The sequence below is a fragment of the Pleurodeles waltl genome, chromosome 5 (genome assembly GCF_031143425.1).
Source record: "Pleurodeles waltl isolate 20211129_DDA chromosome 5, aPleWal1.hap1.20221129, whole genome shotgun sequence".
Taxonomy (NCBI): Eukaryota; Metazoa; Chordata; class Amphibia; order Caudata; family Salamandridae; genus Pleurodeles; species Pleurodeles waltl.
In genome coordinates, this window is record NC_090444.1 from 999,436,903 (window position 1) to 999,508,991 (window position 72,089).

Genomic DNA, 72,089 nt, shown 5'->3' on the forward strand with positions numbered 1-72,089 from the left:
TCTCTCTCTCACACACACACACACACACTCTCTTTACATCTTTGGAGTGTATCTATTGCACACAGGATATGGTTTTGTTGCAGTTTCACAGAACATGACCTGCATGTGCATCCTGTATGTAACAATGTCTGAATTCACAAATTGTGATCCAGGATATAGTTTTGATACAGTTTGCACAGAGCATGACCTGCATCTGCTCCTTGTATGTATCAATGCCTGAATACACAGATTTTGTTCCAGAATCCAAACAAACAATTTCCGGCCACCTTAAGTGTCTCAGGATATTTCAGTGTTTCCAAATATTCAAATTTCAGTGTCTCTGGATGTGCGGATCTGTACAAATCTCATAGCCATGCTAGTTTATACCCTCTCCCAACATTATAACAATTGGATTCTGGGGCATAACAATTTTGCATATATCATGTATACCTGTATAGCTATGATGTGATCTTAGAATTAGCTTCCCAACTTCTTTTTATCCCTGAATCCTGGTTGACACTGCACCAACATGCCCTGAGACCATTACCATATGTAATCCATCCAGTCCCCAAACCAACCCCTGACACTGGGTGGTAATCCTGCAGTTGTTTTACAAAAATAATTTATAGATTTAAGCCTACTTCATCATGACTGAATGTAAATATATCAGATTACTCTTCTTTTATTCTTCATATTGTCATGCTCATTTTTTTTTTATAGATTGACCACCCCTGAACAACAGAGCAATCACTTACATCAAATTTGAAGTTGTACATTAAAACACAACAACCTCTGCACCCTGGCAGACATGACAAGTTTTTTCGACTGACCCAACCCTTCCAGAAGGAGATCCATCACAGCAAATCTAGAGGCCCTCAACTTTTCCCAACTTGTAATGGGTCTAACACGTATAGCTGGACACACTTTGGACATAATATTTGCTGCACTGGGGCTTTCCGCAGTAAGACATAATTCATAAATAATGTGGAATGATCATCACCACATCTCCTTCTGCGTCTACTCCTGAACAGAATGCCTACCACATGATAAAAGAAAAGCGAAATTACTTACTCAAAATCGGAGAAGCTCAACCTAACTTCTCTAGAGTCCTACCTCATGAACAGCTTTACCAACAAATGAATAACTGTAGTGGATTAGTCCTACAACTGGCTTATCAAAGGCTCTCCACTTGCAGTAAGCCGAGAAAATGGACCCCTTGGATCACCCAAAAGAATAGCAAAAACACATCTAGAAATTCTACTACACCATAAGAGAAAATCAAACAATCACGTTGATATAATATACCTCCAAACACAACAGTATATGCAAACCATGCATCCAGAATATAAAAAGAAATCATCACTCTGTCCTGATCTTCAAAGCAAAATAGAAATCAACAGAAATAAATAGAATTGTCTCAGAGTTCCACAAAACTGAGGCAACAGACATTAAAACACCACTTACAAGCTTTCTATGATTTAATTGCTAGTGAGCTCGTCACCAAAACAAAGAAGCTGTAGGACTACCTTAGGAGCAAGATGACTCCTGCCCAATCCATGAACAACATGACCTGGCTAAGAAGATTGTGATGAGAGAAATGGTTTCTGACACCCTATGAACAGCTATCAGAAGTCAACTTTAAGGAACTAATAAAGGCAAGTTGACCATCTGATCTTTGTTGGTATTTGGAAAAAATATTGAGTTGTAATTATCTAAAGGCAGAAATATTGTTGTCAGGGATATCGTTTTTCAGGTAAGAAATATCATTGTTAAGGATGTCATTGTGGTTAATATCTTTTTCAATAATATAGCTGTGAAAATAATGGCTTTTAAATTAATGCACAGGCACTAAAATGGTGCAGTGAAACCTATTAAATTTCACTGCGCCATTTTTCGGGGCCTCCTAGTGCCAGAACACCCCCTTGCATACATTATACCTGGAGCAGACGTAATGTTGCACAAGGGTTTACAAAGTGGCGCAATGCATGCATTGCACCACTTTGTAAATATGGCATGTGGAAAAAGCCACTTAAGCACCGCCTTGGCGTAAAATAAGCAATGCTATGGCGACACTAAGATGGCACTAGGGGCTTAAATATGTTCCTGAAGGTTATGATCAATGCGTCTAGCTATTTCTTCACCGAGCCAGCAGATGCATGGGACTAGGTGGAGCAGCGCGGGTACAAAACCTGAACCCCATCTTCGCTATCCCCCCACCACTGCCCCAACAAGAAGAAACGTCAGAGAAGAAGCAATAATTGGGGTGCAAAAACTGCCAACATACCAGGAGCTCATACTCAAGGGCAAGAAAGAAAGGAGCAGATGCAAGCACTGTCAGACACATTCATATTGTGGATAGACAGACGCTGTCTTCCCACCCTAGCTATGGACAATCAACCCCCATACCTTGAATCGGACATGTCTGCTAGTGCGGCTCCATCAGAGATCTTACCAGATGTAGCCCCACAAACTGCTGACACGTTGGTGTAATAGTCTGCTGGGTCAGAATTTGTTATTCTTTTTCCCCCATACGTACACTTGACAGCCGTAGCTTTAATAGACTGTCGACCATCTCTACCCATGAGCCTGGATCGATTTTAACTCTCCAGCGATGATGTCATTATGGGTTGAATAGCGCACACTGTACAAGCAATCTAAATAAGACTGGCACTCCATTAGTTTGACTCCACAATACTGGCCAGCCCCCATCCTACTCCTTTGCGGCCACAGTCTGTATTGTAGTGTGAATAGAAGTGCCCTGTATTTGGGATTGATCATTGAGCGGTTTTGAGCTTTGGGACTGCTGTGGGTGGGAGTTGTGGGTCATTGTTGTTGATTTGTTTTGTAAATGTATGGAAGTCTTTCACTGTACCTTGCATTCCTCTTCTAAAATGCCCACCCAGTACTCAACCACCCGGCTCTGTATTGACTGCTGTCTTAGAAACACATGGCAGGGATTCACGTCTTGGCATGGATTGTCCGGGGCCTGGAAACCACCCTTAAGAGACATGCAGAACAACAACACATTATGCGTAGGAGCAGACAAGTAGCATTTCTATAAGAAACTCATATATCGGGAGGGGAAGATGTTACATTGCAGCGATATTGGCAGGGTCAATGTTACTGCACTAAATACTCTGGCTTTGCGAGAGGAACCCTCATTCCGATCCGACCCAGAGTTCCATCCCACCACACCACTGTAGAAACTGATCCAGAGGGATGCTATTTTTTTACGGAAGGATCTCTCGAAGGTAAACCTGTTCTCCTAGGCAGTATACATGCTCCCAATATGGCACAACTAGTCTTCTTTACACACCTATCGACTGGCCTGGCCAAGCGGGCACACATCCCTTGGATCTTGGGAGGGGACTTTGACAGTGCACTCGACTTACAACAGGATCACTCACCCCCCCCATGATCTCTCCTATTTTGATGATAGCTGCTCATTTTGTTCAATGGCTGACACACTGGTCACTACAGAATATTCTCACTATTCACTACCAAACGATTTGCATGTTAGGCTAGACCATATATTTGCATACTTCCCTCCAACTATAGGTCATCTTGACTGAGTACTTAGGAAAAATAGTCTGGGATTATAACCCATTCTTACTAAGCTTTGAATGAGGAGGGGTAGTCCGACCTCCAGTCCTTACTAGGAGACAGCAGGCTGTAGCACCCGAAGACCAGGTGATCAGGGAGTCCACAGAAGATGCATTAACACATTTTTAACAGAAAATATGGCCACTGCAACATCCCAGTCTGTGGATTGAAGGCACAAAAGGTATTGTTGCGGGGTAACTGCATCCGAACTAATTTCAGGGTTAGAGTGGAACTGCACAGAGATTTACTTCAAACTGAACATAAGCTCAGAAAACTGGAAGTCATTTCCCATACTGGCCCCAAGAGGAATCCCAGCAGTGAACTAGACCCACAGAGACACATGCCCGCCTAGTGGATCAATTATGGTGCCTAGATTTTAGAGTGTTTCAGGGCAGAATGCATGATGAGGGGAAGAAATCAGGTCAACTGCTACTAAGGCTACTGCGAATCCTAATTTTCCTATCACAGCCATCAGACATACCCCATGAGCATACTCACATATCAAAAGGACATACATGAGACATTCAACATGCACTGTCGTTCCTTATACAACTCTCCCCCTAAAATTACAACACAGAATATACACACCTTCTTTCAAGAGGCCACGTTGCCAGTTTTGGGGCCCTTGATCAGGGAGAAACTCAATATGCCCGTCACGATACAAGAAATACGTGGCGCAATCCAAGATGCAGCCAATTGTAAAACCCTGAAGCTCGACGAGTTCCCCATAGAATTTTATAAAGCCTATATGCCATCTCTAGCCCATAAGCTTCTTGAACACTGAAATTAACCTCCTACCATCCACTTTCTATGCTTGGCTGCAAATTTAAAATACTGAGCAAAATTATAGCCTCCTAGAGCATATGCCCAAACTGGTACACTCAGACCAGAACAGCTTTATTCCAGGAGGGTCCACCATGCTCAACATCTGACGATTACACAAGATCATGAAATGCTCCCCTGTACAGTGGCATTATGCTGCCTCCTTGGTGTTAGATTTAGAAAAAGTATTTGGCACATTGGACTGGGAATACACCCTCACTATGCTGGGTATCACGAGTCACTTACAAAGTCTTATATGCCTTTTACACATAGACCCCACAGCCTGGATTAAGACTGGGCAATGCATTTCTCCTCCATTTACAGTTAGATGAGGGACACACATTGTTTGTTCTCTGTACCCTCTCCTCTTTGCTCTGGCTATGGACCCCTTAGTGCAAATACTACACCAAAAGGCTAGGGAATGGGGCATACCAGGGGATGGAGTAATGCACACCGCCTCTGTGTATGCCGACAATGTTCTAATCTACATAAGGGACATTAGGCAGGGCATTGATGATGTAAGAGCTATCCTCTTGTAATTCCGAGCAGCTTCAGGTCTGGAAGTCAACTAGACTAAATCATGCCTGTTCCCACTACATCCTGACTGCCCACTGCAGCACTTCATAATAGACTCTCATGTACTGCGAACGGAATCTCACACCTTTTGATACTTAGGAATACATATCTACTATGCACCTAGGACCTTTTTGATGGTAACCTCACTACAGCTATTTGCTTACCTTCACCAACAGATGACATTTTGGGACACAATCCCACTCATGGTACCGGCACCTGCAGGATGTTAGGGCCTTGAGGCTCCCCCCGTGGTCCTGTCACTCTCTTTATCTCTCTCTCTCTCTCTCTCTCTCTCTCTCTCTTTTCCATCCAATTATTGGATGGGAGAGAGGGAAAGACTGTTATTGTAATGGTTTATCCATACAATAACTTCAAAGTGTCACACCAGCAAGATGTTTAGGTCAAACATTATAGTTAAGTTTAAAAAAAGTCCCTTCTGGCCTAGTGGAAAAGCCATTGGACTGTCACTCAGTACATTCAAGGTTTAAGTCCTGGTATCTCTTGCAGTGTGTATGTTTATTTACTAGTATTTTGAATGTTAAACATTGTTAGTGATGTAATATTAAAGTCTTTTTCACCAACAAAATATTTGGATTGAATGTCAAAGTTATTTTGGATGCTATACACCAAGGAGTCACTGATAGGCTAGTGGTTAAAGTCTATGACCCTCATACTGAAGGCCTGCGGCTATCCACTATGGCCAACCCCTGCTGCGTACGGCCAAAGGCCGTACACAGCACTGGTTTTGGTGGTTATAGGGGTTGGTTGTAGGGCCTGGTCACAGGCCAGGCCTTGTGACTAACCCCTGTCGCACACGGCCTAAGGCCTTGCGTGGAGCAGGGTTGAGTGGATACAGGGACTTGGCCCTCAAGTCAACCTCTGCTGCACAAGTCTCAAGCCCATGCACGGCAGTGGTTGGATTAATGTATAGTAATTAAAATTGCCTTAGGTTAAAAAAACAATAGCAATTAACTGAAAAAAACCAAAGTTACAGGGACATTATAGTTCGGGAATAGAATTAAAAAACCTTAGAAATTCACTTAACAAAGCAAGGTTACTGGCTTGTTATACTTAGGATCTGAATTTAATCACACAAAACCAGAGAAATTCAGCGGTTATAGTTAGAATTATTTCAAGCAGCTATAACTCACGCCCTAAGGCAACTATAACTTGCGCCCTCGCCGTGCACTGCTAATTACCCCACAAATTACAGCACTAGTGACATCTTTGATAGCATCACTGATAATGTCACTGTAACATCTGAAGTAAATTTATTGATCAGATAACTGTGCATGGCAGGGGTACAAGCTATAGTTTCCTTAGGGCGTGAGTTATAGTTACTTGAAATAACTCTAACTATAACTGGTACATTTCTCTGGTTTTGTGCAAGTAAATGCAGAACCTATCTATAACATCCCTATAACATTTGTTTTTTTAAGTGAATTTCTGTTATATATATATATAAATATATTCACTTAAAAAAACTAAAGGTTACAGGATATTATAGTTAGGCTTAAATTTTAAATGTACGAAACAATAGAAATTTACCAGTTATATTTAAAGTTACCTCAATTAAAATATAACTTGTGTGCTAACGTAAGTATAACTTGTGCCCATGCTATGCACAGTTGTTGTCAATGATTTTACTGCAAATATTACATTGATATTACCAATGATGTCATCAAATATGTCATGAGTGCCGTAATTTGTGGTGTAATTAGGAGTCTGTCTTGACTTGAACTCTCAATTAGGCCAGGATGGAGTCCGCGGAGTCGTGTTAAGCTAAAATCCGCGAAGTGGCAAAAAGACACCAACGCGGTACGCAGAGTTCCTCTAGTGGGCAGAGTTCTCCGTTGTGCCCGTTCTAGTTGCGTTTGTCAAACACGCAGTGCAAAGTTTGTACTCGCATTCAAAATATCACGCGAACGGCACCACATAGTTTACAAGGGTGCAGCCATCTTGTTTTTCACTCTGTTCATGGTGCTGGGACTTCTATTTCTATCTGTCCTTGATCTTTGCAATCCTCCACTCTATAGTTCATTTACCCCTATTTTTTATTGTATTAGTGTTTCTTTTTGTGTCTCATTATTTTTATGTTGTTTTAATTTTTTTGTGTTTTTTATTACTTTTTGTATTTTTGTTTATTTTTCCCCTTTTCCTTCCCTTTTCTCCTGTTTCTTTTTCTTTTCTCCTACCCTACCCACCCAGCACCATGACAGAGCAGCAGCGTCCGCCTGCCTTGTGGGCAGCGTCACCGTCAAGGGGTGCAGCCTCACCCGATCTTTAGCGAGGAGGAGGTGGCAGCACTTGTTTTTTATGTGCAACATCACCTCCTCTGCATGCTGGCAGCAGGAAGCAGGACTTGGAGCAGTTACCCCCTGTGGGAGTGTAAGCAGAGCTGGGCTAGGGTGTGCTGGTTGGTCAGGGCTGCCTCGCAGGTCTAGCGCACTTCCCAACAGTTGACGTACAGCTGGGTGGATATTATCGACCGCGAGCAGGACCTGCTCGACAGGCTAAGGGGGAGATCCTAGCGCTTGTTGAGGATTGTATTTTTTGTGTTCTACAATGCTAACTTTTATTTCTGAATAGCATGCGGCTTCCCCTCCGAGGTAAGTTATGTTTTGCTTACGTTAGATTATTATTTATTATGTGATCCAGTTACAGCTAGCCAGTTGCTCGGTGTTACATCATTGATTTTTATACTCGTAGGTAGGCACCGGCTTTGGCTGATTATTTAAGAAGCCATTGTAACACAGACTCCTCTGTCCTCCACCTAACTCCATAGTGAATTAGTGATATCAGTGAGTTAGCGTTCTCTGTGACTTTATGCAGTGCGTACAGTCCCAAACATTTATGCATTGATGCGAGTATGCATGCCTTGCAAAAAACTGAGTTGGTCCAAGAAGCTTGAGAAATGAGAATAAAATGAAAGATCATTCATTGCAAATCATTAGTTCTAAATGTAGATTTTCTTAAGGATATTTGGAATAAGGGTTTTAGGAGGATAGCCAACTGAACGATAGTTGATCGTACTAGTATAACACCATATGCAATCTGATTTAAGCACAATGTTATTTCATATGGCTGTTATATTCTCATTTTGTGGAGGTTACCGGTACCACTATTGGATTTTTTTTAAATTCTTTCTAATCTTACATCAGCACCTAAGGGCACGGCACAGGCAGGTTTAGCAGGAGCTGGGGAGGCGCCGACCACCAGCACCAATGCTGATGACTCTGCTCATCCCAGTGGGTCCTGTTGTTTATTATTATTGTTATTATTTCCCTAACTTTTACCTCTCCCCACTTTTAAACTACTTTTAATTTTGCCTTGTTTACTTTTTCTATGCTGTCTCCTTTTTTTCCCAACTCCCCATGTTGTGTAGCCATTTTAGTTATAGCTCCATGCAAGTTATTTTAGCATACTAGGCCTGTCGCTGTGCACTTCAACCTAGATATATTTTATTCAGCTTCGCTTTATTATTGTTACAGTAGCCACTTTTATGGTCTTGTTTTATTTTCTTATATCTAACTGTTTTTGCCTAGGCCAGCACTCTGTTCTCAAACAAAACATTCTTGCTCACTCTGTGCTTCTTCCAAGGCTGCAGTAAGATAGGTTGCCGGTGAACGTGGTATAAAGTTTTGTCTCTGACATTCACAGAAAACACACATCCTTACATAGGGACATTTTCTCAGAACATCAGCTGTTTTATTATAAAAACAATTCCTTGTCCTTTATACGTTAGGGGGAGATTCCAACCAGAGAACCACAACTGTATGCTGATTGCTGAATGCTTCGCTACAGCTGCTTATGCAGACTTCAGGCCTTTGCTCAGGTATGGGGGACGATGTCTTCCCAGGGGAACCTGAAGGGCAGAATTAGAGCTGAACACGCTGTGCTATATTATAGCCTAAGCAGGAATTAATCTATTGACTGTAGTGACAACATGGTAGCGTTATTTTAATGCTTTACTCTCCTTGTCACAATTTTAATCTTGTCACGCTGTATCGTCCTGGTTATTGCAGCCCATGCTTTGCTATCTAAGATGCAGTCACTTCATTAAAGAATTATTGAAACATATACTGTCTCCCATTGTCATTGTGTATGTGGGACTAATGTAACTGAGAGAAATGGATGAGACCTGAGTGACCACGGCTTCCCTGAGAAACCAGTTATGTCATGCGCTCGGCTGCCCAATCATCCCTGCCCTTGGCAGAGATGAGGCACTGCTAGTTAGCTGGAGGAAAACCCAGATTTGAGCGAAAGGTATCACCTGTAGTGGGTCAGACTCAGTCTCCCAGATCGCAGGCGATTCTGCCACTCGAAATCCAGTAGTCTCATTAGAATAATGAGAGCCTATGCAACACCCTATTCCTGTTATCCCTGCATGACTGTTTTTCTGTCTTTCTTTGACTATTTTGTATTCCAACCCTTCGTTGCTCTTCAATTATTCTGATTCATCTTCATTTATAGATTATAGCTCTGTTACTCTGTTACATGTAGCTTTTGGTTGGCTTATTCACCCAGCTTTTCTAACATTCCAATAAAATGCCCAGAGTGATATTTTTGACAGCAGATACTGCAGTCTTAACCGAACTGTAACAATAGTGACTGCATTTTTTTTATTTTAAAAATTAAGAATGGGGTCTGACATCATAAAACTGGACACTGTGTTTTTTATAGCCTCACCAACTGCCAGTGGAGTAGAAGGAGCCAGCTCAAATTCCACCGATGCAGGATCAGATGGAGCAGGGGAAGACGCGGCGGCAGGGACGGGCGCTGGTAAGACAAATTACTTGCTTTTTGACAATTGCTGTTACTCACTAGCTACAAGGGCGTTTTTGTGATGGGATTCATGAACCCCCTACATTACAGCTACAGCGGTGGTTGGGTTACTTATGGCCTAGTCTATCTGCAACTAAACAAACGCACACATAGTGTATGCTAAAAATTATGGCTTGATGGGAACAGGAAAAAACAGAAGGTTAAAAGAAAAGAATGGGTGAAAAGAGTGAAAGGAAATGATGCATATGTAGATGAAAAAGGATGTGTGGGTGAGTATTGGTATAGGGTAAATAAATGGATGGGTGAAAGGATGATTGAAAGGAAGGATATTTTGTGTACTGAATGGATGGATAAAGGATTGTGAATTTGGATGGAAGACTGGGTGATCAAAAGGTTAAATCATGGTGGCTATTGGTGTATACTGTATATGGGGGAATTGAATGATTGCTTGGATAAATAAAGAAGGGAGCTCTTCTTTTGTGGATAGATATGTGATGCCCCTCTATTCTTCTATAGTGAAAGCTCTACCTACCTGCCTAATCCATCTGCCTTACTCTGCAGACTTGAGAGTTCTTGGACCAGGTTAAGCATCTGCGGATCATACACCCAAAGCATGAATGAAGATGTTGATGGTGCCAGTGTGGAATATTGCTCACGTAATAGAAGGTAGAAGGTCATGCAGTGAGTTGGTGTGGCTTACTTGCTTTCACCACATCCGCCCCAGCAAGTGTGTGATTCATTTATGGTGTAAAATTAGGTCACACCTCAATAAATTACACAGCGCGGGTGAAGAGGATTTTGGGGCCCAATGAATGTAAAGGTGTGACAAAGACAAACACTACACAACAGAAACCACAACAATATTTATTGGGCCTCTCAGTAGCATACCATCATGAATCTATTGTGGAAGGAAACAAACGGATAAGTAGGAAAGTATGACACAGTTTAGTAACTTAATTGGAAACAGTCCTTCTGCCCCCGAGAGACCACAGATATTATATCCTAAGTGTTATGTCTCCTAGTTTTGAAATATGGAAGATTTAATGTAATCCACCCACTTCTAAAAATGATGATTGTTAAAAGGAAAAAATATACTGTATCGCCAAATTGGGTGATGCATCTCTATTCTTCTTGGCATGTCCATCACTCTGGTGCCTGTCTAAACCTGTCTGGTAGGTAAGCTGGAGCCTTGAGCTTTGCATGTTTTGTTTGTCCAGGAGAGGACTAGGAGAAGGCCTGTTTATTGAAAAAAACAATAGCTGTATTATAGAGTACAGGAAAAAGATGAAAGAAAGCAAGGTAAGCTTCATGAGTAGTTAAGAGGACTCAGGAGTGTACCAAGAAGACTCAGAGATAGAGCAAGAACACAACAGGAGTTTCACTTTTGAGCTAGCAATGCAGCAACCACATACTCAGCAGCATTTCAAAATCAACGCACCTCTCTCCAGTTCACAGAGCTAAGTGAGTACAAGCCCTCAGAGTTTTCACCATCATCATGGGTTCTCTTTGAAGTCTAAAATGTTCTCCTTTCTAGCTATTGAGGTAGTACCGCCCTGAGTCCTTCCATCTTCCTCCTCCAGATTCAGAGTAACTCTGTCCCAGTCCCAAACCGAGCAAGGTAGACTTGTGAAGTGCACTACTGTTGAAGAACAAACAGCAAAATTGACCTGGAGTATTTTTTGTGTAGGTTTGTGTTTTGTAAGTAAAGTGGCTGGTTTGTTATGGGATACCAGAAAAAAGGAGGAGACCCTGCAACTAAATTTCACTAATTTTGAAAGGCCATTTCCTTTCAGGCAAACATTATCACCCATCAGCCCCAAACATTGCAAATTATCAGAAACAAGTTTACATTTTGTTCCACTCGTTCCCTCACTTTCAGCCACCTCATACATCAGCTATCCTTCACAAATCCACACTCAGAAGCACTCAATATATCACCACTCATTGGTACAATAGTTACTTGGTTATCTCATCCAATCCAAGCACAGTGGTTGAACAAAATACCTCCTGTTTGATGGTATCTACACATTGGAATTGGACATTGACACTGAGGGTCTTTTCATCAATGATCTTCTAGGGCAGCCGTTTAAGGTGATGTACGGGGTAGACAATGGCATGTGAGGGAGGCAGGCAGCATATCCAATATCCTGAATGGTATGTGGGGGATTCTTCACTGCACATGGGTACAATTCCAATCCAGGTTTGTACGTGACTATAAAATCAATGGTGGGGTAGCATAAATCCAACAGAAACATAATGCTGTACTAGCATTTTTTTAACAAAGAAAGAGAAAAAGAAGCTGAGCGAGAAATAATGAAAATGTTCTGTGGTGGCACTGGCATACTCAATCTGGGAAATAGAGTTCAACCTCAGACTCTGGTAGTTCACCCAGAAGTTGGTCAGCTAACATGCTTGATTTGGATAAATCATCCTCTTCTTCCTCCTGTGGTGATTCAGGAATGGTGTAAATCCAGTAGTACGAAATGCCGGAGCAGGTTGGAAACTGATGTCGGACTCCTCTGTTCCAGCTTCTACAATGACTACGATGTTGTTGTCATCATCCTAATCATCATCCCCTTCTATGTATCTAAGGTTTTCTGGAACTTTCCTTTTCCCTTGTCTCTCCTGGCATCTCCCGGACTCGGCCGGGGTCCACTCCATGTCCCTATCATCATCATCAGAAGTGGTGCTTGAAGAAGATGGTGGAGTGGTACACTTCCTTTTTCATGCTGGAGATCTGGGAGCCCTTGATTCTAAAATAGGAGGTTCTTGCTCGACAGAAAACTCGACCTCCTGTTCTGCTCAAATTTCGGGAAGATCTGGCTGTGGCTGCTGTCCAATTTGCTCTGTTTCCTGGACCGACTGGGTACTACTTTGTGAAAGGGACAAAATCCAACTTAACATCACTGCTCATTGGGGTTGCCATTATGGCAGTGGCCGCCTCAGTGACAAACATTATCTAGGCTTGGCTTGGGTTGGGGTGGTGCTGTTGTTGATGTAGAAGTTCTCCCAGGTTCCTCCCCAGAGACCGGTATGACTGCAGGCACACGTCTCCCAAAAAAGGTTGCAGTTGGCACGCCACGGGCAAAAAGCTGTTTCTTCTCATTGGCCACTTTCTTGGGAGGAACTTTCTTTGGGGCCATCTTAACTTGCTATAGGTTGGCAGTGGCACTAAGATGCACAAGCAAAAGAGTTTGGTACCTAAGGTCCGAAGTAACTGTAGGGCCTTCTCTTTGGCAGTACTGCCAGTGATGTGGGGTCTCTTCTCTTGTATATCTAAACACAACAAAGCAAGAAAAACATGTAGTTAACGAAATGTGGCATGCCATTGTTGCAGCAGGTTGAAAATAGTACAGAGAAATGCAATGTTAGTGAGGTTAACTACTTATGTAATATACATTACATTTATTGTAAGGGTAAACCACACTACAACACCATAAAAAATTACATTTCAAATCAGAAAGCACAACAGCCAGATCTAGCGCTTTGCTTTATTTACATTTGTTTTAGGAGAGACCAGGGGTAGTCAGAGAGAGGTGCATGGGTAAATTCAATAATCTTTTAAATGAAATAATCTATGGCCGCAAGGTGGTCCAGGGGAAATGTTTAGGTGGATGGATGGAAGGAGGAATGGAATGGATCGGATGGATGGATCAAAGCAAAATGCAGAATTAAATAAAAATAAAAATAAAAATATATAAAAACAGTTGAAATATAACAATAAAAAAGTAAATAAATTAAAAAATATAAAAATAAATATAAAAATTAAAATAAAAAAGATAAAAAATTAAAAGTAAAAAAGTTTTTAAAAAATGATTAAAAACTAAAACTAAAATATAAACATTCAAATAAAAAAGTAAATAAACATTGCATAAGAATTAAATTACAATTAAAAAAATGTAAAACATTAAGAGAAAAAAATAAAAATAGAAACTTCAAAAACAAATGATCAATAACTAACGATGTTTGTATGTAAGTCTATGTCATCTCAAAGACACACTGGATGCACAATGTATGCACAAAATGGCTGTGACTGGGGGCGAGTGTTTGAAAAGTTTCAACACTCCGTTCATCATAATTTTGTGTTGCTGAAGTTGTCCTAAGTCGGAAGGGTATGCCCAGAAGTGGGTCCCTTGCTCCCTGTGCCACTGGATTCAGGCTAGCCTGCCTAATCAAGGGTGATACCCAGAAACCGGTCCCAGGATGTTTGTTTCCGGTCCAAAAGAGGATGTGGTCTGGCAGTTCGGTCTGGGCTGTTCCCATGGAGAACAGGGTCAAGACTGATTTGCATATGGCTGGGTCTGAACTGGATTGGCATGTTGAGCAAAAGAACAATGGATTAAACCCAGATCTATGACTGGGGGTGAGTGTATGAATAGTTTCAACACTCCATCCATCATCATTTTGTGTTGCTAAAGTTGCTCTAAGTGTGAAGGGTATTCCCAGACAGAGAGCCCTTGCTCACTGTGCCACTGGATTCAAGCTAGCCTGGCTGATGAAGAGAGATATCCTGAAACCGGTCCCAGAATGCTTGTTTCCAGTCCACAAAGGACCTGTCTTGGTCATTAGGGCTGGAATATTCCCATGGGGGGCAGGGTCAAGACTGATTTGCATATAGCTGGGTCCAAACTGGGGTGGCAGGGTAAGCAAAGGAACGATGGGTTAAACCCCGATCTGTGACTGGGGGTGAGTGTTTGAAAAGTTTCAGCACTCTGTCCATCATTCTTTTGTGTTGCTCAAGTTGTCCTAAGTGGGAAAGGTACACAGACACAGAGACCTGGGTCCCTTGCTGACTGTACCCCTGGATTCAAGTTAGCCTGGATGATGAAGGGTGTTACCCTGAAACTGGTCCCAGGATGTTTGTTTCCAGTCTGGGGAGGACTTGGCCTGGCAGTTCGGGCTGGACTGTTCCATGAGAAACAGGGTCAAGACTGATTTGCGTATAGCTGGGTCCAAACTGGGGTGGCATGGTGAGCAAAAGAACGATTGGTTAAACCCAGATCTATGTTTGGGGGTGAGTGTTTGAAAAATTCAACACATCGTCCCTCATTCTTTTGTGTTGCTAAAGTTGCACAAAATGTCTGTCTGCCAGCCCCATGGTCGAAAAACAACAACAAGGAGCAAGGAGGAAGCACTGAGAAACAAAAAAACATGCAAATTTATAGCTGGGGACACTGACTGCATGGACAAAATGGCTGCTAGCCAGTCACATGGTCGAACAACAACAACAAGGAGCAAGGAGGCATGGCAAACAGAGAACACATGAAAGCTTATGGCAAAGGGACACTGGTGGCATGCACAAAATGACTGCCAGCCACATGGTCAAACAACAACAAGGAGCAAGGAGGCATGGCAAACAAAAAACACATGTAAGCCTATGGCAAAGGACACTGGCTGCATAGACACAATGGATGCCAGCCAGCACATGGTCAAACCATATCAAACAAGGAGCAAGCAGGCATGGCAAAGAACACATGCAAGCCTATGGCAGGGGCCACTGGCTGCATGGACAAAATGGCTGCCAGCTAGCCACATGATCAAACAACAAGGAAGAAGCATGGAGTTCAAGAACACATGCAAGCCTATGTCAGGGGACACTGGCTACATGGACAAAATGGCTTCCTGCCAGCCACATGGTCAAACAACAATAACAAGGAGGAAGTAAGGAGAACAAAGAGCACATGCAAGCCTATGGCAGGGGCCACTGGCTGCATGGACAAAATGGCTGCCAGCTAGCCACATGATCAAACAACAAGGAAGAAGCATGGAGTTCAAGAACACATGCAAGCCTATGTCAGGTGACACTGGCTACATGGACAAAATGGCTGCCAGCCAGCCACATGGTCAAACAACAACAACAAAGAGCAAGCAGGCATGGCAAACAAAGAACACATGCAAGCCTATGGTAAAGGGACACTGGCTGCATTCACAATATGGCTGCCAGCCACATGATCAAAAAACAACAACAAGGAGCAAAGAGGCATGGCAAACAAAGAACACATGCAAGCCTATGGCAAAGGGACACTGGCTGGATAGACAACATGGTCAAATTCCATTCTCCTACGCCTTCAAATAGTATTACACCACAATATATATAAACTTTTTGCAAAAAATGAAATGCAACCAATAGCTAACATTTCTAAAATAATATTAATCTAATGCCATCCCTGCCCTAAACAAAGTTTTAAAAACATATACCACTGAAACATTTAATTCATGCACTGATGACTACTAGTACTGGCCTGGGGCGACTGGCTTAATGGCCCTTTGGAAATCTAGGATACATGCTAAAATAATATTGCAAATGGAAAGATGTAGAAAAGGTACTGAGCTGTGCAACAATTTCCCTATTCAAAAAGTGAAAAATCAATGAAATGCAAAATAAATAATAACTAGGCCCATACTTAAACTCCAGGCCACCCACCACCGCTATACACTTTTCAATCAAAGTACAAAGAAATAATGGAGCTTGCCGCAGCAAACAAACAACAACACCCTTATTCAATATAGTTTTAGAACTCACTTGTGTGATGATTTCATAAAAACAAAGTCCTTAAATCCAAAAGTATATCCAAGAGACATAGAGAGTGATTCTTCCACCTCGAAATCCAAGCAAAAAGTGACCAGGGGATGGACAAAGTACTGGGAGGAGCCTGCTGGGCAGGAACAGGAAGTTGTAGTCTCTGACACACTTTCTTCCTGTTTGGAAAAAAAGGCTTCTCAATCTGAAAAACAAATTACAGGATCCATTGGAGAAGAAAATTTAGTTAAAAAAAGCTCTTTTTGACTAGATTTAGTGACTCTGGAGTAGAAAATGTACTTCAGAAGTGAGTTTGTGTTTGCGAGCAGCCTGTTTTGGCTGCTGGCGCAGCTGGAAACAACACGTGAGAACGCCAGGTCTTGCACGTGCTCTCTAGCAACCCAGGAGAATCGTTTCGCTCGCAAGAGAGCACCAAAACCCAATCTTGCAAGAATGAACTAACTGGGCTCCACGCCAGGGAGTGGAATTCGGGAACTCTGGGCTACTTCACATAGCATGTTATGCCTGAATTCTGCTAACTCTGCTGGCAGAGTGGAGTCCTAAGCCCAGGCCTACTCTTAATGTTCAGTGTGAAGGTCTGTGGCCTTCACACTTAAGCTATTCATTTTTCTTTAAAATATATATTTTTCTTTAGTCCTTTATGGGCTATATAGGACTGCAGGGGAAGCCCTCAAAGGCCCCCTCGCGATCCTGTCAGATTTTTTAAAATTGTAATATATGTCCTTTACCGGCTATGATCTTTAGTTCATGTACAACAATAACTGATATCCAGTGCATTCCCTGTACTGCTACCGTTTCGCCCATTGGTGGTCCCTCTAGGGCCTTTGTGAACTGTCTCATTAGAATTTTTGCTATGGTTGCCTGTATCTAATACTGCCACTTCTGAGTTTACCCTAGAGGGCTATTAGGCAATTGATTGTAAAGAATGTTTACTATAGCTCAGCATGCGTGTGAACTAAAGGCAAGTTGCCTTATCCAACAATAACTTGCAATTTTTTGTAAGCCATGAATATTAGTGCATGTAGTAAATCTAGATGTTCTGTAATTTTAGTACACACGCTCTTATCACTCTTGCAGGAATGCCACAGGAATCTGAAATGGCTGCTAGTTTGAGTGGTGGTGCTTGGTGCTTGAGTTGCACACAAGTCCACTTACCTTGACCCATTGCCTGAACCCAGCCTACTCCTTCAGTGCAATCACTCTATGCAATCAATGGTCATTGCTGGCACCCTGTTGCTTCTGCCAGGACCCCTACTGACCTACATCAGTGTCCTGCTGTAGATTTCCCCGCTGCCTTTGGACTGCTCACACTTGTCATATTTTCTCTACCTGTGCTATTGTTCAACCTCTTGCATTTATATGGGTCTACCTCTGACACTAACCCTCTGGCTATGCTATGTCTGCGTCCATTGTATATCCAGCTGCCTCTGAACGAAACGTCCGGCATGGTAAGAAGATAATGAAAATTGGCGTTTTCTGACAAAGAATGAATGGTATTGGCTGAGGAGATACCGATCAGGGTCGGGCTGTGACATAAATAAACCCGGACACCAAAATTAAATAGTTCCCCATAAGCAAATCAGGCAGCTAAAAAAGTAGCCCACATTTGCAAGTCAGTGGTGGTTTGGGATATCACGAAAATCAAAAGTAAAAACTGTCTCACCAGACTATGAAATCAGCCAAATACCGGCTCACGCACTGACCTGTCAGACCAGCCTTTTCAGTATAGACCGATTGCCCTATAGGCTTGTTTAACACTGAAGAACGAGAGGGAAGGAACAGCTCTTTGGCCTGCTATTTTCTTTAGTCTGCACCAGACTATGGGGTTTATTTACCATCCCACTACGTAACTGGTGCGTCACTTTCTCCTATGTAAAAAGTGATACAACGGCTGTGCAAGGGGCTTGTAAATAAGCCCATATGTGTGGCTTTCAAGAGTTAAAGATTGGAGTACTTTTGTGGTGCCTCACCAAAATGCCATGGTAGTGGAAATGACATCACACACCCTTTGACCACAATGACATCGTAGGAATAAACATCATATGACCTTTGATCCTCAATCTTCCCAGGAAGTGATGTCACATAACGTTACCTCTGATGACATCACAATAATTGACATAGTTGAAATTGTATTATTCTGCATGATTAATACCAAACACAGGGCATTTCTAATTCAGATACCACCATATTAAGGTGTTGACATGATAAGCTAGGGGAACATTATTTTTTTGGAATGTGAAAAAATATGTGTTCATCTAAAGAGGAAATAGTGCCACAAAACACAGATCATCATAGTTAAACTAATTATTTATATCACAAACTATCATGATTTAGCATTTACCATAGTGTATACCACCACAAAAAATGTAGTGGCAAATCATAGGGAGAGGGAAACTGATTAACAAAACACTAATAGTTATGTCCAGTGTAGGTATTAATATTTAGCATATATTGAATATTATTAACTATATTATTGGCTGAAATGAGTCTTTATTTTTAATGCATCTTGATGATTGGTCATCATTTGCAAGATACTATCACTTCTGTGAAGCACAGTTATGGGTTTATCCAAACACATCATTTTTAATGCACAATATTGAAACATGGCAGTAACTTGTTTAATAATTTGTTTTTTTTAAATGAATTAGAGTAGTGCATGTGGCAGCTGAGTGTATTTATTTTACAAAACCTACAATATAATGCCCCAGTCTCGGGGGAAGATTCAGAAAGAAAGCAGATTCCATTAAGACATTGTTTTCCTTCTGGCTGATGATCTTTGAAAGTAATGGGTAATGATTCACCTGAACTCAAGCGAGCAGTAAAGCGAGTGAGCCCGTCTTTGTCTCGGGAAGGCTCTACGGGTTCTCCTTCCAGGAAAAGTTTGAAACGAATGCGACCAGATAGTACATTTTAAAGCACTGTTTTCAAATAGATTTGCGAAAAATCTGTCAATTCTGAAAGTTCACTCATTAAATGTTCGAGTCCTGTAACAGTGTGGAGGTACACAGAAACCTGTAGATTTAAGGACTCCACCTCACTTCTACAAAATGCGCCCTGGGTCCACCATATGTCAATAATTATCTCGATTGTTCTTGGGCCTGCAGTTTGTCATTAGGCCAACAAGTACATAAATATGCCAGTGCCACCATTTTCCGTGCTGTCTTTCAACCATGAGTGGACAGTATGTCAAAAATAACCTCTAGTATGTCACGGACAGCATTTTGTCATCATTGTCCCCTTCTCATATATCATGTTTGTTTTCCCTCTTGCCACAATTTCCATCAAATGTACCAGCAAAATCACATTTCCTTTGGAGCCCCATGCCAAGATTTACCTCTAGTAAGCCACTGCCCACATTTTGCCAAGGATGGCCTCATATGACAAATTTAACCTCTAATGTGCCAGTACTTTGTCACAGTTGCTTGTCATGAGAAGAATGGCCATCATTTTGCCATGTGTGCGTCCCAGGGCAAGAATTTTCTTTCAATATGCCAGTGTTGACGACAGGCTTGCATAGATAACATCACATTCTCACTCCTGCTCACATATATTCACTCACTCGCATTCTATCATATTAGTTCTCTTCTCACTTACTTGCACTCTCTCATTCAGTCTCACTCACCCTCTTGCACTCACCCTAAGGCCCTGATTTATACTTTTTTGCGCCACATTTCCGTCATTTAATGACGAAAAAGCGGCACAAACTTACAAATTCCAAATGTATTTTGTAAGTTTGCGCCGCTCTTGCATCTAAAAATGCGGCACTAAAAAAGTATAAATATGGGCTGACACATGCACAAGATATTTAACACAAAAACACTGTCATCCACACTACATACCTTTAAAAGCATTTTTCCCTTGCTGCAGTCGCTCGCGATGGTCCTATTCAAAGCGCCTGATGCTCCTTCATTTATTATGCTACTAGTGAATAATGCACTACTGTTGCTTAAAATGTTATAACACATGGGCAGAAAAGGAGGGTGGAACGCTGAAACCTAAAGTGTGAGTTTTACCAGTGTTCTTGCCACTGTTTTTTCCACCTCTGAGGCCACGTGTTTGAAACGCAGAGGCAGTAATCACAAGGATCCAGCCAGGGGCAACAGCTGCCTCCTAGAGATCCCTAATGACATACATGCTTGAGTCCACAGGACAGTAGAGTAGATTGAAACACATGACTTTGTATGGCATTCCTTGTGCAGGGTTTTTGAACTTGGCCCTTTCTGCAGGGTTAACCCCAAACCTTTTGCTTTCAGACCTCCACTTTTTGCTGAGTTCGTTTTCTGTTGGCCTTTGGGCTCCGTGCACTTTAACGCTGCTAACCAGTGCTAATGTGCTTATGCTCTCTCCTTAAAACATGGTAGAATTAGTTTAAACTCAATTGCATGTTTACCTAGTAAAGTGGAACTACATGCTCCCAGGGCCTGCAAATGAAATGCTACTCATGAGCCTGCAGCACTGATCATGCCACCCACTTAAGTAGCCCTTTAAATGTGTCTTGGGTGTGACTGCGGAGCCTGTGTGTACAGTGTAGGAGACTGGCCCTCTATGTAGTGGGCAAAACTTTGGACACTATGCAGAGGGTTCGGGCAACCACACGTTGGTTTACAGAGGTAAAAGCTAGACAACCTAGAGCTCTAATTCTTATGGTAACTTGGTCAAGCAGTTAGGTTAATCTTGGAGAAGTGCTAAGCATTTGTTGTACACACAGTATCAGTAAAAAAAAAATAACTCGAGACCAATTTACAAAAATACTTCAGATTTTTATTACATTTTTAAGACTTAAATTATCAAAATTGGGAAAGTACTTTTTAAGTTATGAATTTTCAAAATTTAGAAAAAGTCTCCGTTTTGTGCGTAATTACGCACCATAAGAATCAAAGGAGAAATACTTTAAAAATGCATATAAAATCAGGCAATGTGTTAACCAATGTCTCCTCTTGGTTGTAGGTCGAGGTCGTTGGTGGGCCCTATCGACCAGTTGGAGAAGTTCTCACGGGCCGTCGGGTGAAATTTGGTCTGTCTGCAGTGCCTGGTTCCTTGGTCATCACACAGTCAGTGAACTGGACTTCACTGGTCTTTTGGTTGCAGGAGAGTGATGCCTTCACTCTGGAGGGAGATCTTTGATGATTTTAAGAAGAGTGGAGGTCCTCTGGGGATTTTTAGAGTCTGCCTGATGTCTGAGCAACCCCTCAGCGGCGATTGTCGAGTCCTGGGTGCAGTAGGCAGGGTTTGGCTCCTTTTTCTTGATGCAGCCGGACTTCAGTTCTGGAGCGTTGGGTCTTCTTTGTTGCTGGCCTTTTTGTGCTCCTGGAATCTGAATCTCTGGTGTAGGGATGTCCACTTAATATTGTATTTAGTAGGTGTTTAGGGGAGTACCTAGAAGTGACCAATGGGTCATGTACCACTTTGTGACCACTTCCTGCGGGCAGAGGTCACTTTCCTATCCCTGATAGGCTATTTTCTTACCATGCAAGATGGAGGAAAAAGAAAGGATAGGGTCACCTCACATGCAACATATCAGGGGTGGTGCATGCTGGTGGTGGTCACTCCTCCAATCCTTCGTGTGTTTTCCAACAGTTGCTCCTGCCAAAAGTGAGGGTTTGCAATGGCAGCAGCCATCTGCTGCTAGCGGAAGGACTGGGGGTCGAGTTTCAAAGGCGGTAAGCCCTTTGAAGCATACTAGCATGGCAATTCACATTCCTGAGGAGAGAGGTGTGACACTTCCACCCAGGAAGGACTTTGTTCTGGAACCCAGAGAGCAGGAGCATTCATCCCAAGGTTCCATTATGTTCTCTGGTGGGGGCAGGCTGGTTCTGACTGGCCAGCAACCATGCCAGTGTTAGTTAGCTTTGCAGGGGTCACATCTAAGGTGGCCCCTAGATACATTTTGCAATAAACCCAATATCGGTACCAGATTGGATTTATAATTATGAGTTGTTTGATACCACACAACCCAGGGTTCAGATTAGCCATCGTGTAGCTGTGCAACTTATATTGACCAATGTAAAGCACATGGATTTAAAATGGATGCTCTCTTCACTTATTGTATCCCAGGTTTGGCAAGGACTCAGTAGGGGCACATTGCTCATGCATTGCTCATGCATCTATGCCCATACATAGAATAAGGTGCACCCAGCCTGGGGCTGGAAGGCCTGCCAGAGTGGTGACTTACCTATAGTGTATGCAGTGTGTAGTGGACAGAGCACACTGCCTGTGTGCCATGTTGTTTGTCTTTTAGGATTACATCAGAACACTCAGACTGCATTGGCAGTGCTGGGTGATTCTGGATGCATTGCCCATAAGGGTGGTACAATCTGTGCCGCTGTCCTCAGGGGCCTACTTTTATTATTCCATGTCCTGGGTACATAAGTACCTTTCATTAGGGACTTATGATGGCAGCCAAAGGTGGTGCCAATGGTATCAATACCTTTGCAATTTTAGGGAAAGAAAAATGGCACTGGGGACCTGGTTAGCAGGTTCCCAGTGCACTCCAGTCCAATGTGTATCCAGAAAACAGGCACAAAATAGGGGTGCAGGGTACTGCAAAAGGGTGCCAGTTTCCCACATGCAGGTTAAAATGCCATGTCGACCTGGAAAAGTAAACCTTTTGCCAGGCCCAAACCTTCCTTTTTAATACATATAAGTCACCCCTGAGGTAGGAACTGGATAGCCCTAAGGGCAGAGTGCAGTGTGTTTAAATGGTTGGACATGTACTACACGTTTTACATGTTCTAGTAGTGAAAAACTCTGAAATTCATTGTTCACTTCTTGCAGGCCTGTCTCTGTCGTAGGATTACATTTGAATTGTCTTATTACATTTTATAAGTGTAATTTCTGAAGGTGAAGCAATTACCAGTTCATGTTTGGTGCCTTTGAAATTGAGGGGAAAAGTCCTATTTAGTGGTGAAGTCAGATTTTAGATCACGTGTTTTGAAATGCAACTTTTAGCCCTTGTGTGCCTATAAAGTGGCCTGGGCCACATGACTGGGTGTAAATGCCAGTTAGACTTTGTAAATTCCTCCCAGAAAGTCACAAGTCACACAATAGAGAGATTAGGTGTGTATTGAGTGGGCTATTTACTGGCAGGATGGGGGCAGAGATGAGCACAGCCCCACTTACACCTGAATAGCCTGCGCTCTGCCTTCACATAAAGGGCCTAACAACCCTGCATTATCACTTCAGCCAGCTTGGAGTCAGGGCAGTGGGGTCAGAAAGTTCTATGCACTTCAAAGTCACTGTATGGGAGCTTCTCCCACCTTCCAGAAGCAGGGCACCAGAGTATAAAAGAACACCAACATTTTAGTACACTTCAGGACTTGTGGATACTCTGCCAGGAAGAAGGACTGTGGTTCTGCTGAAAGGACTGCCACTGTGCTGGACTGCTGCTCTAAAGGACCTGCTGCCCTCTTGCCTGAGGTACAAGAACTGGACATGCAACTTCATCTTCAACCCAGGATACCAGAGGGACAAAGGGCTAGTCTACTGGCCTCAGGGACATAAAAGGCTCCCCAACCAGCCCCTGGACCCAGATTCAGTGAGTTATTGACCCCCAGGTGTTGCCTATCAGGTCCTAGACCCTTGGTGTGGCTCACAGTTCTAATTGTAATGTGCAACAGTGAATCTCTGTGAAGCCAGCCCTAGTGTTGCTGTACTTATTGTTATGGTACTCAGTTTGGGTTTTTGGTAATGCAGTGTTAGTAATTGTGCAAACAGTTATTATTATCCAAGAAAAGTGCTGGAGCATCCTGGTGTCCTTCTACCACTCCCATGCCCATATCAGAAAGAGAGATTCAGTTTCAAGGAAGTTGAGTGCACTAACTTTAGTATCACTCTGTCAACAACGACCTGCCCCCCGAAGATACAGGCTGCCTGTCTGGACCAGCAAGACGTGGCAGTGTATTGTCTCTTTCTCTTCCACTCCCCCTTTCCTTTTGGGACACCTGCTGGGGTTTCTGTGTCCAACATGAAGTGCCGAGAGGTGTTCCAGGAGGTCCGGGGCATACCATCGCCCCTGCAGACATCCTGCTTTTCAGGTGAGTGGCCCCGTCTCGACAGATGTCAGTAAGTGTAGAGAAATGCCTACTTTCTAAAAGTGGCATTTCTGAATTAGTAATGTAGTATCCAACTTCACCAGTAAGTAGGATTTCTCACTACCATTCCAACCATACCAAACATGAGCAGTATATTCTTCTCAGATCAGAAACTGCCACTTAAAAGCGTATGAGGGAATCTCTAATGCTGGCCTATGAAAGGAGCAGGCTTCACAGTTGTGAGTTTTTAACTACCAGGACTTGTAAAACTTATAAGTACATGTCCTGCCTTTTACTTACACAGCAACCTGTCCTATGGGTTGCCTACAGCCTACCTTAAGAGTGACTTATATGGACCAATAGGTGAATTTAAGGCTTGGCAAGTAGTTTTAGGTGCCAAGTCGAAGTGGCAATGAAACCGCACACACAAGCCTAGCAATGGCAGACCTGAGACATGGTAAAGGGGCTACTTAGGTGGGTGGCACAATCAGTGCTGCAGGCCCACTGTTAGCATTTTATTTACAGGCCCTGGGCACATCTACTGCACTTTACTAGGGATATATAGGTAAATGATACACCAACTGGGTATGGGCCAATTTTGGCATGTTTAGGGGCGAGAGCACAAACACTTTAGCACTGGTCAGCAGTGGTAAAGTGTGCAGAGTCCTAAGAACCAGCAAAAAAGCCATCAGAAAAATAGAGAAGGGCGGGCAAAAAGTTGGGGGAAGACCACCCTAAGGCTGTCAGGTATGACAGAAACCTCCCATGTGTCAATGTGTTTTGCTTTAGCAATGCTGCTCAGATGTTTCAAGATTGGGACAAATGAGAAAACAAGGTCATAATTTGAGTAATAATATTGATAGTATTCCTGCTGACGTAAAAAAATTAACAGGCTGCAGGAAATTCCATAGATTAAGGGGACGTTATTGTAAGTGATTCTCTCAGTAACTGATGAAGGCAACTGTGTGCACACATAACGATCTTTACCTTCCGTGGTGTTCACATATTAATTTAACAATTTATTATGAACATTTGTAGACAAATCACATTTGGATCCATCTGGCTGTAGCTCTTTCTCATGAAATAAAGATCTTTGATTTGTTTTTGGTCTTGGGCTCATTATGACTGTCACAACTAACACTCCTACACGTATGTGTTAAGCTTACTCTTTTTGTTTCCAGTAGACTTCACAAGTTCTCTAATTTCAGGCCAAAATTCTAAAATCAAAAATACAAAAAATTTAAATCAGGCCGCAGAATTTCAACTGTCTCTTTCAACCTTTTTTTAAATTTTTGAGCAAAGAAAATGTCAAGAAAAAAGTTTATTTTGCAAAGTGCAACTTACTTTACAAAATGTTTTCTTGATCTTCTACAAAGTTCATCAAGGTTTTTTTCTCTAGTAAATTTTCAAAAAGCCTCTAATAAAAGTTCAAATGTAAAATGTACAGGCACAGCTTGTAGTCACTAATGATCACTTCCAGAATTTAATGTCTTTTTTCATCAAGGAGTAATAAGAGTCCAGCTCCACCTCAATCACAGGGTCAAGAATGATGAATGGAAATTGAATTGTTAAAGCAGGAGGTTGCAAATTCCTTCTCCCATTCATTTGTTGCAAAGTATCTTAATTCAGGTGTTGAGTAGTTGTGAATGGGTAATCTTCTTTTTGATCTCTGAGTTACTCGACCCTCAGCGCCACTGTCACTTTGACTTGAATCCTTAGTTTCTTCAGCAATGGTTGGGGGCACTTGTACAATTGGCACTTGGCAATTGTCTCCGGGACAACGTTTCATGTTACAGCATATGGTCCTTCGTCAGCATCTGATCTTCCATGAGTCATCTGATTCTGTCTCGCCCCCTGTGTACCAACCACTGCTGTCAACTCACTCAGACCCACCTCGGACCGCAATTGTGCTGTATCAGCCACTTTTCTTGCCCCAACAGCTTGACTAACCTGATAACTCTCACTCACTGTGACTGACTATTCAGGGACAGGTGCTAAATTGTCTAAGGGACCTCGAACTTTGAGAGTGTGACTAGTGTGCACTCAGTTAGGGAGACCAGCACACTTCACAGCTATCACAGTGGCCATAACTACCTGGTGGAGACCCCTTACAATGCAGGTCTAAGCAGGATTTCCTCACATGCTTCATAACCATGATCCAGTGGTCCAGGCAAAAGTCGTGGGAGAGCTCCTGTAGTGGTTGTACTGTAGTTTCTACAACCTGATGAGATGTAGAATGAACCACTGCAGCTAGGCCTTTGGAAGAATCCAGTACCACGTCATCTGTAATATTTGCAAGAGCATTTTCAGACATAGTTGGCAAACTCAAGGCTGTCCCCATGATGATTTCATGAGGTGACAAACCAGTTTGTCTGTCAGGAGTACTACGCATAATCATTAAATCAAGAGGCAATGCGTTTGGCAATTTCAAAGTGGTGGATGCACACACATTTGCCAGTCTGGACTTCAAAGATCCATTAAGTTGCTCCACCAATCCAGGAGCATCAGTTCTGTAACTACAATGTAATCCTTGCTCAGCTTGTAATGGCGCACATAATAATTTTAGGACCTCATTGTTGAAATGTGTCCCTCGTTCTGACTCTAGAGAAGTCAGGAATCCAAAATGTGATATCAACTCTCTAAGCAACGCTTTGCTACTGTGAGTCTATCATTCCTCATAGTTGAGTATGCTTCAACCCAACAAGAGAGAACTCACACAATGATCAAGATATATCTCAGTACATTGCGTACAGGTAGCTCATGAAAGTCCAACTGCAATCTGTTGAATGGTCCTCCTGATCTACTTATGTGAATCAGGGCGACTATTGTGTAGTTCCCTAAATTAATCTGCTGGCATGTGACACATCTATGAAACAAAGCTTCTGCTATCAATCTGAATCTGGGGTTAATCCATGTCTGCTTCGAAGTTCTGATCATTGCATCACAACCTGTATAAGCTTGTCCATGATAGTGTCTAGCTGTGGGTGGTAACAAGCTGTTTGGTAACACAGCTCTTCCATCACTTGAAACCAAATATTATTTTCATTTGTTTACACATCCTGCTCTAACCCAAATCTGCTGTTCCTGTTCTGTCACTTCTTCTGCAATCTTTTAAGTTCTTCCCATGTATCAACAACAGTTAACAGGAATATTTGACTTGTCTCATCACTTGATTCGTTACACCTGTCTCCAGTAAAGGATATGTAGCTTAGGGCGCAGTATTTTGCCACTTTGTCTGCATACGTATTTCTCTATGTTACTTAATCAGTAGATTTTTGGTGTGCAGCACACTTCAATCCTGCAATTCAAGCAGGCAAGCGTAATGCATTCAACAAGTTGTAGACTTTATCCCCATTTCTGATAGGTGATTCAGAAGAGATAATAAAGCCTCTCTGGGACCACAACTGACTGAAGTCATGAACAACACCAAAGCCATATTGCGTCACTTTGTAAATATGGCACGAGGGAAAAGGCCACCTTAGCATCAAAAAATAACACTAAGGCAACGCTAAAGTGGCTCAATGTGCTCTTAAATATGCCCTTCAGTTCTCTGCTTTTGCACTCCTTTCATACCACCAGTATTCACTACCAAGTATAGACTTTGACTAACTTTCTGTACAGCCTTTAATTCTGTAACCATCGCATTTTCTTTAAACTTTTTCTGCTACAATTCCATTTTATCAATACAATATTTTGTGTGCTGCATTTTTTCATCTACCAACTTGTTCTGCCAACAAATCAACTGCTGCTGAATTATGTCACTTCGGTCTGGTTTCAATCCTTGCACAAATCTAACAGAAAATGACCCATATCTTTAGCTCCTATGGTTTCAGTATCACTGAAATATTTGATAGTCTACAACACTCTCTCATTATAGGAATGTATGGACTTCCTATAGTCCTGACTCGTCCCGTCAATCCTCAGCCAATCAATGTCTTTCAGAGTCACCTTGTCTTTTAAAAAGCCAATTACTTTGTAATACTTTTTCATCACCTGGTCAGATGGCACACCTGGTAGTGGACCTCTAGAAGGCTCACTTTCCGGCCAATAAACAACATCATCTTTGCACTCAGTTTATAAGTCACTTGAAAGCACAATGTCAAACAGGGGATACAAAACTTCTCACAGGCATTTCAAAGTTTCACAAACTAAACCTGTCTGTCTGCTGATACCAGTGGCTCCCAACCTGTGGTGCTGGGACCCCTGAGGATCCACAAAGCCTCCTCAGGGCGTCTGCAACTACTCAGAAAATTAAATAATATTAACAGGTTAGATCCCCTGTTTTCAGTAATGATTCAGTGGGGGGGGGATGGGGGATGTTGCTGATTTCCAATAATAATTCAGTGGTGGTCCACGGGTTCCAGTATTGATAAAGTCGGGGTCCACAGAAGTCAAAAGGTTGGGAACCACCGCCTTATACCATTCCAATTTCAGGTTGTTATTTGCAAATTACAAAATATCACTCCTACTCTAAGGTACATGAACATAACCTCCACCTGGAATTTCTCTCATAGGAAGCATCTTCACATGAGCTCCAACTTGATTTGCTACTCCTAGAGGCACATCTGTTTTTGTTTTCTTCTGATCTCTTTTCTTCACCCATCAACCTTCCCACTGATCTGATGCTCCCCATTTCTGGATGTGTGTGTGATTAATTCCGTAATCTGCAATCTCATTCAATGAGGTCTCATGTTCACAATATCCTTGTCACATAAATCCAATCTTTAACTTCTCTTTAAGGGCTTTGATTTCTACAAATCCACATCATATTTCTCGACCACATCAGATAACTTTTCATAATGCCGTCCTGCACATTTGATGATGTCTTTGCACATGAACCACAGTTCGTCCTCTGTGTACATATCTAATTGGGCAGTGTTCAGAGTTCCTAATATCATTGAATTTAATTCCAAACTCAATCTGGAGACATTCAGTGATGACTCCCTTTCTCTGGAATATTGTCTGCTTTTCTACTGCGATTTGCTACACCTGTTGGACCTGCAGGACTCAAATGATTTAGCTAATCATTTTATTGCTGTGCTGTAAAACCCCGCAAACTCACTGGATATTCTGTACTATGTCAGCTCTTAAAGGACCCGCAATTTGATGATTTGGGGTATTTGCAATAGACATGTCTTCTGGTGTGTTAAAAGGTATTCTTCCTTGTGGAGTACTGCAATGAACAGTTGGTATCAGCTCCGGTCTGGGTATAAAATAAGGTGAGGATCTCTGAGGAAACCATGCATCGTGAGTAAATCCTGTCTGGCTTGTCATTATGGTGGGATTTGAAATCTGTGTACTGGTCAATGGTCTCAGACGAGAACCTGTTCTCTCCATCACTGGATCATTTGAATATACTGATTTTTGCACGCTATTTGGTGGCATCCCATTCTATGTAACTGGAATATCAGGAACAGTAGGGAAATGTAATGCATATGCATTACTTTCAGACATACCTGGAGTGTACAAAGGAACAACTGGACCTATTGTCACAGGAACTGTCAATGCATCTGGTCTAACGTAATTCATCTGATTCTGAGAAATTGTTATTCCTACACTTTGCTGTGATGAGATGGTACTGAAACTTTGTCCTGTCTGAGTCAGAGAAGCATTTGGTATGTGCTTATTTGGACTGAACATTTGCACGGGTTGACTCAAATTAAAACTCTATGCTGGTGGATTCACAGAAGGTGTCTGAATTCACATTAGGATTCAGTACAATCTGATTCATATTAGGACTCTCTGCAGGCTGTATTGTGCGGAAGCTCTGAACTGGTTGATTCACAGTAGGAATCAGTGTAACTGTCTTTTCAAGTGTACCTGGCACTATCTGATTCAGAGTCTGTGCAACTGGAGCGGTTGGCACATTAGGGGTTACATCTCGTGCAGTTTCACTTGTTGCTCCTATTTCAACAGAATGGTATGGAGGTGAACGATTTAGTAATATCTGATTTATAAATTCATCACCTGAGTATCTCTTGTATGCCTCAGCCCTTTTCTCAGTATCTATTGTCTTTTCTGCTTTTCTCTTACTGTTTGGTTTAGTGCTATCTCCTACTTTACTAGCAATAGCTGGATATAATCTAGTTCCCTCAATAATCTCTGCTCTCCAAGCTTTCTACTTGTTATCCCATCTTACTTCTGTAAATGTCTTTATTGCTCTCTGCATTCTATTCTCATACTCGCTTTTCAGTTTCTGACCTGTGTTCACAAATATTAAGGCCCATATTTCTACTTTTTGACGTAAAACTGCACAAACACAGTTTTGTGTCAAAAGGTTTAGAGCCGCCTTGCACCATTCCTGAGTGCAATCCAGGTACCATATTTATGGAATGGCACAAGCCGGTGGTAAGGATCGACTAGCGTCAAAAGAAAAGATGCTAGCCAGGGTGGGGAATGGCAGTAGGGGGAAATGGTGTGAGGGCACCAGAAATGACGCTAGGCTGGTTAACACCAATATATATGGCATTAACCAACCTAGCATCATTACTTGATGCAATAGCACCCAAAAATGACTCCTGTCTTAGTAAAGACAGGAGTCATGCCCACCACCCCAATGGCCATGCTCAGGATACCAGTGTCCCCCATGCCCAGGGGGTCAGTGTCCCCTGGGCATGGCTTTTGGACCCAGTGCCATGCAGGGGGGCCATGTAAGGGGCCCCCAATGGCACAGCCAATAAATTAATGTAATACTTACCCAGGATGTGGTCCCCTGTACTCTGGTGTCCCTCGGGTGTGGGTGGGGTGTTCCTGGGGCTTGGGATGGGCACCTGTGGACCCATTCTATGGTGTTTGGCCTGGGAAATGGGTCCACTGGTACCTTAATGCCTGGTCTGACCCAGGCATTAAATAATGGTGGTAAGCAGGCTTAGCGCCATTATTTAGGCCCGCCTCACACCTGTGTGCCATTTTTGCAGGGGGTGACAAATATGACACTACAGGCTTAGAGTAATTTTTTGGACAGGAATGCCTACCTTGCATCTCATTGATGCAAGGTGGGTTCACGCATCCAAAAAATTATGATAACTCTAATATATTAATGGTAGAGGGGTCACGGGTCAAAATATAAATATGAAGTTAAGTTTGCCCCATTTTTGTGTAAAAAAATGACATACAAATGGCGCAAATGGAGTATAAATATGCCCTTAAGTGCTTCAAATAGTGCAGGTCTCAGAGGTGGTTTCATCTCATTCAGTACTCACCTCAGGTCCTCAAGAATTCTCATATTAAAAGTTCCATAGTGATGAAATGCTAATGTACCTTCTTTCTCAGTAATTTTGTCCCATTGCTCCAGCCACAAACCTGCCTGAAAACCTTATCTGGACATAATATAATGACCTGGAGTACCTTCGAGTGGGGTTTCTATTCACTTTCTCACTCTAATATATTCATCTCCTCTTAATAAACTTTTAATGCTTTAAAGAACTTCATTTTCAGTCAAATTCCATCAATCACAATAAACATTTCGTTCAAATCAGGAAGTTATTTCAATCCCATAACTTTCTTTACGATGTTCTCAACCAATAGCAATGTGGCACTACCCACTAATATCAGCGTGGCTTCCCACCAACCGACCTATACCAGAGCGACACACGATTACGTCAATCTCACTCCTCACAGCAACTCACCCACTTTGCAAATGTCTCTCACACAATTGCTTTCACACACACCTAATGGCAAATATTACAAGTGAAAAAGAACATCAACCTGTCTTCTCACTACAGAATAAGTTAACCAAACACTTCAAAGCATTATGAGACTTGACTAGCAAATCTCACTCCGTTTGATACAGATCTTCCATGTACACACAAGAGTCACTTAATACCAACCGACCTACATTCACTCAAGGAAAATAGTTGTCACTGTCGATGGTGTCTCATGACAAGCACCTCACTGCAGACAATACATTAACCAAGTGTCATCCACACTTGTGCATTATCTCGGGATCTTAGGCCATGATGGACCCGTGAACAACAACAACTGCAGACCTTTTTTGGCAACTAGTGCCACAATCACACAAATGCATAAACTCCACAAAACACTCCACAACTTTATACTTTACCACAATCTCAGGAAAAAAGCAATGCAAGCACAAACCCTATTAATACTCACACAGCTGTCTTTCACAGGGACAATTATGGAACTTCATTAGTCTTCGGAACGAACCATGGGACAGAATTTGGGATGGGCAGGTCACTTGGCAACAGTCGTACCTCTCTAACACTAAGCACAACTCTATCTCCACCCCCTTATGAGTAGAACAATATTCTGCTACCAGATTTGCCGTAGGATTTTCCTTCCCAGGATTATGCTTTAAATGAGGTCAATAGATCTTTTCACCCAGCGTAAGGGTGTGGAGACATAAACATCAAACTTTACAACAATCAATTTAGAATGACAGCATGACCAATGTGACCACATGTCAGGGTCTGTCAGGGAGTCCGGATCCTCGGGGTTTGCGCCTGCTCCCAATATGTCCACCTCTTGGCAGCTCCAAACTCTACTAGCTGTTATAGCACAGAGTTAAAGAATGGCCAAGTGGGGGAAGGGGTTTTAGGTTGGGAACAGCGTGGAAGGAGACCTGTGGAAGGAAAAGTTAAGAACACAATAATCAGATTATACACTTTGACTTTCATAGACTTTGTTCAGAATAGCTATGGACTGATAACATGAATGTATATAAGGATTGTGCAAGCTTTCATAAGAGCGTTTCTTTAGAATACAATCTGAGGCTCTGAACCTTGAACTAACTCAAGTTCTTCTTTGAATAGAAACTACTTAATAACAGTGATCAATAAACACTTTAGTTTTCAGGAATAATATTCGTTAGGTTCATGAATGATACTGCAAAGGCACACTATAACAGTAATCAATGAACACATTGGTTTTTAGGAATAAACTGTGATAAGCTCATGAATGATACTGCAAGGAGACAAAGCCTTGAAAATGCGCAATACATTGCAAACAGCATTAATGATGTTTCAACATGAATCTCTGCAATGCAAAAGGTTAACATACTGCATTAATACATAATGCATGAATTATTACATTTCATAAGAGTTAGTTTATTGCATTACGTCGCCCGTAAAGCGCGCACTGTCCTGATGTTGACCCCACACAAGGAAAACTCCTGTCTGAAATAAAGTTCACGGGTGTTTATTACAAATTAAGGTTCAGAGTAAGATATATAATCCTCAAAACAAGAGTATAAAGATACAGACTAATGATAGGCTGTACAAACCTCCTGAAGAAGTTCAAACAAACTAACATCAAAAAGACTAAGCACTCGATCAATGCTACACACAAAAGCAAAATGAACATTTGAAAAGGAAGAAACATATGCCATCTAATTCTGTTAAGCATTTAGCTGTTTAAATTCTCAATTCAAAAACCTAGCCATGGGGTAACCCTACAAATTAACAAATCTGTTTTATTGTGTGCTGGATCAAGCACATGTGGGTAAAAAGGTAAAAAGCACAAAAAAGACAAAAAGAATTGGAAAAAAAGGATATATGGGGAAACAGATGACTAACTAAGATTGATAAAAAGTAAGTTAAAAGGAAAAGGGAAAGCGTCAGCATTTCAGAGGCTTGATCAAGAGTCTTTTTCTCTGGGTCAGGGAAAAAATCTCTACGTTTCAGGAAGGCATTTCAATGGAACAAGGGTAGAGAGGACTGTACCTCTCAGAGTCCAAGGGGTTCGGCATGAAGTGAATAGTGGAAAAGAAATCTGCTCAAAGAAGAATGCAAGGAGAAAATGCTGTAAATCCAACTGGAGAACAGTGTATTAAAGTTCATAATGCAAAATTATTCTCCATCCATCACTCCACATGAGGTAGAAGGTGTAACCATCCAAAGAAAATCAGTCATGCGACATGGACTGCAGCATCGCCAAAAGTTCCTGCTGATGACATGTAGGAAACATTCCATCTTAGCTCACCATGCGGGCTGAAACTAATGTATAAATTGTCAGTTTCACATTTCCTGAATGCACTGGACTTAAGGTTACTTTCTCACACTTACTATGTATAAAACAATAGAACATCTATTACCAAACTTACATTCTCATGAGAACAAAGTCTGAAAGAAAAGTTCAAGTTAGCAAGAATGACTGAACATTTTCTACACAATCAGGAAACAGGGCCTTGGAGGCCTCACTTAGGCTAAGCAAAGTGAATTAAAACGGCACATTCAGTTATGCTAAAAAGGCACATTTATCATTCAAAATTGTAAATCCAACACTAATAAGCTTTATCAGTGTTCATGTTACAGTATATTCAAAACAAAATAACTGTTATTCTGTAATTATGGCACAGAACTAAAACTTCAACATTTACATGTAACATTTTAAACATTTATCTTCAGAAAACGATTATCCTTTTAGTGCAGACTGCTAATTAACATCATGAAAAACAACATGGAAACAACTTAGGGGGTCATTCTGACCCTGGCGGCTGGTGACCGCCAGGGTCACCGACCACAGGAGCACCGCCAACAGGCTGGCGGTGCTCCCGAGGGCATTCTGACCGCGGCGGTTCAGCCGCGGCCAGAAAGGGTAAACCGGCGGTCTCCCGCCGGTTTACCACTGCCCTTGTGAATCCTCCATGGCTGCGGAGCGCGCTCCGCAGCCATGGGGATTCTGACACCCCCTACCGCCATCCTGTTCCTGGCGGGTCTCCCGCCAGGAACAGGATGGCGGTAGGGGGTGCCGCGGGGCCCCTGGGGGCCCCTGCAGTGCCCATGCCCATGGCATGGGCACTGCAGGGGCCCCCGTAAGAGGGCCCCGCAAAGTATTTCAGTGTCTGCTAAGCAGACACTGAAATACGCGACGGGCGCAACTGCACCCGTCGCACCCCTGCAACTATGCCGGCTCAATTCTGAGCCGGCGTCCTCGTTGCAGGGGCATTTCCTCTGGGCCGGCGGGCGCTCTTTTGGAGAGCGCCCGCCGGCCCAGAGGAAATGTCTGAATGGCCGCTGCGGTCTTTTGACCGCGGTGCGGTCATTCAGCGGCAGTACCTTGGCGGACGGCCTCCGCCGTCCGCCAAGGTCAAAATGACCCCCTTAATCTGTTAAACCTAATGTTTCAAAGCTATACCACATACTTTTCAATAACCTGTTCTACAGTAAATGCACATTAAGTATCTTTCCCTTTCAGTGCACCACTTTACAGCAAAACTATTAGTACTGTCACTGTGACATTAGGGACAGTACTAACATTTCTGCTACACCAGATACTTCAAAGATGCCTTGTCATGGGACAGTTAGAGAATCCTGAAGAATTTACAGCTCAGAATCGAAAGGTATGGATGAGTATTTTCAGGGTGCCTCTGAAACTCAAACAGAGACACATTGTAAGAAATTGGGTTATTAGTTGTGCAGGACGTAAGCCTACCGCAACTAATAGTTCCCACATTCCCTCCCGACTGGGAACAAAATACCCATTGTACTCAGGGTAGTGAACCAGAGTAATGCAAGACCTACTTTCGGAAGGTGGTGTAAGCTAGTCATCTCCATCCACTGGCACACAATATCAAACTTCAAAAAAGTAGTGCCAGCCAGTGCTTTTCCTTTGAAAAAAGGAAAAGTACATTTATTAGAAACACACAACTAAATACTATGCATTCATTTACAAATATACTCATACACTAGATAGAGATATATTTTCATATATTCTGAAATCACATTTGACCCCTAGTGGGTCAGGACCCCCAAAACCACAATACCCGCTCCTCTACATTATGGAACATCACAATACAAGGGAATGTCCTTTGAAGTAAAGAAGGCCCATTGGCTTTGTGAAGGGGTAGCCACATTTAAATATGAGGCAAGGCTATTGGCTTTGATAAGAAGTAACCATGTTAAAATATAAGGCAAGGCTATTGGCTTTTGTCATTGGATCACCACATTAAAACAACCATTTATTATGACTCATCATTAAATTCAACAGGAATCAATGGATATACCTAAATATAAAAATTGCAATGTTCAATAATTATTATCATTAAGGCATTTTTAGATAAAGCACTTTGAAAACAATCACAAACGTGTGTCAGAGTCTTCCATTTACTACTTCGGGCTACATAACACAGTCATAAGACTAATCACTAGGGTTTTCCACTCTTTCCGAGGCGATGAGCATAGAGCTCCAGCTCAGAGCACTTTGCAAAAGAAATCAGAATCCCCTAGGGCAAAAATTGCATATGCCTTGAAGTTAGGGCAAGCTTTTGAAAAACATTAGGGTGGCTGCTGCAGTCCCTGAAGCCCTGAGCAATACTTGAATAAGATGCCAGTGGTGTTCTTGCTCCTCCTTGGGGCACCAGAAGGAAGGCACAATGCAGGTAAAGGGCCGTCCCAGGAATTATGGAGCTGTCCGTAGACTGAGCACATGCATGTTATATGAGTTGCAGAATATGTTTTCCCTTTAGTTATATTAGTGAACATGCTCCACAGCTGTTCTTTTGTCTTTTTCTTTTGAATTCCTGGGTGCTTGTGCTCATGGGCACTGGGGTAGTATGGAGAGCCTACTTCTGGCTGCTCCATCCAGCTTTCCACCCAGCTGGCACTTGGTGTGCTGGAGTGGGAGCCAGCATTTGTATTCTCCCTGCCTGCTCCATGTGGGATTCTCCACAAGTTGAAATATAAAAATTACAGATTGAGACTACTGTTATACACGTGCACTTGCTGATGCCCATTTACCCAGTCCCATGGCCTATCTGCATGTGAATTAAGAACCAGCACATTGAGGACTATTATGGTTAGGTGGTGCGATTGTGTCACTGCAAACCTAGCCTGAGAACATATTGCATTATCGCAGTACATTCAGTTTAACTAGAAGTGGAGCTGAAAAGCAGGGCCCGGAGAGTCACAGCAGGCTCCATGCTCATTGGCAGAAATGAGTCTGCAGTGAATATGGACCACCAGAGTACCCAACAAAGATCCACCCAGGCATGCTCGTGCAAACTAGTAAATATGTCTACTGCAAGTGCATGTGTCACCACTGTGTAATGCATAACAGTACAGCCCCAACAATTTATAAGCAAACTTGATTCTGTAACCAGCAGCATTATCTTTTTAAAGTGGCCAAAAAATGAACCAGTGATCTGGCAAATATAAATGGAAGCCAGGGGTTGCAAGTGTCACCACAGGTTGCACAGAGGCTTCAGTTGTGACTCCTGGCGACCCCTAATTGACGTCCATGGTTTCTCATCAAGAGGTTTGAAGGACCCATGTCTAACTCCATCCCTTCGCAGCTCCCTTACCCATCCCATCACTTGACTGTAAACAGAATACTTCTTGCTTTCAATATGACTATAGAGGGTGCTACCACAAAACACCCTGGCTGCTTTCACAGTGCCTGTCATTGGGGTATTCAGAGACTCTCTGAATGTGAGTGGGAGTGTGAGGAGCATCAGTGAAAGTAATCTGAGCAGTATCATCTTAAGGATTTTTGGGGCCTTGTATAAGGCATGTGTTAGACCTGGCATCTTTTGGCGTGTTTCCCCTGTCTTTTTGCCTTCTGACCTCCTGTTTTTATGTTATGCTGGACTCTGTTTTTACTGGTTCATTGTCTCTGCACACTTTACCATTGCTGATCAGTGCTAAAGTGCAAGTGCTTTCTATGTAAATTGTATATGTGATTGGTTTATCCATGATTGGCATATTTAATTTACTAACAAGTCCCTGTTAAAGTGTACTATGTATGCCCAGAGCCTGTAAATCAAATGCTACTAGTGGGCCTGCACACTGATTATGACACACACATGAGTAGCCCTGTAAACATTTCTAACACCTGCCTCTGCAGTGTTTATGTGTGCAGTCTTGCACTGCCAATTCAACTTGGCGGGTGTACCCACTTGCCAGGCCCAAACCTTCATTTTTACTACATGTAAGGCACCCCTAAGGTAGGCACTAAGTAGCCCCATGGGCAGGGCACAATGTATGTTAAAGGGAGGACATGTACTGATGTGTTTTATATGTCCTGACAGTGAAATACTGCCAAATTTGTTTTTCGCTGTTGAAAGGCCTATCACTTTCACAGGAGAACATGGGGACTGCTTTTAAATATCTTGTAAGTGCAGTTTCCCATTTGGGAACAAATACAGATGTGGAGTTTGGGGTCTCTGAACTCACTTTTAAAAATAAACATTTTGGCAAAGTTGTTTTGTAGATAGTCAGTTTGAAAATGCCACTTTTTAAAAATGGGCATTTTTTGCTTAAACCATTCTGTGCCTCTGCCTGCTTGTGTATTCCATATCTGGGTCAGATTGACAGCTGGGATGTTGTGAATTCCCACTAGAAGTGACACAAAGGGTGCTGGGGTGTAGCCTGCATATCCTGATTAGTCGCTTGGGCTAGAGTGGGAAGGTAGGAACTGACACTTACACCTGAAAATGATGTGCCTGTCCTCACACAATGCAGTCTCCAAACCCCTGGTGTGTGTATGGGGCCAGGCCTGGGCAAGGCAGGGCAGGATCTTGTGAACAACAGAGACTTTCCTTTTAAGGTTGCCTACTTCAAAGGCAGAAAGAGGTATAAGTAGTGGACCCAAAACCCCAGACTTTTAGAACACTTCTGGATCAGGAGGAACCTCTGCCAAGGAGAAGAACTGGAGCAGAGGTAATGTCCCTTTGCTGTGTGTGCTTTGTTGAGTTGGCTTGCAGTTGCTGCTTCTGGCTTAAAGAGGACAAAGACTTGACTTTGTTGTTTATCATGCTTGTGGAGTGTCTTCAAGGGCTTGATGTAGATTTGCCTCCTGTTGGAAGTCTCAGGGATATCAAAGACTTCAGATTCATCTGTCTACAGTACTGGGAACTGTATGTTTTGTGCTGCAACAGAAGAAAAACTACCACAATGCCATCAACAATGCCACTGCCTGCATCATGACCTGACGACTACGCAAGGAGCCATGCCCTGATTCGTACTGCAACCCTGTTCTTACCTCTGCCATCACCAGACGCCGTCACCGAGCCGCTGCTTGCACTGTGGCCTGTGGGCACTTGCATTGCCTTTCACATACCGCAGACTTGGTATCCCCGACGACGGTGCTGTGCACTAACACCGTTCGTGAGGTACACAAAGCACCATCCCATCCTGCCCCACAGCCCTGGTCCACCAACACCAGTGCCATCGACTCCAGCATTGTCAACAGATGCCCTGCCTGCACTACGTCAATGTCTGTACCGTGTCCTGGAGACACCGCACGTCGTACCGATTCACTTCACACCGCAGCCCTGGTCTTACTGGCCCGCTGTCACTGAGCCAGTGCCTGCACGTTGATATATGGGCAACGCACGTTGTATCGTCCAGCTTCGCACCGCAGCCCAATGCCATCAGTGCCAGTGCCACTGACTTTGTCATCAGCTCAGAGTTCAATCTGCCACGTGTATGACTTCAAGGGCCCCTGCACCGACCTCCGGAACGGTTGCCCACCGACACCTGCCAACGCCCAGCAATGCCACACTCTGGATCTCATCGCGAGGATCACGACGCCCTACATTTCCAAGGTACTGTTTGCGGGTCTTCCCGACACTGTAGCTGGCCCGCGATGCCACAGTGGGCCTGAACTGTTGGATTTGCTGTTCACAATGGTGTGACAGCTATCAACTTCAAGGAACTGTTTTTTAAAGTTAATTCTTGCAAACTTCATGTCTTTAATACTGTACATTGGATTTTCCTTGTTTTAGGTCTTGTTTTACCTTGATAAATATTGGCTATTTTTCTAAAACTGGAGTGGTGTCCTTTTGTAGTGTCTTCACTGTATTACTGTGTGTTATATGCAAATTGTTAGGCCTGACAGCCTAAGGGTGGTCACCCATAACCTTTTGCCTGCCTCCCTCCACTTTGTGGACACTGCTTTTATTGGTTTTAGGACTCTGCACACTTTACCACCGCTAACCAGTGCTAAAGTGCATATGTTCTCTCCTTAAAACATGGTGACATTGACTCATACCCAATTGGCTTATTTAATTTACTTGTACGTCCCTAGTCAAGTGCACTACATGTGCCCAGGGCCTGTAAATTAAATGCTACTAGTGGGCTGCAGCACTGATTGTGCCACCCACCTAAGTAGCCCCCTAACCATGTCTCAGGCCTGCCATTTCAGGGCCTGTGTGTGCAGTTTCACTGCCACTTTGACTTGGCATTTAAAAGTACTTGCCAAGCCTTACGCTTCCCTTTTTCTACATATAATTCACCCCCAAGATAGGCCCTAGGTAGCCCAAAGGACAGGGTGCTATGTAGGTAAAAGGCAGGACATGAACATGTGTGTTCTATATGTCCTGGTAGCGTAAAACTCCTAGATTCGTTTTACACTACTGTGAGTCCTGCTCCTTTCATAGGATAGCATAAGGGCTACCATCATCCTGATCTAAAAGGAGTAGCCAGGTCATATTTAGTATGGTGATACAATATCTTGCTTAATGGTGGAGTTGGATTTTATATGACTATTTTAGAAATTCTACTTTTAGAAAGTGAGCATTTCCCTACACTCAAATCCTTCTGTGCCTTCCAATCCACATCTGGCTAGGTTTAGTTGACAGCTCCCTTGTGCATTCACTCAGACAATCCCCAAACACAGGATGCTTAGTTACACTTGCATACATCTGCATATTGAATGGTCTTCCTGGGCTGGGAGGGTGGAGGGCCTGACACTTACATATCACAGGACAAGTAGCCTGCCCTCACACAGAGGACTGCCACACCCCCTACTGGGACCCTGGCAGACAGTATGGAACTGAAGGGTGACCTTGTGCACTTCTAAGCCATTCTTCGAAGTCTCCCCCACTTCAAGGGTACATTTGGGTATTTAAGCAGGGTCTCTGACCCTACCAACTTAGACACTTCTTGACAAGACACTCTTTTCACAGATACTTCTGAGGTAGACACTTCTACCTCACAGACACTTCCAGGAGAAGCACCTGAATCAGAAGCTGCAACCTATCAAGAAGAACTGCATGGCTGCCAAACAGACTCACCTGACTGCTTTCTGAGAAGGACTGCTGCCTTGCTGTTTCCCTGCTGCCTTGCTGCTCTCTGGCTGTGCTGAAGAAGTGCTCTCCAAGGGCTTGGATAGAGCGTGCTTGTTCCCTGAAGTCTCAGGACCAAAAATACTTCATTCCTGCAAGAAGAACTCCCTGTGCGAAGAAAATCAACACGCAGCCTGCAAGAAATGACGCACAGCCTGCATTGTGGTGAGAAAATCACCGCACACCGGAATGACGCAGCCCAACTTCGCAAGGAGAAGATCAACGCAGCACCAATGTAGCATCCCAAAATTCGACGCACGGCCCATTGGATTGACACAAAGCCAGAATGACGCAGCCCGACTTCCTGAGAGGAAATGAGCCTGCCGTGCTGTAGAAATTTCCACGCAACGCCCACTGGATCGACACAACTCCTGTGACTTCGTCCTGCAAGCGCCGGATTTCAGCGCATCATTCCCGGGGCGTCTGAAAACCCCGCAACCCGAAGAGGATCTAAGTCTGTGCTCCGGAAATCGATGCAAAGCCTTCCCTGCGTGAAAATGAACGATGCATCGCCCTGTGCGGCCTGAGAAATCAACACACACCTCCCTGTTTTCACGCATCTCCTCCTCTGCGGTTTCTTGCGGAGATTTTGAACGCAAACCAGGTACTTTGTTCTTGCAAGAGACAATTGTTGCTTTTAAGAGACTGAAGACACTTTGGCTCTCATTACAACATTGGTGGTAAGTGCCGCTTACTGCCATGCTGACTGCTGCCATCATACCGTGACCGCGGCGGTATACCGCTACGGGTATTATGACCCACACATAGAAATCCGCCACTATACAGACACTCACACAAGTCCACTAGCCCAAAGGTCAGGGATAAACTGGCAGTAACAAAAACCCACACCGTTACGCCAACAGAAATACGCCCACAGCGTCATGACCCACGAATCACCGTGGCTGACATTTAACCTTGGTAAACCATTGGCAGTACAGACTGCCGTGCTCAAAATACACACACACTAACAAAACAGCATCACATTGGAAAATTCAAACTACACACACCTAACACACACCCACAATACCCACAACCCTTTACGAACCAAGCATTTTGGCAAGTGAGAGAGAGAGACAAGCCAGGAGCACCCACTGAATCTGAGACACAAAACACCATCACCCATACACCATCCACACACCTCTCAGCACACACCCCAACACATCACCCCACACACCTCACACATACCACTCACACTACACCCATGGCACCACAAAGACACTCCAGGTTCTCAGAGGTGGCGCTAAGGGTCATAGTGGAAGAAAGCATCCGGGTAGAGCCACAGCTATTCGGATCACAGGTGCAGCAGACATCTATTGCAAGGGAGATGGAGCTATGGCGGAGAGTCATGGACACGGTCAACGCAGAGGCACAGCACCGAAGAACAAAGGATGACATGAGGAAGAGGTGGAACAACCTACGGGGGAAGGTGCGTTCCGAGGTTGAAAGACATCAGGTAGCTGTACAGAGGACTGGTGGCGGACCTCCACCTCCTCCTCCCCCACAAATAACAATATGGGAGGAGCAAGTCTTGGCGATCATGCATCCTGAGGGCCTGGTAGGAGTAGCAGGAGGACAGGACTCTGGTAAGTCAAATCATTACTACTTTATCCCCATCCTACCTGCATGCCATCACAAACAACAACCCCTACCCTCACCCCCATCACCCCACCACCTCACATATACCCCACTATCACAACCCACCCATTCCAAAACCAAGCCCTACATGCAACAACAATGCATGAACCCTCATCACAGACCTGCGTGGACCCCCATCACCACAGCATGCACACTAGTGACAAGAACTTAGCCAAACCAAGCACAACTCACACAAGCCAAAGCCGCCTTTGCTAATAACACCATAGAGGGAAACATATCCATGCACAAGATGGCACACACAGAAACAATAACACTGCATTTACATCCCCACAGGACCCCCACTCAGCGTCACCGGAGAGGAGGTGCCAGCCACATCCAGTCCCCCCTAAAGAGGCCCATAATGATGAAAGCAGCTCTGCAAGCCTGGATCACAATGACCAACCCGGACCATCAGGTACCTCTGGACAGTCGGTGACCCAGCCACAGTCCCAACCCACCACAGAGCCTCCCCCCCAGGGAAACACCAGCACAGCACCCACCCAGCAGGCCCATACCTCTGTCCCCAGGTCACGTCAATCAGCAGTGTGTCCACCACTACAGAGACCCCAGGCAAACCCACAAACACAGGACGATCAGGGACCTGGGGTCAGTGGCAGTGGGAACACGGTTCAGAGGACAGAGGCATAGGACAACAGGGAAGCTGGGAGTACTGCTTAGCGACAGGGGGAGGACAGGCCCAGGGGACCGACTCTCCACGAGGCCCTCATCAACATCCTGGGAGCATACCACCATTCCCAGGAGACCATGGACCAGATACTGGCCAAGCTGCTGGAGACCCAGCGGCTGCAGGAGGGACAGTACCTGGGGATCAGGGAGGACCTGAGGGACATCCACACCACCCTGGTCACCATTGCAGAGGTGTTGGCAGACATGGCCAACACCATGAGGGAGGCAGTGGCTCACCAATGGGCCCCTGACACTAGCCAAACCGATGAACAGCCCTCCACCTCCGCTGGCGCTAGTGGACAGGAGGCCCCGCCACAGTACCAACAGGCCACCAGCACCCCACCCCCTACAGAAGGAGAACCACCCTGCAAACGGTCCCTGATATCCAGGCAGACGCCAGAGAACATTTCCAAGACCCCCGCTGGGAAATAAGACTCTCCTGATTGTCACCCTTCTGTCCCACTCTGTCACCCTGTCCACCTTGAACTGCCATTGCTCCCCTTCCTATGCCCCCTTGGACAATGCACCTGTGATACAAATACACTGAACTCTACCCTGGACTTTCCTCCATCAGCAGCCCAGTCCACTGCAATACCCCCTCCACTTATTAGCACCTAAATAAACACCCTTGGAACAAATTCAAGTATGGAGTCTGTCAATTGTTTGACATATCTATTAGTTGAACAAACTGCAAACATTGCAATTGAAATGTACTGTAATATATACATAGGTATGACCTGTAGTGAGCAGCAGTAAACACACCAGGAGCCAGAGTGGGGCACAGAAATCTGAAAATAGAGATGCCAAAGGGTACAGCAAGTGGCCATAGAAATAGGGAAATCAGGCTGCCATGTTCAATGTCAAACACAAAACTGCAATGAAAGGTGAAGTTACAGGGGCATATTTATACTCTGTTTGCGCCGGAATTGCGTCGTTTTTTTTTACGCAATTCCGACGCAAAACTAACTCCATATTTATACTTTGGCGTTAGGCGCGTCTAGCGCCAAAGTCCATGGAGTTTGCATCATTTTTTAGCGTGGACACCTACTTTGCGTTAATGATATGCAAGGTAGGCGTTCCCGTCTAAAAAATTGACTCCGAGGCATGTGCGCCGTATTTACACTCCCGGGCAAAATTCACGCCCCGGGAGTGGGCGGGTCAAAAAAAAATGACGTACGGCCGCTTTTGCGCCATTTTGTAGCGCCTGGACAAGGCAGGCGTTAAGGGACCTGTGGGCTCGGAAGGAGCCCAGAGGTGCCCTCCCATGCCCCCAGGGACACCCCCTGTCACCCTTGCCCACCCCAGGAGGACACCCAAGGCTAGAGGGACCCATCCCAGGGACATTAAGGTAAGTTCCGGTAAGTATTTTTTTTTTTTTGTGGCATAGGGGGGCCTGATTTGTGCCCCCCTACATGCCACTATGCCCAATGACCATGCCCAAGTCCCCTGGGCATGGCCATTGGGCAAGGGGGCATGACTCCTGTCTTTGCTAAGACAGGAGTCATTTCTATGGGGGTTGGGAGTCGAAAAAAATGGCGCAAATCGGGTTGAGGTGAAAAATTTGCCTCAGCCTGACTTGCCCCATTTTTTGGCGCCCAAGCTCCATATCCCCCTACGCCGGCGCTGCCTGGTGTACGTCTTTTTTTTCACGCACACCAGGCAGCGCCGGCGGCTAACGCCGGCTAACATCATTGATTAAATACGGCGCCCGCATGGCGCTTCAGAATGGCGTTAGCCGGCGCTAATTTTTTTGACGCAAAACTGCGTGAGCACAGTTTTGCGTCAAAAAGTATAAATATGGCCCACAGTGTCTTACCTGTGTGTCACTGGAAGTACTGTTGAATTAGTGTACTTCTGTTGTCAACATCTTCATCGTCTGCCTCCTCTTCATCACTGTCCACAGGCTCCACCGCTGCCACACGACCATCCCCAGGCTCATCCTCCTGCAGAAAACGCACCTGGCGTCTCAAGGCCAGGTTGTGCAACATGCAACATGCAACGATGATCTGGCACACCTTCTTGGGTGAGTAGTACAGGGATCCACCTTTCAGATGGAGGCACCGGAATCTGGCCTTCAGGAGGCCAAAGGTTCTCTCAATGATCCTCCTTGTTCACCCATGTGCCTCATTGTAACGTTCCTCTGCCCTTGTCCTGGGATTCCTTACTGGGGACAGTAGCCATGAGAGGTTGGGGTAACCAGAGTCACCTGCAAATATTCGAGGGACACCTGTTAGCCACACACTCACCCTTAAGACCAAACCCAGACCCATATACCAACATCAACTGGATAGGGACCATGGGCTCACCTATTAGCCACACGCTGTGCCTCTGGAGTTGAGACATCACATGTAGAATGCTGCTATTCCTCAAGATAAAGGCATCATGCACAGAGCCAGGATACTTAGCATTGACATGGGAGATGTACTGGTCCGTCAAACAGACCATCTGCACATTCAGAGAGTGAAAGCTTTTTCTATTTCTGAACACTTGTTCATTTCTCCTGGAGGGGACAAATGCAATATGTGTACCATCAATGGCACCAATGACGTTGGGGACATGTCCCAGTGCATAAAAGTCAGCCTTCACTGTGGCCAAATCCTCCACCTGGGGGAATAATATGTAGCTACCAATGTGTTGCAGCAGGGCAGACAACACTCTGGTCAGCACGTTTCAGAACATTGGCTGAGACATCCCTGATGCCATGGACACTGTCGCTTGGAAGGAACCACTTGCAGGAAATGGAGCACTGACAGGACCTGCACTAGAGGGGGGATACCTGTGGGGTGGCAGACAGCTGAAATCAGGTCTGGCTCCAATTGGGCACACAGTTCTTGGATTGTGGCCCTATCAAGTCTTTAGGTCAGGATAATGTGCCTGTCCTCCATTGTTGCCAGGTCCACCAGAGGTCTGTACATGGGGGGGATGTCTCCATCTCCTATTCATCCTCAGCGGTTGAACTCTAGGGAGAAAAACGGTAAGCAGGAGGTCATATTCACACATATGTCAATATTAATATGCATTTCTTCCTTTACAGAAACAGTGTGGGAACTTGTGACTCAGTTGATGTGCCAATGTCTGCTGTGACGCAGTTAGGTGCTATGGCCTGTGCCCCCCTGAAATGACAGCTGCCTGACCTGTGAGGAGAGACAAGTGGAAATGAGGTAATTCCGCTGGTGTTGTGCGCCGTTGCGGTCGGCGGTTGACGACCACCGCCCAAGATTGCAATGGTTATCATTTGGTCCTATGGGTTCCAGGAGCCAATGGCTTTGTACGTTGGCAGTGACGGTTCGCACCGCCGCAGACGTGACTGACATTTTCTATCTGTGCACTCACTTGCTACCTGACCTTCAACAGGAGAGGACCTATACTACAAGTGCTGCTGTGACCTGTGTCTGGAAGCGACAATGGCTCGCGTGACTGGGGAAAGGGCCCCTGCCTTCACTTTGGAGGAGTTGGAGAGACTGGTGGATGGGGTCCTACCCGAGTACACTTTACTCTATGGTCCTCCAGACAAACAGGTGAGTACACTGTGTGCATGATGCGTGGGCCATGAATGTATTGAGTGCTGTGTGTGTAAGCCCTGTGTAGGGTGGGGTCTGAGGGGTCGTGCTGCATATATGGTGGTCAATGTATGTGTGTAAGGGGATGGAGGGATATGGTGGGCCATGAGTATGACAGTCCGGACGGAATGACTAATTACTTTTCTGCTGTATTTGATCTGCAGGTCAGCGCCCATCAGAAAAAGGGTATTTGGCGTGACATCGCCAAGGAGGTGTGGACTCTGGGGGTCTTTGACAGACAGAGCACCCACTGCTGCAAACGGTGGGAGGACCTGCGCTGCTGGGCAATGAAGATGGCAGAGGCCCAGCTGGGGCTCGCCTCCCAACGAGGAAGGGGTGCCCGTCGTACCCTGACCCCTCTTGATGTTCCGCATCCTAACAGTGGCCTATCCGGGGTTGGATGGCACTTGAAGGTATCACAGCAGCCACAAGGGGGTGAGTACAGAATCAGAATCATGACTTTGTGCGCGTTAAGGTTTTACCTAGGTGGGTGATGTGGGCTGTGGGTGCCCCTAGGCCAGGGCAAACATGGCAGGGTAGGTTCAATGATGGGCAAGCTCAGATGCACTCCAACCCCAATAGTGTTAGTGGGCATCTACTACTGGGCAGGGTCCTGTGGGTTTTAGGTGTGCAGCTAATGGCGTTAGGCATTGTACCCTATAGGCTGATGACTAGCAGTGTAACTGGTAGTGCATGGCCTAGTGCATAGGACTGTTTCTTGTATGTTGTGTACGCCAATGGTAGTGTTGTTGCTCGCATTGACCAGGTGTATCCTCGTCTTTCCCCCCCTTTTTGTTTTGTCACCCTGTCCATGTGTGCATTAGCATTATCTGGCGGAGGAGCAGAAGCACCGGCGACGGAGGGAGCTGCATCCCATTTGGGCCTGGAGGCCGAATCCACCGACGGTGAGAGCACCAGTGGAACGGAGGGTGAGGGGAGCACCGCGACGGAGACAGGAGGGGACACTACCGACAGCGGCCCCTCCTCCGATGGAAGCTCCCTGGCAGTGGCGGACACCTCTGTGCCCACCCCAATAACAGGTACAGCCGCCACCCCCCATACCAGCACCGCCCTCCCAGCAGCCCCTCAGCATGTTTCCCATGCCCGTTCACCGAGGAGGGTAGGCATCTCCTTTGCCCCAGGCACCTCAGGTCCTGCCCCAGTCAGCCCTGCTGCCTTCAGTGAGGAGGCTATTGACCTCCTGAGATGCCTCTCTGTTGGGCAGTCAACCATACTGAATGGCATCCAGGGTGTAACAAATGCATACCTAGAGGGCATCCACTCTGGCGTGGCGGCCCAACAGAGAGCATTCCAGGCTCTAGCCTCCTCGCTGATGGCAGCCATTGTCCCTGTCTCCAGCCTCCCCCCTCCAACTTCCTCTACCCAGTCCCAATCCCCTCAACCCCAGCCTATCCCAAGCACATCTTCAGCCAAGCAATCACCCAAATCAACACACAGAAGAGGCTCAGGCAAACACAAGCACCACACTTCATCTCACAGGCACTCACACAAGCACCATCCCCATGCAGACACACCAACATCCACTGCCTCCACTGTGTCCCCCTCCTCCTCCTCGTCTACCTCCCTCCCAGTAGCGTCTCCACTCACACCTGCATGCACTACATCCTCATCCTCATCCACTACTTCCATCACCAGCACGCCTATCACTACACACCCCTCACTGGCAGTCACCACCCCCACATCCATGCACACGTCCCCTGCGTCCTCTCCCACTGTGTCTGTGACACCTCCTCCCACAGTACACAAATGCAAGCACACACACACAACAGCCATCCACCTCACAACAGCATCCAGCCCATGCACCTGCACCCAAACACAGCAGACTGACACCTCCTACAACCACTCCCTCTTCCTCCACTCCCAAACCTTCACCTTCTTCCTGCCCCAGTGTCCCTAAGAAGCTTTTCCTCGCCACCATTGACATATATCCCCTACCCTTCCTCCCCCCTGTCCTTCACCTCGGGCCAGGGTGGCCAGAACCCAGCCCAGCACATTAGCCACCCAGTCCATGGCCACTGTGGTTTCTGCAGCTGTGAGAGGCTCCAAAGAGGCACCCATCAGCCCAGCCAGTGGGCCAACACCACCTGCCAAGGCCAAGAAGGTTTTGCCACCTGGCAAGGGCAAGAAGGGGACACCAGCTAGCAAGGGGAAGGAGGCACAACCAACCAGCAAGGGCAAGACAAAGACTCCAGCTGGCAGAAGCAAGGAGGCACCACCATCTGCCAAGGGCAGGAAGGGGCACAGAACACCAGCCATGGCACTTCAGCCATCTGAGGCTGTAGGTGAGGGACTAGAGGCTACCACCATCACTGCCAGCACCGCCACCTGCACCGTGGCCATCACTGCCACCTGCCCCGCTGTCAGCAGCACCACTGCCAGCAGCAACAGTCCCAGTGGGCAGCCGTCCGAGGCTGCAGGTGAAGGCCTGGAGGGTACCACCACCACTGCCTGCACCGCCACCTGCACTGCAGCCAGCCCGCCACCTGCACCACGGCCAGCACTGCCACCTGCCCTGCCGCCAGCAGCACAATTGCCAGCAGCAGCAGCCCCAGTGGGCAGCCGTCCAAGGCTGCAGGTGATGACCTGGAGGCTACCACCACCATTGCCAGCACTGCCACCTGCAGCCCAACTGGCATCCACTGAGCAGCTGTCAACGCCGGAGAGCAGTGTGTAGTGGTGACTACATGGGCTGCAGTGCGTCCTGGACCCTGCAACACCTATCGGTGTGACACACAGGTGAGAGACTGTGACCGTGCACAATCCAGGCTAAAGCACACTGGGCCCCATGCCCCCTCCAGAACCAGTGGAAGAAGCCATCCACTCAGCCACTCCTTGCCAGGATAAAGCACACTGGGCACAAAGCCCCCTCCAGAACCAGTGGAAGAAACCATCCACTCAGCTACTCCTTGCCAGGATGAAGCACACTGGGCACAAGGCCCCCTCCAGAACCAGTGGAAGAAGCCATCCACTCAGCCCATCCTTGCCAGGATGAAGCACACTGGGAACAAGGCCCCCTCCAGAACCAGTGGAAGAAGCCAACCACTCAGCCCCTCCTTGCCAGGATGAAGCACACTGGGCACAAGGCCCCCTCCAGAAACAGTGGAAGAAGCAATCCACTCAACCCCTCCTTGCCAGGATGTAGCACACTGGGCACAAGGCCCCGTCCAGAACCAGTGGAAGAAGCCATCCACTCAGCCCCTCCTTGCCAGGATGAAGCACACTGGGCACAAAGCCAGAACCAGTGGAAAACTGGCACACACTTGAGAGACTGTGGCCTTCCACTCCCCAGGACCAAGCAGTGGGCAAACCACCTACTTGAGAGACTGTGGCCTTGCACTCCCCAGGACCAAGCAGTGGGCAAGCCACCCACTTTTTTTACCGCCGGCCTGTTAGCGGTATTACCTCCGCTTTATCACCGACCGGCAGGGTTGTAATGAGGGCCTTTATATAATTTTTACAGTGATATTTCAAAATATACTTATTGCATCTTAATCTTTTTGACCTGCATCTTACCAGATAAAAATGATGTCCCTCATTACAACCCTGACGGTCGGGGATAAAGCAGCGGTAACACCACCAACTGGTTGGTGGTAAAAACAAATGGAATCATGACCTCGGCGGAAACCGCCAACACAGACAGCCACTTTAACACACTGACTGCCACGGCGGTAGTAACAAACACCGCAGCGTTAACCGCCAACAGCGAGGCGGAAGAAAAGGTACCTCACACAGCATTACAACTCGCCTATCTGCCAGCTTTTTCGGTGCAATATCAACGATATCAAATGCATGGTGGAAACAGTACTCTGAAGGGAAACGACTCACCTCTCGACACTCAAGGAAGAACCACGACACCATGGAGCCCGATCTGCACTTTTTCCCAATGCTGGTGTACCTTCTCATACACCAGGAACACGAACACCGGCGAGGACGAAAACAGTGAGTACTGCACCTAGCACACAAGGGAAGGTGGGAGGAAAACAAGAGAGAGACACACACGCATCACGCAACACCCCCACCACCACCCACACCCCAAACACCATACAGACAAGCAGATGCAACAACATTACATATACACCCTATTACCCTCAGGAATAACGCAAGGACAAAAGGAATTGAGTGAAGTGAGTGTAATAGTACAGTTTTAGATATATACGTCCTTAAACAATAAATGGTATGTACAATATATAAATATATACAAAAGGAGGGAGAATGCCCACTCCAAAATGTCCGTGGCCCACGGGCCATAACATATAGGCCAAGGCCACACTTAACTCCTGTCTCAATACAGAGAGAACACTGCAGGAGTATCAGGTCGAAAACACACAGGCACCTCAGGGGGACAGGGAATGAGGGGCAGCTCAGCCGGAAGATGGTACAATGACACTGGCCCAGAGGGGGCTCCATGCCCACTGCTTGGTCCAGAGGAGTGCAAAGCCACAGTCCCTCAGGTGGGTGGTTTGCCCACTGCTTGGTCCTGGGAAGTGCAAAGCCACAGTCTCTCAAGTGGGTGGTTTGCCCACTGCTTGGTCCTGGGGAGTGCAAAGCCACAGTCTCTCTAGTGGGTGGTTTGCCCACTGCTTGGTCCTGGGGAATGCAAAGCCACAGTCTCTCAAGTGGGTGGTTTGCCCACTGCTTGGTCCTGGGGAATGCAAAGCCACAGTCTCTCTAGTGGGTGTTGTGCCCACTGCTTGGTCCTGGGGAGTGCAAGGCCACAGTCTCCCTAGTGGATGGCTTCTCCACCGGTTCTGGAGGGGGCTTTGTGCCCAGTGTGCTTCATCTTGCCATGGAGGGGGTGAGTGGATGCCTTCTTTCACTGGTTCTGGAGGGGGCTTTGTGCCCAGTGTGCTTCATCCTGCCAAGTGGATACCTTCTTCCACTGGTTCTGGAGGGGGCTTTGTGCCCGGGGTGCTTCATCCTGCCAAGAAGGGGGTGAGTGTATGGCTTCTTCCACTGGTTCTAGTGGGGGCTTTGTGCCCAGTGTGCTTCATCTTGGATTGGGCAAGTCTCACACCTGGGTGTCACACCGACAGGTGTTGCAGGGGCCAGGACGCACTGCAGCCCAAGTAGTCACTACTACACACTGCTAGCCAGCGGTGAAGGCTGCTCAGTGGATGGCAGTTGCGCTGCAGGTGCGGCGCTGTCAGTGGTGGTGGTATCCTCCAGGCCTTCACCTGCAGTCTCGGACGGCTGCCCACTGGAGCTGCTGCTGCTGGCAGTGGTGCTGCTGGCGGAGGGGCAGGTGGTGGTGCTGTTAGTGGTGGTGGTAGCCTCCAGGCCTTCACCTGAAGCATCGGACTGCTGCCCACTTGAGCTGCTGCTGCTGGCAGTCGTGCTGCTGGTGGTGGGGCAGGTGGCAGTGGTGCTGCTGGCGGTGGGGCAGGTGGCAGTGCTGCCCGCGGTGCAGGTGGCGGTGCTGTCAGTGGTGGTGGTAGCCTCCAGTCCTTCACCTGCAGCCTCGGACGGCTGCCCACTGGGGCTGCTGCTGCTGGCAGTGGTGCTGCTGGCGGAGGGGCAGGTGGAGGTGCTTGCTGTGGTGGTGGTAGCGGTGCTGGCTGCGGTGGTGGTAGCGGTGCTGGCCACAGTAGTGGTAGCCTCCAGGCCTTCATCTGCAGCCTCGGACGGCTGAAATGCCATGGCTGGTGTTGTGTGCCCCTTCCTGCCCTTGGCAGATGGTGGTGCCTCCTTGCTTCTGGCAGCTGGTGTATTTTTCTTGCCCATGCTGGCTGGTGGTGCCTCCTTCCCCTTGCTGGCTGGTGTCTCCTTCTCACCCTTGCAAGGTGGCAGACCATTCTTGGCCTTGGCAGGTGGTGCTGGCCCACTGGCTGGGCTGACGGGTGCCTCCTTGGAGCCTCTCACACCTGCAGTAGCTGCAGAAACCACAGTGGCCGTGGACTGGGTGGCTGAGGTGCTGGGCTGGGTTCTGGCCACCCTGGCCTGAAGTGAAGGATGGGGGGAGGGGTGGGGAATAGGTCAAGGGTGGTGAGGAAAAGCTTCCTAGGGACACTGGGGTGGGGAGAGGGTGAAGGCTTGGGTGTGGAAGAAGAGGGAGTGGTTGTAGGAGGTGTCAGTCTGCTGTGTTTGGGTGCAGGTGCATGGGCTGGATGCTGTTGTGAGGTGGATGGCTGTTGGGTGTCTTAGTGCTTTGCTTTATGTACTTTGGGAGGAGGGGGCACAGACACAGTGGGAGATGACACAGGGGACATGTGCATGGATGTGGGGGTGGTGATTACCAGTGAGGGGCGTGTAGTGATAGGCGTGCTGGTGATGGTGGTAGAGGATGAGGATGTTGTGCATGCAGATGTGAGTGGAGACGCTACTGGGAGGGAGGTGGACGACGGGGAGGAAGGGAACATATTGGAGGCAGTGGATGTTTGTGTGTCTGCATGTGGATGGTGATTGTGTGAATGCCTGTGAGATGAAGTGTGGTGCTTGTGTTTGCCTGAGCCTCTTCTGTGTGTTGATTTGGGTGAATGCTGGTCTGAAGGTGCGCTTGGAATAGGCTGGTGTTGAGGGGATTGGGACTGGGTAGAGGAAGTTGGAGGGGCGAAGCTGGAGACAGTACAATGGCTGCCATCAGTCAGTTGGGCAGATCCTGGAATGCTCTCTGTCGGGCCGCCACGCCAGAGTGAATGCCCTCCAGGTATGCATTTGTTTGTTGCAAATGCACTGCTATACCCTGGATGGCATTCAGTATGGTTGACTGCCCAACAGAGAGGGATCTCAGGAGGTCAATAGCCTCCTCACTGAGGGCAGCAGGGCTGACTGGGGCAGGGCCTGAGGTGCCCGGGGCTAAGGAGATGCCCACCCTCCTGGGTGAGTGGGCACAGGAAACACGCTGAGGGGCTGCTGGGAAGGCGGTGCTGGCACTGGGGATGGCGGCTGTACCTGTAGTTGGGGTGGGCACAGAGGTGTCCGCCACCACCAGGGAGCTTCCATCTGAGGAGGAGTCGCTGTCGGTAGTGTCCCCTTCTGTCTCCGTCCTGGTGCTCCCCTCGCCCTCCGTCCCACTGGTGCCCTCACCATCGGTGGACTCTGCCTCCAGGCCCATGTGGAATGCAGCTCCCTCTGTCGCCGGTTCCTCTGCTCCTCTGCTAGATGATGCTAATGCACGCAAGGACAGGGTGACAAAACAAATACGGGGAGAGAGACAGAGGATACACTTGGTCAATGCCAGCAGCAAACTACTGTTGGTGTACACAACTCACAGGAAACAGCCCTATGCACTAGGCCATGCATTACCAGTTACAATACTAGTCACCAGGCCATGGGGTACAATGCCTAACGCCATTAGCTGCACACCCGAAACCCACAGGACCCTGCCCAGTAGTAGATGCCCACTAACATTATTGGGGATGGAGTGCATCTGAGCTTGCCCATCATTGAACCTACCCTGCCATGTCCGCCCTGGCCTAGGGGCACCCACAGCCCACATCCCCCACCCAGGGAACACCTTACACCCGCGCAAAGTCATGAATCTGAATGTGTACTCACCCCCTTGTGGCTGCTGTGATGCCTTCAAGCGCTCATATAACACCAGATAGGCCACCACCAGAATGCGGAACATCAGGGGGGTCAGGGTACGATGGGCACCCCTTCCTCGTAGGAAGGCTGGCCACAGCTGGGCCTCCGCTGTCTTCCTTGCCCAGCGGCGCAGGTCCTCCCACCTTTTGCGGCAGTGGGTGCTCCACCTGTTAAAGGCCCCCAGGGTCCACACCTCCTTGGTTTTGGCACGCCAAATACCCTTTTTCTGATGGGTGCTGACCTGCAGAAAAAAAATACAGCAGAAAAGGCATTAGTCATACTGTCCTGAGTGATATACTCATGGCCCACCATATCCCCCCATCCCCTTACGCACATACATTGACCACCATACATGCAACACTCTGCCCAGGACCCTCCAACCCCCCCCCCCACACGAGGCTTACACACACAGCAATCCATATATTCTTGCCCCACGCATCATGCTCACAGTGTACTCACCTGTTTGTTTGGAGGACCATAGAGTAAAGGGTACTGGGGTAGGACCCCATCCACCAGTCTCTCCAACTCCTCTGAAGTAAAGGCAGGGGCCCTTTCCCTAGACACTCGAGCCATCGTCGCTTCCAGACACAGGTCACTGCAGCACTTGCAGTGTAGGTCCTCTCCTGTTGAAGGTCAGGTAGCAAGTGAGTGAACAGATAGAAAATGGCGGTCACGTCCGCAGCGGTGCATACTGTTACCGCCGGTGTCCTTCGCCATTGGCTCCCAGAAACCCATAGGCCCCAATGATAACCAATGCAGTGTTGCACGGCGGTCATCGAGCGCCGACCGCAACGGCGCACAACGTCAGCGGAATTACCTCATTTCCACTTGTCCCTCCTCACAGGTCAGGCAGCTGCCATTTCAGGGGGTCACAGACCATGGCACCTAACTGCGTCACAGCAGACATTTGCCCATCAACTGACTTACGAGTTCACATACTGTTTCTGTAAAGCAAAAATTGCAAATTAATCTGAGAAAATATTTAAATATGACCTTCTGCTCATCGTTTTTCACCCGAGAGTTCAACCACTGAGGATGAATAGGAGATGGAGACATCCCCCGTGTACAGACCCCTGGTGGACCTGGCGGCAATGGAGGACAGACAAATCATCCTAACCTACAGACTTGATAGGGCCACAATCCAAGAACTGTGTGCGCAATTGCAGCGAGACCTGATTTCAGCTATCCACCACCCCACTGGTATCCCCCCTCTGGTACAGGTCCTGTCAGTGCTCCATTTCCTGGCAAGTGGTTCCTTCCAAATGACAGTGGCCATGGCATCAGGGATGTCACAGCCTATGTTCTCAAAGGTGCTGACCAGAGTGTTGTCTGTCCTGATGAAACACATGCGCAGCTACATCGTATTCCCCCAGGTGGAGGATTTGGCCCCAGTGAAGGCTGACTTCTATGCACTGGGACTGGATCGCAGGGACCGTTTGGGTGGTGGTTCTCCTTCTGCAGGAGGTGGGGTGCTGGTGGCCTGTTGTTCCTGTGGCGGGGCCTCCTGTCCACTAGTGTCAGTGGAGGTGGAGGGCTGTTCTTCAGTGTGGCTAGTGCCAGGGGCCCGTTGGTGTGCCACTGCCTCCTTCATGGTGTTGGCCTTGTCTGCCAGCACCCCAGCGATGGTGACCAGGGTGGTGTGGATGTCCCTCAGGTCCTCCCTGATCCCCAAGTACTGTCCCTCCTGCAGCCGCTGGGTTTCCTGGAACTTGGCCAGTATCTGGCCCATGGTCTCCTGGGAATGGTGGTATGCTCCCAGGATGCTGGTGAGTGCCCTGTGGAGAGTCAGTTCCCTGGGCCTGTCCTCCCCCTGTCGCACAGCAGTCCTCCCAGCTTCCCTGTTGTCCTGTGCCTCTGTCCCCTGAACCGTGTGCCCTCTGACACTGCCCCCAGGTCCCTGATCGTCCTGTGTTTGTGGGGTTGCCTGAGTTCCCTGTAGTGGCGGACACACTGCTGATTGAAGTGTCCTGGGGACAGAAGGATGGGCCCACTGGGTAGGTGCTTGGGGGGAGGCTCTGTGGTGGGTTGGACCTGTGCCTGGGTAACTGACTATCCAGAGGTCCCTGATAGGCCAGGTTAGTCATCGTGATCCAGGCGTGCAGAGCTGCTGTCATCACTGTGGGCCTCTTTTGGGGGGGACTGGATGTGGCTGGCACCTCTTTTCCAGTGACGATGAGTGGGGGTCCTGTGGGGATGTGAATGCAGTGTTGTTGTTCCTGTGTGTGCCATCTTGTGCATGGGTATGTTTCCATCTATGGTTGTTATTAGCAAGGCAGCTTCAGCTTGTGTGAGTTGTGATTTGTTTGGCTAAGTGGTTGTCACTAGTGTGCATGCTGTGGTGATGGGTGTCCATGCAGGTCTGTGATGGGGTCCATGCATTGATTTTGCATGCAGGGCTTGGTATTGGGATGGGTGGGTTGTGATGGTGGAGTATATGTGAGGTGGTGGGGTGATGGGGGTGAGGGTAGGGGTTGTTGTTTGTGATGGCATGCAGGTAGGGTGGGGGATGAAGTAGTAAAGATTTGACTTACTAGAGTCCAGTCCTCCTGCTAATCCTGCCAGACCCTCAGGATGCATTATCACCACAACCTGCTCCTCCCATATTGTCAGTTGTGGGGGAGGAGGTGGGGTTCCACTGCCAGTCCTCTGTACAGCTATCTGGTGTCTTGCAACCACGGAACGTTCCACCTCTTTCTGATGTCATCCCTTGTTCTTGGGTGCTGTCCCAATGCGTTAAACCTGTCCACGACTCTCTGCCATAGCTCCATCTTCCTTGCAAGAGATGTCTGTGCACCTGTGACCCGAATCGTTGTGCCTCTACCCTGATGATTTCCTCCACCATGACCGTTAGCTCCTCCTCTCTGGGGTGTCTTTGTGGTGCCATGGGTGTAGTGTGAGTGGTGTTTGTGAGGGTGTGTGGGGTGATGTGTTGGGGTGTGTGTTATGAGGTGCGTGGATGGTGGATGGGTGATGGTGTTTTGTTGCTCAGATTCAGTAGCTGCTCCTGGCATGTCTCTCTTTCACTTGCCAAAATCTTTGGGTCGTAAAGGCAAGGGGGCATGACTCCTGTCTTTGCTAAGACAGGAGTCATTTCAATGGGGGTTGGGCGTAAAAAAAAATGGCGCAAATCGGGTTGAGGCCAAAATTTTGCCTCAGACCTGACTTGCCCCATTTTTTGACACCCAAGCTCCATTTTCCCCTACGCCGGCGCTGCCTGGTGTGAGTCATTTTTTTTTACGCACACCAGTCAGCTGCGCCGGCTAACGTCATTCAATAAATAAGGCGCCCCCATGGCGCTTTGGAATGGCGTTAGCCGGCGTTAAAATATTTGATGCACAACTACGGTGGCGCAGTTGTGTGTCAAAAAGTATAAATATGGGCCAAAGTTTACAGGTCAGCTGACAGAGTGAAGCCCAGCATCAAGGATGAGGTATCCAAGATGTTAGATTTAGGTGTGGTTGAGCACTTCAACAGCCCTTGGTCCAGCCCAGTGGTCTTGGTACCTAAGGCTGCTGCACCTTCTACCAGATGAGAACTTCGATTATGTGTGGACTTCTGAGTGCTCAATTCATTCACCAAGACTGACGCCCACCCCATCCCCAGAGCTGACAAGCTAATCAATTGGTTGGGGGCTGCCACATTCCTCAACACGTTTGAATTAATGTTTGGGTACTGGAGGATTGCCTTAACTGATGGGGCCAAGGAGACATCAGCGCTCTCAATGCCAGAGGGGCACTTCCAGTTATAGGTCATGCCCTTTGGATTAAGGAACACCCCTGCCACCTTCCAGAAGCTGGTCAATCAGGTCCTGGCTGGGCTTGAAAACTTCACTGCTGTCTACCTTGACGACATTGCTGTTTTCATCTCCAGTTGGGAGGACCACTTGCACCACCTCTGGGAAGTGTTGAAGGTGCTGCAAGCTGCAGGACTCACTATCAAGGCCAGTAAGTGCCAGATAGGGCAGGGGTCAGTGGTGTACTTCGGACATCAGGTAGAAAGCAGCCATGTGGCACCCACACAACCTAAGAAATAATGCCATTTGGGCTTGGGCACCCCCCAAGATTCAGACAGAGCCTTCTTAGGCCTCACCAGGTACTACAGGAGATTTGTCAAGGGGGGTGGCACCATTGTTGCACCCTTGACAGAGCTGACTTTCAAGAAGCAGCTTAGAAAGGTGATCTGAACTGAGGCATGCCAAACTGCCTTTGACACCCTAAAGAAGGCCATGTGCATGGCACCCGTGCTGCTGGCCCCTGACTTCTCCAAGGAGTTTGTGGTACAGATAGATGCTTCAGAGCATGGTGTGGGAGCTCTACTTTCACAGCTGAATGAAGAGGGCCTACATCACTCTGTAGTGTTCCTTAGCAGGAGGCTTCTTCCCCAGGAACAGGAGTGGAATGCAATTGAAAGGGAAACATTTGATGTGATCTGGATGCTGAAGAAGCTAAGACCCTACTTGTTTGAGCCTCACTTCCGGATTCAGATCCGATCACAGGTCCCTCAGATGGATAATGCAGATGAGGGGTGAAAACCCAAAACTGTTGAGGTGGTCCATTTCCCTCCAAGGGATGGACTTTTAGGTGCTACACCGTCCTGGCACAGAACACAATGACGCTGATGGTCTGTCCAGTTTCTTCCGCCTTAGTGAAGAGAACTCCCAAGGGGTGGTGTAGGTCTCCCTACTCTCAGCTGGACAGGACATGTGTTAGGCTTGGCATCATTTGGCGTGTTTCCCCTGTCTTTTTACCTTCTGATCCCCTGTTTTTTGGTATGCTGGACTTGCTGGTTTATGGTCTCTGCGCACTTTACCACTGCTGATCAGTGCTAAAGTGCAAGTGCTCCCTATGTAAATTGTATTGGTGATTGGTTTATTCATGACTGGCATATTTGATTTACTAATATGTCACTAGTAAAGTGCACTACGTGTGCGCAGGGCCTGTAAATCAAATGCAACTAGTGGGCCTGTAGCACTGACTGTGCCAGCCACAGAAGTAGCCCTGTAAACATGTGTCAGACCTGCCACTACAGTGTCTTTGTGTGTAGACTTGCACTACCAATTTGAGCAAACCTTCCTTTTTACTACCTGTAAGGCACCCCTAATGTAGGCCCTAGGTAGCCCCATGGGCAGGACGCAGTGTATGCTAAAGGTAGGACATGTACTGATGTGTCTCACATGTTCTGATAGTGAAATACTGCCAATTTTGTTTTTCATTGTTGCAATGCCTATCCCTCTCAAAGGTTAACATAGGGACTGCCTTTCCTTTAAATATCTTTTAAGTGCAGTTTCCCATTGGGAGCAGATTTAGATTTGGCGTTCTGGGTCCCTGAACTCACAGTTTAAAAATACACCTTTTGGTAAAGTTGGTTTTTAGATTGTCAGTTTGAATATGCCACTTTTAGAAAGTGGGCAGTTTCTTTCTGAAACCATTCTGTGCCCCTGTCTGTTTGTGTATTCCACATCTGGGTCAGACTGACAGTTGGGCAGGTGTGAATTCCCTCTAGACAGTGACACAAATGGTTCTGGGGTGTAGCCTGCATATCCTGATGAGTCTCCTGGGCTATAGTGGGAAGGAAGGAGTTGACACACGTGAAAGGGCTGTGCCTGTCCTCACACAATGCAGTCTCTAACCCCCTGGTGTGTCTGGGGCCAGGCCTGGGCAAGGGAGCATCTTGTGAACAATAGAGACTTTCCTTTGAAGTTTGCTTACTTCAAACGCAGAAAGGGGGATAAGTAGTGGACCTAAAACACCAGACTTTTAGAACACTTCTGGATCAAGAGGAACCTTTGCCAAGGAGAAGAACTGGAGGAGGAGTACTGTGCCTTTACTGTGTGTGTTTTGCTGGGTTGGCCTGCAGTTGCTGCTTCTGCCTTAAAGAGGGCAAAGACTGGACTTTGTTGTTATCCTGCTTGTGAAGTTTCTCCGAGGGCTTGAAGTAGAGCTTGCCTCCTGTTCGAAATCTCAGCGATTTCAAAGACTTCAGATTCATCTGCCTGCAGCACTGGGAACTGTGTGTTTTGTGCTGCAACAGAAGGAGAATCACCTCAATGCCATCAATGACATTGCTGCCTGCACCGTGGACTGACGACGATGCATAGAGCTGTGCCTCCCTTCGCACCACAACCCTGGTCTCACCGATGCCGCAACCTGATGCCGCCACAGAGTAGCCGCTTGTACTGTGACCTGTGGGCCTACACTTGCATCGCCTTGCTCTCACCACAGCTTTGGTATCCCCGACGACGACGCTCTATGCTGACGCCGATGCCGATGCCGCTGCCTGCACCATGGCCTGATAACACCACTCGTAAGGTACATGAAGCACTGTCCCGTCCCGCACCACAGCCCTGGTCCACTGACATCAGCGCTATCGACTCCAGCATCATCAACAGATGCCTCTGCCTGCACCGCAGCCCGTGGGTGCCACACAGAGCCCACCCCACGTTGTACTGTCACCTTAAGCCTACTGATGACAGCGCTGCCTGCACTGTGACTTGGAGACACCAGGCATCATACCGCCCGCTTCACACCGCAGCTCTGGTCTCACTGACGCCACACGACGCCGTTAGCAAGCCGCTGCCTGCACCTTGACCTGTGGGAACCGCACGTCGCATCATCCCGCTTTGCACCGCAGCCCCAACGCCATCATCGCCAGGGCCACTGACTTCATCAGCTCAGAGTTTGATCTGCAACATGTGTGACTTCGAGGGCCCGATGACCCCTGCACCAACCTCCGGAACTGATGGTCACCGAAGCCTGCCAACACGAGTGACGCCGCACTCCAGATCTCACTGTGAGGATCATGACGCCATACATTTCCAAGATACTGTATGTGGGTCTTCCTGACACCGTAGATGGCCCACGATGCTGCGGACAGTCTGAACTGTTGGATTTGCTGTTCACGATCCATGATAGCCCCAGATGGAGCTATCGACTTCAAGGAACTGTATTTTTAAGTTAATTCTTGCAAAATTCATATCTTTATTACTGTATGCTGGATTTGTCTCATTTTAGGTCTTGTTTTACCTAGACAAGCATTAGCTATTTTTCTAAAACTGGTGTGGTGTCCTTTTGTAGTGTCTTCACTGTATTATTGCGTGATCTGTGCAAATGCTTTACACGTTGCTTCTGAGATAAGCCTGATTACTCTTGCCAATCTACCAAGGGGGTGAACAGGGGTTATCTGAGCTAGGTATCTCCCTTATCCTGACTAGAGTGAGGGTCCCTACATGGAGTGGTGCACACCGACTGCCAACTAGAGATCCCATTTCTAACAGCATGTTTTGGGGGCTCCTGTCTTTGAATTTCATTAACCATTTCTCCTAATGGAAGTGAGCAAGACGGCAAACAATACTTGATCAAACATACACTTTCAGTGAAAGGCCACACAAAACAGGTAAAATATGTCTTGCTGGTGCTCACAATTCCTTCAGATAACACTGGGTAGAGAGAGACAGAGTTAGAGGTAGATGAAGAAGAGGGAGAGAGGCTAAGATAAGGAAATAGGGGAAAAGAAACTTCACTTTCATAAGGGGGCCCTCAGAATGTGGGTGCACTGGGCAATTACCCACTTTGTCAATGCCTTAAAACATCTCTGAGTCTGAGGTATATGAGTTAGGGGAGCACAGGTTTATCCATAAATGAGGCAAAGTATGTTTGAAGAGTGAGAAACTGAGAGAAAAGAGTGTGATTGAGAGAAGTCTGAGTGTGAATCAAAATTGGAGTGAAAGGTACTATGCCAGGCATAAAAGTGAATAATATTTTCCTAGGTACATGAAAAAAGATTACGATTTCCTATGAAACGGAACACAAGAAAAAACCCTTACCTCAAAAAAGATCCCCAGGACAGTGAGCCAGTAGGGGGCTAATCATGAACAAGAAATTGACCTCATCATCTGAACAAGAATAAAGAAACATTTGTCTGAGTTCTGTTGTACCTATATTTTTGTATGGCAATTACCTTGAAAACCTGAACAAAACCACATTTATATGTGCTGAAATGTTTCCAAACCTTTGCTTAATAATATTCTAGCTATGACGGTCATTATGAACATGGCGGGAAAGACAGAATCCCGCCGTTGGCGGTGAATGAAAACCCGCCATATAATGAACAAAAAAAAACAACCCCGCCGAAAATTCCCAGACCACCACTCCCCGCCAGGACTCTGTCGGCGGGAATCCCTGCCCACTGCACCCCGCCACCGCTAAGCACACCCACATCCCGCCCTCCAAATAATGATGCACAAATCAACTTGGCGGACAGTGGAGGCCAGACGACCATTGGCGGCTGCGACCGCCACGGGCGGCAAGTGGACACAACAGCAACAAGTGCACACATTGGATAGGCGTATCACCCACACACCTGACACACATCCAGAACCCCATTAAACACCCCCAGACACACCCCACAATCCCTTGCAACGAACCCAGGACCAGAAGACGGAGAGCACCAGAGCCAGAGAGCGAACGGCAGCATGCAGGAGATGCACATCGACCCACAGAGAAGCACCCTTACCCCGTCCCCAGTCCCAATGCCATCCACCACTATCACCATGTCCCCCCCAAAAAATCCACGCTTCACCGAAAGGGAGCTAGGGACCATGGTGGACGAGATCCTGAAGGTGGAGCCACAAATATTCGGGTCCGAGGTGCAGCACACACCCATTGCGGGGAAATTGGAGCTGGGGCAGACCATTGTCAACAGGGTGAATGCAGTAGGACACCACCCACGCACCAGGGACGACATCCGGAAGAGATGGAACGACCTGCGGGGGAATGTCAGGGCCATGGCATCTAGGCACCACATGGCAGTGCAGAAGATTGGGGGAGGACTGCCACCAACACCACCCTACTACACCGACTGGGAGGAGAAGGTCCTCGCCATCCTGCACCCAGAGGGACTCATTGGACTCACTGGAGGAATGGACTCGGGTAAGTCATCTACAATTACCCCATATACAACACATCTGCAATGCATGCACCACCCCACCCCATCCACACCCACCTGGACCACCCAGCCGTTTCCAACCACATCCACCACCCGGCATCACCTACAACCCACTAACAGGTCCACATCACTCCCGCTGTGCACAGCCACCCACCCCTGCACGTACCCACAATGGAATAATACCCCCACCACAATGCAACCCCACCACTGCCACTAAATGCTATGTCAACCTCACAAAGGCACCCTGGAAGGCCCCTTAAATTAACACCAGCACAAAATAGCACAGTCCTGTACACCTCCTACCTACATGCATATGTAACAGACATGTGTCTGTCCCCCAACAGGCACCACCACCCATGCAACCCTAATGGACGGGACAAGGAGTGCCACTGCCCTCCAGGGAGACAGAGCCACCTCACAAGACCTTGGCGAAGGATCCCTGGACACTGATGAGCAGGCAGGCCCCTCACACAGTCCTGGATTTTCACCATGCAGCAGCCCCACCCAGGAAACTGTCACCCCTAACACCCAGTCAAGACCAGCAGGCCAGGGGAAGTGTACCCACACCAGTGTATCCAGGGCACAGACTGGTGGAACACAGCTACAGAGGTCACAGTCTCCCACTCCCAACATGCAGGAAGGCGAGGGCCCCAGTACAAGTGGCACGTCCAGACCTGTGTAGAGGACAAAGGCACAGGGGGATAGGGCAAGTTCAAGTGTCCCAGTGGGCCAGGGGGGAGGCCACCGGATGGATGCAGCAGCCCAGGACGTTATTGCAGAGGTATTAGGGGCCTACCAACATACCCAAGACAGGTTGTCACAGATTGTGTCCACCCTGGAGCAAAGTCAGAGGATGCAGCAGCAACAACACCAACAGGTCATGGAGCAGTGGAAAGAGCACAATGCCACAATGGCCACCATTGCTGGAGCACTGTTGCAGTTGGTAAAAAACCAGTCTGACACCCACACCGGACAAGAGGCCCCCACAACAGCCCTGGACAACCAGCATCTGATGACCCAAGCAGCAGAAACATCACAGGAAATACCCTCCCAGGAAACCCAAAGGCCAACCATGCCACCCCAAGAAGCTCCACAGCAGGCGCCCAAACGTAGTCTTAGGCCAAGATATGGCATTGGAAACCCAGCTAACAACAAGGCCCCCTCCAACAATTGACTCTGCTACTAATGCAAAGCAACCATCCCACCCATTCACCAACAATACTTAGCTGAGGGCAATTTGAAGTACTGTTCGACAAAATGGACCCATCTAAAACATCCAACAGGACTGCCACCAAGTTGGTTTCGTGGACACCCAACCCTTACGACTCCCATCACTGTATATAGCACAATTCACTCAATTCTACCAATAAAACACATTTCACACCTGTAACACTGTCCCCTGTCTTAAATTGTGAACAAAGTGGAGTATGGATGCAACTGGCAGAGAACAACTTTATTGTCAATTTGTGGTTGATGGTGGTACTGTGTGCCCAAATTTTGGCAAGGAGGGAATGCATATATTTTTTGTCAGTACCATACAGAAGTGGTCCATGTATTGCCTATCATAACCAATCCCCCCTATATGACAGAGCACACTGACAGTATTAGTCACAAACCCTAATGACAGGCTTAAGTCCCACATAGTTTTTGGAAGTAGAGTTGTATCAGTTGGTTCCTGGAATTGACATCTTCCCCTTCCTCATCCTCATCATCACTCTGCTCACCTCTCTGAGGTAGCTGATCAGAACCTATAGCACCCTCCACCTCCAAAAGGGGGATAGAATCTCTCACTGCCACGTTGTGCAGCATGCAGCAGGCCACCACTATTCTACACACTTTATCAGGCCCATAGGCCAGGGAACCCCCAGATATATGTAGACAATGGAATCTAGCCTTCAGGAGACCTATAGTACGCTCTATGACCCTCCTGGTACGTCCATGGGCCTCATTGTATTTCCTCTCTGCATCTGTCCTGGGATTCCACACTGGTGTCAGGAGCCAACGTAAGTTTGGATAGCCAGAATCACCTACAAAATGGTTCAATACAGACTTGTCATTGTGATGTCCCTTAGTCAGACAGGCTGGCTTTCTGAAATGTGTCAGTTAGTGAAAGGGAAACTTACCTATGATGCACCCTCTGTGCTCTTGTAGTCGTTCCATCTTCTGTGGCACACTACTGTTCCTCAACACAAATGAATCATGGACTGAACCCGGAAACATGGCATTCACATGGGAAATGTACTGGTCTGCAGTACACACCAATTGGATGTTCATGGAGTGAAAGCTCTTCCTGTTTCTGTACACCTGTTCACTCACTCTTGGGGGGATGATGGGTATGTGTGTGCCATCGATGGCACCTATGACATGGGGAATGTTTGCAAAGGCATTGAAGTCAGACTTGATGGCAGGGAGGTCAGTACTTTGGGGAAACCGCACATAGGATTGCAGATGTTGTACAAATGCATTCAGAAATCTTGTCAGTACCTGGCTGAACATTGGCTGTGAGAAACCAGCACCCATGCCCACTGTCACTTGAAATGAGCCTGTGGCCAGGAAATGGAGTGCGGAGAGCACCTGCACCTCAGTTGGAATGGCATGCTGATTACGATTTCCCGGAGTTAGTGCAGGATCCAGTAATGCACAAAGGTCCTGAATAGTTGCACGTGTGAGCCTGTAAGTGATTGTGAGCTGAGGCTCCACCATGGTCCCCGTATCCACAAGTGGTCTGTACACCAATGGTGCCCTTCCTCGCCGCAAGGGTTGGTTCCTACGAGGGGTTAAAAAAAGGAGTGACGTAGACACATACATAGGCACACTTTTCAACATTTCTGCACTGCATTGTTCATTATAGTGTCTCTACAATAACTGCTACCTGACAGATATACATGTCCTTCACTAGTAGGGAACAGAGTAATTAATGTGTGCTACTATACAGAATAGATAGAGGCCTAGGTGCTTCGTGTGGCTAGTAGGCCCTGGATTGTGAGTAGTAGGAAATTCAAGATGCATGGGTAATTGAAAAATGTCTGCCCACTGTAGATCTGCCCCTTTGTTATGGAAGTGACCTCTTACCGCTAGCGGTTGACATCACAGAGTAAGGCGGTGTTGACTGCTGTTCGCACCCTCATTGGCTAACATGGATGCCAATGGGGAATCCTGGCGTATCATGATCGCCGCCAGCGGTGACGGTGCATGCCGCCGCAGAACGTACATGCGTCCGTCATCGTTTGATCACTTGACTCCCTGATCTTGTGTGGACAGGTACTCCACTCTGTGTACTACTGCGGCCTGCCTCTGGCTATGGATATGCCATGTGGTGCAGGTGAAAGGGCCCCGGCCTTCACACAGGAAGAACTGGAGAAGCTAGTGAACGGGGTCCTGCCCCTGTACGGCAAACTCTACGGACGGCCAGAAGTACAGGCGAGTCTGGGTTTGTGGGGCACTGTGTATGTCATGTATGGTGAGGATTGCACATATGTGTGCTCCTCTGAGCCTGCCTGGGCCATGGTGCATGGAATGCTGCGTGCGACTGTCCTGTATGTCTGAGAGTACTGTCAGTCCAATGTTGGACAATTTGCAAGCTGTTCCTATTGTGCAAGTGCCTGACCTCTGTGTTCCATTTCTGTGTCACCCTTCTAGGTCAGCATCCACCAGGAGAGGGCACATTGGCATGCCATTGCCATGGAGGTGCGGACCCTGGGGGTCTACAACCAGCGGAGCACCCACTGTCGAAAGAGGTGGGAGGACCTGTGGCGCTGGGCACGAAAGATCAGTGAGGCCCAGCTGGGGAAGTCCTCCCAACTTGGATGGGGTGCCCGCCGAGCACTGACCCCCCTCTTGTGACGGATCCTGGCGGTGGCGTACCCAGATCTGGATGGGTGCTTGAAGGCTGCACAGCAGTCACAAGGGGGTGAGTACTCATTTCACATACTTCAGTCTGGAAGAATGACTGGGTGTGCAAAAGGGCTCATGCTGCTTAGAGCAGGGAATTTGACTGGTGTCCATCTACTGTATGTTCCCCAAAGGGTGTAGGGGTGTCCCTGTCAGGTTTCACATATCTCAGCTCCAAAAGTATTTCAGGGGATGGGAGTAGAGCTGTATTCTGGACAGTAGTCAGGGGCATGGCCATGGGCATAGTGTACGGTGCTGCCTGTTGGGTGTGTTTGCTGGGTGGGTGTATGTCTGGCCATTCTGTTTCAGCATTCAGATATTTACAAGTATCTCTCCTGTTTTGTCTCCCCATCCCTGTTCTCTTGTGTTGGTTTGGTACAGCATCAACATCAGGCGAGGGAGCTGAAGCATCGGTAAGTGGGGCGGCCAGCAGCCCACAGATCCTCTGAGGCAGAGACAACGGACGCCCAGGGGACTAGTGAGTGGGAGGGTGAGGGGACTTCCACCGGGGAGGCTACTACCACAGGAGGTAGTGACTCTGAGACCTCCTCCGATGGGGGTCCTCCGGCAGTGGCGGACCCTAGTGCACACACCACTACCGTGAGATCTTCCGCCACTACCCATACCATCACCGCCCTCCCTTCTGCTCTCCACTGAGTTGCCCGTGCCTGCCCACCCAGAAAGGTGGGCATCTCCTTCGCCCCAGGCACCACCTCCCCTGCCCAGTCAGCCCTGCTGCCCTCACAGAGGAGGCTACTGACCTACTGAGAACCATCTCTGTAGGGCAGACAACCATGGTGAATGCCATCCAGGGGCTAGCATCAGAGGTGCAGCAGACCAATGCCTATCTGGATGGCATTCGCGGTGCCGTGTCGGCCCTACAGAGATCTTTTCAGGCTCTGGCCTCCTCTCGGACGGCAGCCAGTTTCCCTGGCCATTCCGTCCCCCCTCCAACCTCCTCTACCCCTTCCAGCACTCAACTCCCTTCACCCGTCCAAAGCACACAATCAGACCCGCTGACACGCACATCAACACACAAGAAGCACACTTCAAAACACAAGCACCACACCTCCCACCACAAGTACTCACACAGCCAACAGACACCTGAACACACAACAACGTCTACTTCCCCCAATGTGCCCACCTCTTCCGCCTCCCTGTCTGTCCCCTCTACATCCACAACCTCATGCACTGCACTTTCACTCACTGTTACTGCTCCTCTTCCTGCACTCACCACAATAGCAGACAGCCATACATGCACCCGTACACCACACCTGCACTCACCACCTCTACTGTAGTTGACACATGCAGCACACTCACAAGACTTGCAGACACCCACCCAACACACATCCACACTAGCTGTTTGTCTTCTCCCACTGTGTCCACCCCCCCACCTCCCAAGACACACAAACGCACCAAGACACCCACCCATCAGACATCCACCACATGACAGCATACTGAGCAGTCACATGCACCCACTCCATGCACACCTACACCCCATACATCCACTCCTTCTGCCTCCACTCCCACGCCCTCATCCACGCCCACTCCAATTGCTCCCAAAAAACATTTCCTCTCCCCTGCTGACCTCTTCCAACCCACTGGCCCACCCTGTCTTGTCCCCAAACGTGCCCACCTCCTTGCCCTTTCCGCTCCTTCCACATCACAGCCCACCCCTGTCCACCCTTCCCATTCCCGTGCCCCTTCCCCAGTGAAGAAGAAGGCCCGGTCAGAGCCTAGGCCATCCAGCTCCACCTAGCCAAACAGCCCGCCCCCTTCAAAGGAGAAGCCCACCCACCTCCACCCTCCACAAGAAAGTCAAAGTCCCACCCCGTCGAAAATCACCACCCCCACCCCCACCACCCCCTGCCCCCCTTCCGTGAGGTACCTGGATCCCCATATGGTGCCCCGTTCTGTGGAGTACCCAGCACTTGTGGGAGTCAAGTGTGGTCCATTGTGGCCCATGACAATTGGGATTTTAAAGACTGGCCATTGGCCCTGTTTGCACTGTTTGGCTCAGTGAGCTTCTTATTAAAGTTTCTGTGTGGCCTGTTTTTGGGCTGCACACAGTTACACCCTGGTGTTTGTTTTGATTTTTTATGGGTGTGGGGCTATTGTATATACTAAGGTCAAGTTGCATTAGCCTTCGGTCGGGTACGTACCTCTTGGTGTGGAGTGTATGACTTGTACTGCTGGGAAGGGTTGGGGGGTGTTGCAGAGTGGGTGGGTATGTAACTGTGCCCTTTCCTCCCTTGTGTCGTAGGTTGCGGTACTTACCGTTGTCGTCTTCGTCGGCGGTCTCGGTCGTGTAGGTATATGGCAAGGAGCAGTACTGGCATGATCATCAGCTCTCTGTCCAGGGCTGGAGCTGCATGTTCTGTGGAACTCCGGTGAGTGTTTCCTTATATTTGGTTCATTTCCACCTGGCTTTGTGTGGCGGTGGCTCCCGCCCAGGAACTGGCGGCGGAATGGTGGTTCATAATTTGATGGGCGGGTTGGGCCTTTCCGACGGCCTGTGGGTGAACTCTGCTGTCGTTGGCGGGACTCCTCTCCTGGCGGTGGGTGGTTCGCGTCATGCGGGTGTTTCGTTTGGATCATTATTTGGCGGTCCGGACCACTCCTCTGTTGGCGGTTTCTACCGCCACCGCTGGCGTAGCGGAACGGACCGCCATGTTCATAATGAGGGCCTATGTCTGCCATAACCCTTGACTCATCCTTGACATATTGTTTGACATAATGTGCGGATACTTGCCAATATTTATGTTGTCTCTGGTATAATAATGAATCATTCTTGTATATTGTAAGATATAATTATGGCTATCCCCAATGTAGCACCATAGTCATCCCTTTTAATTCAAGATTATAAATGGGCATGGATGTCAGAATCGGTTCATATTTAACAGTAGGAGAGAAAGGTGCAAGGTGAAACATGACAAGCTGCTGATTGGGAACAAAACCTTTTATTTAGTTTAAAATAATGTGGCAATATAGGACTAAAATGCAGTTTGCACATGAAAACAATAAGCCTAAATGGGGGAGCCATGGTCAGTTATGTAAAATAGCATTATTGTTGTTTATTGTGATACATCTATAAATCCAGAAAACTGCCTAGTCAATGTTTTTTTGCAAAATTATTGTATCATGAAAAATGTTTCAATCTCGTATTTGAGAGCTGATGCAGGCTGAGTTTCAAAGCTTTATTGCAGATTTTGCTTAATTGGCACCAGAGGGCACTTACTGCTGTGCCTTTTATTTCCTGTCATGGGTGGAGGCTTCCATGATATCACTGCTGCTCTTCAGTGCCTGAGCAAAGCATGTGCTTTTGGTGTAACCAGTGTGACCTTGTAAGCTGTATGTAACTGAGCAGTAACTTTACATAGGAGCATGTAGGATATCTCTGCTGTATTTGGCCTGTGAGGTTTGATTTCTCAACCCTGTACTTCAAAGTAGAAACTCATTCATAAAAACTGTATGCATGTACTGTATGTACCGTATGCGCATGCAGCTTTTATGAATGCAGCATTTGTGGTATGTGTTTTTATATATTGTGAACCTAGCCAAACCTCAAGGTAGTGCTGTACAGTGTCAAAGAAATAAATACAGTCAACAATTGATTGGACTGGGCAACGTTCTGAGTGTGAAAGTTGCATGTAATAGCAATAAGTAGACTAAAACCGGTAACCATCGGTGCAAGTTGTTAAGACCACTAAAGAACCACCAATATCCTTTACACTACCACCAATATCTTTGCTCATATGGATAACAATTTCAAGTCTGCCCCAGAATAACTAAAACTTTATAAATCTACTATGCACAGCAAAAAAGAAAACTACAAATTTAGAAACAATCTTTATGAGTTGTTAATAGTGGGGGAGAGACTCTCAAAATGATTAACACATCTAAACAAATTCTAGCCAGTGACTATAAGTGTGCAATCTTAAGACCAACAAAGGAATATTTTCAGATATGAATGGTAGATGCACAGCACTCCTCCATAGAGCTTTGACAAACCTACATCGATCTGGACGCCACTAAACCTTTTCAGGTTGCAATTGTGTACTTTAAAAAAACTATATGAAAACCTATTTTCCTTCTTCTGCAGCATGATGGCTGTTAATAAACTTTTTCTCGAACCTATTCAAATTCCGCATGTCCAGTATCTTTGATGATCATAAAGTGCTAACACAGAAGTCTTAATGATATTATTAATTAATATTCTTGTATTCTGAGTGTTGAATTTGCGTAGAAAATGTATTACCTTGGGGAAAAATAATGCACGCATATGAAAGTGTGACCAAGTGAGTGGCCGCCAATGTTCACATAATGTACTTAATAGTGGCTTATTAATATGAAATGTTGAGCTGTTGTTTGATTAATGTAGTAATATGTCAAATTAAGGGTTATGCATTAGTTATTAGTTTTATTAATTGAAAGCCTTAACTTAGCAGAAGTCTTGGCCTAGTTGCACG